The sequence below is a fragment of the Ctenocephalides felis genome, unplaced genomic scaffold (assembly GCF_003426905.1).
Source record: "Ctenocephalides felis isolate EL2017-DRISC unplaced genomic scaffold, ASM342690v1 CF-g0.4_SCAFFOLD_01604, whole genome shotgun sequence".
NCBI lineage: Eukaryota > Metazoa > Arthropoda > Insecta > Siphonaptera > Pulicidae > Ctenocephalides > Ctenocephalides felis.
The window spans coordinates 46551588-46623676 of NW_020537758.1; the positions used below are offsets into that span (position 1 = coordinate 46551588).

Here is a 72089-nt window from a genome sequence, read left to right on the forward strand (position 1 = left end):
CAATAAAAAGTTGCATAATAATACAGAATTATCTCTAGTCACGTTCGCGTTATTGTACAAAGTATTTGAAATACTGGCACATATTTATCAATTTGAATTCACTGATTAGATATAAAGCATTTATTGATACCATAATTTTGTGGATATTGATATGTCAGATTTAGATATGTAACTATTTATTGAGCATAATTAAATATAATTTATACAATAGTTTGACAAAATGCCTATTATTTTGCCTGACTCTGACAGCGAAGATGAATTACCACCAGCATGGGAGGAAAGAGCCACTGCTGATGGCAGCGTCTTTTATGTGAAGTAAATACCAACCAGATTTTAATTTAACCAGAAAAAAATATTAATAACTTTTTAAATGATTTAATAGCCATATCACTAAAGGAACGCAGTGGACTCACCCTAGAACAGGCAAAAAGAAAGTAGTCTCAGGTGAATTGCCCTTTGGTTGGGTAAAACAAGTTGATTCTGAAGGAAAAGTTTCATATTTTGATAAAGAAAATAATCGCACAACATATACTGATCCAAGGTTAGCTTTTGCAGTTGAAGAAAAAACACATCCTCATGATATCAGACAAAGATTTGATGCCTCAACAACTGCTTTACAAGTAAACACAAAGCCAAATTTCTTTTATAATTCTACAATGATTATAATAGTATTTCAAGATCTCTTAAACTATTTCAGGTATTACATGGTCGAGATCTGTCAAATAAAATTGCAATTATAACAGGAGCCAATTGTGGAATTGGCTATGAAACTGCCTTAACTCAAGCAAAACATGGTTGTAATGTGATTATGGCTTGCCGAAATCTAAATTCAGGATTAGAGGCCATTGAAAAGATTAGGAAAGAAAAACCTGATGCTGCAAATAGGTGTCGTGTAATGGAACTTGATCTATCAAGCTTGGAAAATGTGAAAGCATTTGCGTTACAATGTTTGGATGAGTTAAAGTAAATATTTACATCAAAAAATTCAAACGATTAGCTTCCAAATTATATAATAAATATTTGTAAAACCCCATTTTAGAAAAGTTGACATGCTTATATTGAATGCTGGTGTTTTTGGCTTACCTTATTCAACTACAGTAGATGGTTTTGAAACAACATTCCAAGTTTCTCACTTGTCACACATGTATTTAACACTTTTATTGGCACCACTATTAAAAAAAGGCAGTCGAGTAGTGTCTTTATCATCTGAATCACATAGGTTAGTTATTTTAAATTACTAAATGAGTATAAAAAAGAGAGCATAGCAGAAATGGTTAAGAACATTACGATCTATTTCAGATTTGCAAATTTTCCCAAAGATAATCTTACTCCAGATTTATTGTCAGTTCCTATGCAAAAGTATTGGTCAATGATGGCTTATAATAATGCAAAACTGTGCAATGTCTTATTTGTGAGAGAGCTATCAAAAAGATGGTGGGCAAATCATGGTATATCAGTATTTTCAGTTCATCCAGGAAATATGGTATCAACAAATATACAGAGAAATTGGTGGCTTATGAGAATTCTATTTGCTCTTGTTCGCCCCTTCACAAAATCTTTGGTATGAATTTTGGTCTATTAGAGTAATTAATTTCTCATCAGAGAAAAATAATAGTAAAAGTCAAATATGAAATTAAACTATAAATTAAATTATAGTATATAAAATATGAAGTATTGGGATCATGATAAAATTAGTATATATATGACTTTTTTCTATATGTTATATAAACAAATTACAGCAACAAGCAGCAAGCACGACAGTGTATGCAGCAACCGCATTAGAACTTGAAGGTGTTTCAGGAATTTATCTTAATAATTGCTATTATTGTGAAACTTCAAAATTAGGCCAAAGTGATACTCTAGCCAAAGAACTATGGGACCTCAGCATCAAAATGATAAGAGAAAAAATGGGTGATCAAGAATTGCCTGATTATTGAAATATTCAAATAACATTAATATATAATAATACTATGGTAATAAATAATTTGCAAGATATATTTCAAATATTTGATCTAAAAATCAGAAACCTTTCCTTTTCTTTCCCAATCCCCATAACGTGTAGGCTCTGGGCCGCGAGGTCCACCAATTTCACCTGTTTTTAAATAATTCTTCAATATACATAACTAACAAGAAAGAATATTAAAATTATGAAAATTACCTGTGTGTGGATTTGTATTATCAGGCCATGGGGGTAGTGGCTCTTTTTCCTGGTAAGGATGCTTATCAAGTTCATCAAGTTTTCCAATAGGAGTCTTTTCTCTTAATTTTTTTCTAAATTCCTCAATTCTGGGGCTCACTGGTTTGGAATCAGGGCTCGGTTTTGAAGAATGCATACGTACACCGGCGGTTAATTGAAACAAAGCTAATGTAGGAATATAGATTATAAGCTTCAGTATTTTATGAGTAAGTTAAAAATATACCTCTGCCTTGGATGCATGTCATAGAACGAATCATTTTATATATTTAATTACATTAGAAGCAAATTTAAGATAAAAACAAATAGCTGTCAGTGGAGGGCCTGCCTTCACTTTTTAGGTTATGTTACATGATTTATTGCCATGTGAGAAAACTAATTTTTATCAGTTATCGGTTTTATCATATAAAATTTTATTATATAAAACAAAAATGTATGGCAGAATTTGAGAATTGTTTAAATATTAATTAATTACGCACATTTATGACATTTGTAAATAAGTTTTTTTTAGTGTGTATTTATTCATAAAAAAATATCAAATGTGAGAGCGGCTATGAATTATATAGAAGTTTAATTGGGCTAAGTTGAAATAAGTATTTCCTGAAAATAAGTCATTCAGTTTCATATATTAAAAAACTATCTTTATTTTAATTTTTATTTATTTCATTTATCCAATACAAAAAGTATCATTTGATTTATGACCATTCTTGTGTGGAGCTTCCCCAAGTAGTTTGACCAGCAGCTGGGGTAGGGTTGGCAGCCCATTCTTCTTGCACTTGTTCGGCCCAATCTTGGCTGGCAGCAGCTGGGTAAACAGCCGGAACAGCAGCAACAGGTGCATCATCAGTCCATAATTGAGTGGCTGGCTCATCTCCTGCCCATACTTCAGCAGTATCATGAGCAACAGCAGTCTGTTAAGAAAAATTGCACAGTAAATATAATTTCAAGCATGATATGAATTAAAATGTTTAGTAGTTGTGAGAATCAGACGAGTTAAGTTAAAATCTCTGAACAATCATAGGTTCCTTAGTAGATGTCATCATTTTAGTATTAGTTGTGGTCAAAAAAAAATAATACAAGGTATTTAATATGTAAAACATTCAATTTATAATTTACCTCAACTTTGGCCACAACTTCCTTGTGAACAAGATCCTCTTTCTCTACTTCCTCTGGATCACGGTAGAAGAACAAATCAACTACGACATCCCAAGTCTTCTCACGGGGAATGGATCCACGAAGTCTCAAGACTTCTCTGGACAACAACCACCACATCAAACCAACGGAATGGTTGGACTAAAAAAAAAATATTTTTATTAGTCATGAGCAATAACTTAATTTAATGTTTATTGACATTAAATATTTTCAGTGTAAATATTTGTAATCATTATCTTTAATAAATTGGATCCAATTTATCATCATTGGGAACTAAAAACAAGCATTTAAGAATAAAATTCTCACCTTGGTGTTGCATGGAATTGCAATATCAACAAATTTCAATGGAGAATCAGTGTTGGTGAATGCAATAACAGGAATGTTCACATATGAAGCCTCAGTGATGGGTTGGTGATCGGAGTGAGGATCAGTAACAATCAGCAAACGTGGTTCACGGAATGCAGCTTGAATCTAAAACATTAAATATACATATAATTCAATAAGCAGATTTTAAATCAGAATGTTCAATTATCTAATATAAAGATTATTAAAAATTTATTACCTGATTAGTGAAGGCACCAGGAGTGAAACGTCCAGCAATTGGAGTAGCACCAGTATAGTTGGCGAACTTCAATACTGCACGTTGTCCTTGAGGTCTGGAGGAAATAACGAAGACATCAGCTGGATGCTCAATAGCAACAATAGCACGAGCAGCCAACAAAAGCTTCTCCCATGTGCGACGTAAGTTGATTACATGTACTCCATCAGCACGGCGTTTGTACACATATTGCTCCATCTACATGAATCGAAGGCTTTATAAATTAATTTTTAATGAATTTAACTTAATTAGAATATTGTTTTGTAATGTATTGTACCTGGAAGTTCACATTTTCGCTGCCAAGATGGGTGCATGCGGCTAACATTTTGGTAACATCATCTTCCCGTAGGGCAAGAACATCCAAGCCTCCCGACATTGTAACGTCACTTTAGAGCTACGGTGCAACCTAAAAAAAGTAGTCTTTAAGAAACACATGGCAAAACACCAAGATAACCTCAATACTACAATCAAATTAAACTTCATATTTAAAAAATACACATGCCGATAAATACAGATCAAAAATATCAATACGTTCAAACGTAATAAAAATTAAATAAACCCATGATTAATTTCTGGTAAGAAGATTTAAGATCGGAATTTTACTTACGTATTAATGCCACTGGGAGCGATTTCAGAATGACCGATCGTGTCATTCGACCAGCATTTCCTAAATATTTAGTGTTGCCAGAGAAGGGATTATGGTACATTTTAAGCAGATGCTCCACACAAAAAACGCGGCAAAATAATACATATGATTTTAATAGTAATACAATAATAATGTAATAATGTTATTAAATTTAAGTTAAATAATTTATACGATTAATTTTTAGGTAAGACACTAGTAACATTCAATTATAATGTAATAGTTCATTACTTTTCATTTCTTTATTTTCATTTTTTATTGAAACCCAAGCCCAAATTTAAGATATTTCTTGTTATGCAGAATTCGGCCTCATACATCATATTATTATGATGTACTTCATTTATACTTTGTGTGAATAACTATTTTGAGGCTTTTGTAGATATATTGCTTTGCTTTTAATCCTTCATGATAATGCTTTGTATGGCTTTGTCATTGATACTTTGACTATGTAATAAACATGAGTAGTTTTTTTTAAATCTTGATTTACGAGCATCTTTAACAATAATTGAAAATAATACTGACGAAATTATATGCTTCCTATTTGTAAAATTATAAAATACAAACAAACATAATCAGTTTCTTCAATTTACATTTTAGATTATCTTTATTAAGGAGGGAGCATGCTTTTTACAGGCTTCAAAAACTCGCTTTTTTAGGAATGTTTAGGGAAGGAAATACATATGTAATTGAAACGAAACTTTCAGGTTTTATTATTATATATTCCAACATTCTTCTCAATTTTTTTTTATCAAAATATATATCATAATATGTCGGGTACAAGCACTTTGCCATGCGCCACGTGCGTGCAGGTGTCATTTGGCGGGAAAGATGCAGGTTACAAGTTCCATCAGAAATACAAAAATCTTAACAAATATATGTATTTTCAATAGTATAGATTCTAGTTGAACCTAATAAATACAGAAAAAATGAAGAATTCTCCAATTTTTCGCAACTTGAAAAAAAGTCATGTTTAAAAGTCATGTATCAAAATTTTGATACAAAATTTCACTTTAGATTGTCTAAAAAGTGGGTTAATTATAACTTTTTTTTCAAGTTTTTAGGTTCAACTAGAATATAATTTTATCCTGGATACAATGAATTTTATCTCGCTTCGAACTCGGTCTCGACTTCGATAGGAAGTTTAGTTCTTTTTCTATCTTCCCGCCAATTTGAAAGAATCGAAAAATTAAAAACCGAGAAACCGCGCCTAGAAGTTTTCACTTCGCTCGTATATATGCTTGACGCTTGCACACTGTTTCTTCTATAACTCCAAAAATATTTTGAATTTGTTTCTGAAATTTTAGGGACATAGTCTTTTCTAGGTTTGGAAGACATTTTTGTAACAAAAAAAATCGATTTGGTAAAGCCTCTAAAGCAGGGATTCCCCTTAAATTATTATAATATATGAAGACAATATGTAAATAAAATAATAGTTATTATTCAATTCTTTATTAAAAGTACAAAATTGAAGCTTACTACAAATTCTTGGTATTCAAACATAACCACCTATTTTGCGATAACTAATTTTTGGTACATCAAATTTGAATCAATGTCCGCTCAAGGCTGCTGCGGACGGATAATGAGATCTCATCCATTGGCACCTGTCCCGATCAATTTGTAAAGTTTTTCTTTTTATCATTATTTCCCGCTCATAATTACTTCTGGCCAAAAGTGCTTCCGCTTTGCATTTCTCTGCTTCCGCCAATTGAACTTTAAGAGCTGTTACACCATCTGCTAGCGATTTCACTTCATCTATAAGGCTGTAAATCAAATAATACAGAAATTACTATATTATAGAAGTTTTGAGCAATTGCATGCAATTGATGATGATGGTTAAATTTTTTTCAAATGTTTGTAAATATTAATTTTTACCCAAAACATGGTCCATCTCGACAATTTTCAACACGCGGTCTTTGCAACCTATTATCCAGTCGAGTTTGAGCAACTTTCATTGCGTTATCATTTCTTCTCAAACTATCTTTTAAGCACTCTATTAAAGTTTCTGTACTTGCTAACCGATCTAAACACTAAAACAACAGTTATTAATTAACATGCTCTTCATATTTAAAGTATGCTGTTAATTATCAGTAATAGTTAAGACCTGAAACATTTTGAAATCAATTTTGTGCTTACTGTTTTCAAATCATTTTCCAATCTCAAACGAAATTCTTCATTACAGTTGATACGTTCGGCAAAGGCTAGATCAACTCGATCTGCTTGTTCCCTAAGATCTCGAGCAGCATTCATCAAAATTGCGTCAAGTGTACCCCGTAAAGTTACTGATTGTTGTCGAACTGCTTCTCCTTCATTTAGGGTCTCCCGTGTGAAATGCTCCCAGTGTTCTAAAGTCGATTGTCTAAGAAGGACAAATAATTAAACAAAGAAAAATACATAATTTTTTATAAAAAGCTTAATTTATTTTATATGAAAACTCACTGTGGTCCAAGTCTGGTCGCACCTGGCTTAAACAGTATGATGTTACTTTTAATAGTGAGACTACAATTCAAAGTATCAATTTCAAAAGATTGTTGTTTATCGCTCCAATCGCACTCGAGTCTCGCTTTGGCAGTTTTATTAGCTACTAATTGCATTTCGACATCTTTCAAAGTTCTTTCAAATAAGTCATTGATTTCTTTTATCAAAGCTAATTCTCGTATTAATTCCTCTTCAACGTTATCGCGGACCAAATCTGGTTCCATGCGCCCGGATCTTCGCTCGATACATTCTGATACTGTGATGAATTAAGTGCCCAGTTTATAATTTATATATCATATATTTTGATTGGGTATCTGCATGAAAAAGTAGTTGATATTTATATCATACCAATAGATTCTGGTATTTTAAGTACAGATCCGGCACCTTTCAACCTTCGTCTCTGCTCTTCTAGTACTTGTACTTCTTCACTCATTGCAAATATTGCTCGTTCCAATTCTGTTTTCCATCTATTAATAGATTGTATTATTAAATTAACTTAATTATGCAATCTATAAAAAGATAAGACGAAATACATATTATTATATTTAATTTTTACCTGTTTAATTCTTGAGTTCGATTCACCATTCTATTGGCGTTATCAGCTGCATTTTTGTCAGCAATAGCAAAGATTTCGGACATAGCATTTTTCGAGTTATACGAATTTCTGAAACACATAGGATTTACTAAATTCATTCTTTCGTCATGGAATATATTTAACAGTATTTCATCATAAGATTAGTCACCTGTATGTTTCTTGCATTGCGCTATCTCCTTTATTCAAAAGATCTTTGTTATGTCGACGCCATTCGCCTTCGCTATATCTTGTGATGGAATACTGATCCACAATTGGACGAGTTCCAGTCATTCCCGCCAAAGGACCCCAATCTACCCTACCAGTAGCCCAAGGACCTAGAAAATCAGAAGAGGTTTGGAATTTATGAACAATGATAGATTTTTTTTAGGTTTCAATAACTTATAGTAATTTTACTACGGCAATTTAGGAAAGTGCTCGATCAACATATACCGATAGGTCCCATAGCATGGTCTTTTTTAGCGGGCATATAATCGTCGGCTTTCGGCATGTAACATGCCCTCTCATCTCGTTTTGGGGCTCCTACTGCAGTGCCGTCAAGGGCCATGCCATCTGCGTTTGCTTTAACCTGGGGACAAGGGTCAATGCCACGCTGATTCCGGTTTACCGTTAATTCGTCTCCTGGTACAGCCGGAGAGCAGTCGGTTATAGGCTCTATTTCTGATTGGTCATAGTTGATCTGAAGGAAAATGATAATTAAATTGAAATTTTGGAATTCTTAAATGCTATATTACATAATAGATTAAATAATCAATTCACATTATAGTTATATATTATATCGTACGCATAATAACAGTTACGTAAAACCATGCTGTATTTAAAGTATAATATGAACGAATTTTATCTATTTGGGTATCCATATATGGATACCTATATGGATCTATAAATTTGTAACGCCTTAACAGAAAATAGTTCTATGCAAGGACATGGAAGCATTGTTTGCTGCTATTATCTATGTATACATAAAATATAATATATATATATATATATATATATATATATATATATATGTATGTATATGTAGACATATGTATAAAAATAAGTCGGGTTTTCCTTCCTAACGATTTAACTCCAGAACGCCGATTGCGACAATTTTGCATTCGTCAGAAAGGTCTAGGGCTCCGCAAGGTTTATAGCTAAGAAAATTAGTGGTGCATGGCATCGTGCTTCAATGCAAATTGCTGGAACTTCACGCACCGTAATTAAAAATTCGAGTAATGACATTAGTGAGAATTATCAGAATTATGCTTGGTTAAGTCAACGAGCCGCCAAGAAATATGATGTACACGCACTGAATTTCACCATTCAATCAAAAATTGCTGGCGATTTGGTGGCATACCAATGATTCTGTCTGGTCTTCCGTTTGACTTCAAACGATTGCAATTTCCAGTTCGCCTTGCGTTCGCAATGACAATTAACAAGTCGCAAGGCCAATAGCTTAGTGTTTGCGGGATAAATTTCAAATAGATTATTTATAAAATTATTGTTTTCATAGGGGCAGTTATACGTTGCCTGTTTACGAGTTGGAAAACCATCCGCTTTGTTTGTACCAAAAAACAAAAAATGTGGTTTACCAAATAGCACTTCAATGAAACGGATAATTTGCGGATTCACTTTCAATTACTTAAAGAAGTTCAACTAAAAACCACTTTATTTTTGTAATCGAAATAAATTCATTACTATTGTATAATAAAATCAATTTTTTTCTTTTCAAATATAAAACAAAAAATTTCTTCATCTTTCTCACGAAACCAACTGGTGTTCGTCGGGTTTGCTAGTATTATATATAATTAGCAATTTGTGCATAATTTAAACAGGTCAATCTCTAATGCTGTCTATTTTTATACAATAATAACATGATAATAACATATATACTTATTTAATTTTGATCATTATTATTTGGGCTTGAATTAGTACTAAACAGAATCGCCGGTTAAAGAACATCCCTTCCAAAGTCTCCATTGTTATGTAGCAATAACATTGTCAAAAACGTTTTATTTTTGCCTCTCATAAATATTTACAAAAACAAACAGCAGAAAATATTGCAAAAATTTGATATAAATACATATTACATTCAAAATATTCATTTACCTCACTGTGTCCGGCTCTTGCCTGGCACGGCGGACATTGCTTTGCAGTTATTGAAGCCATGTTGAAACACCAGAATCTAATAGGATTTATTTCATATGTAATCAATGATAAAATAAATTATTTGCTTCTGCAACGATTGCACGTAGCCTTTAATTTGATTTTCTTTATTTGCAGTGCCTTCTTACCTATTCTTATACTGAAAAAATTTAAAGTAATGAAATAAAAAAGGATTTAGAAACTTATACAAAACGCTCACATATTGTATTGACAAAACAAAACGATGCCATCAAATTAAAAGATCCATAGCAACGAAATGTCACAATCTTTCCATAATTTTAAACAGATATTATAATTAAAACCTAGTCATAATGATATTTTCCTTATAATTTAATCAAAATTCAAATAAAATGAATACTAAACCGCCACGATTTGATGTTAAAAATATTATTGTCTTAAATTTCGATGAGGATGCGTTGGATAAAATCTGTTTTAGAGAAAGTTTATTAATCAGTCATTGCCGGAATGTTGATAATAATCGAGAATGTGTACCGTTTGTTGAAAAATGTTCGGAAGTTTGTCCTAATGAGCAATGCGACGACGATATAAGTGATCCAGATGATATCAATAATGAACTTTTTCATCCAAAACCGACCTCGATGCAAGTTAAACAAGGTAAAGAAATTCTTGGTCTATATGCTGGAAATATTGCTTTATTTATAATATTTTTTATTATTTTTAATAAAGATAAATATTTTTTTCTGTGTGAAGAATATAGTTGTTCCATAACTTTTCTGTAGATTCACAAGAGGTAAAAACAGCAAAGCATAAACGTAGGCATCAGTGCAAAAAAAAGTACTGCAAAAGAAAAGAAGCTAAACTCATTAAAGAAACAAACGTAGTTTTGTCGTCTGACCGCATTCAAGATGATGATTTCGAGGATGATATTAATGAAGATGATAATAATGCAAAACCCGATAAAATTAGAATTTTAAAATTAAGTGATTGTGATACATCTGGGGGTTTCTGCATAAACATAGAAAATGTTGGCCAACATTTACTGCTGTATCTTGCCTCACAATTTTCCGTAGAAGGATGCACAGCAGGATCTAGTATTTTATCTACATCAGACTTAAACTTAACTTTAATTGAAGAAAGGAAAACCGAATATATAACACGATCTGAAGATAAAGTAGAAGAAAAATGTATCCACATAGGACTGGATGAAAATAGATATGTCGTGATCAAATCTCATAAGTATGGAGATAAAGTTCGTAAAATCTGTGGAAACTTAGAATTTGAAAATGCAAAATATTTATTATTTGATGGTGCTGGCATAATATTGATGCGCTACATGGCTATTACAAATTTCAAAGGCCGCGTGGAATTAACAACAATGCTTATAAATGGAGATATTGCAAAAGTATGCATCGAATCTAGTGGGTACAAAAAAGCTTGGGTTTGCAATTCTATTAAAAGAGTTATAGAAATAGAAAAAACTATTATTGAAAATTGTGGTATTGTGCAAAAATCCTTGACGGTTCTATTGCCTGACGGCCGTATGGTCAAGCATGAGTGGGAAGGGTGCGATTACATAATACATATGAATCCAATTTCCAACATATCAGGAAATTTATCTTCGAGCTGGGAAAATGATATCGAATTACTTTCACGATATTTGGACTATAAAAGCAAAAGGAAAGCTGATCATAAAAGTTATATGCTAGACGCACCTGAAGCACAAACCATACTTTCTGACTATTTGCAATACATATTATTAACAAAACCATCAAATGTTTTAAATTATACAATAGATTATTTCAAATGCATGAGACCATATTGAGAGTATTACCTAAAACCGAGATTAAAAATGTAAATTTCATGAAATGAAAGTTATGAATAATTTATAAGATTTGTCAAAATAATAATTATTTTTCATTTAAATTGTATATTTATGTTAAAATGTATACTTCTTTAGATTTTGTACAAAAGTATTCATGCTTCCGTAGGTTTCACTCTGCCAATCGTTTTTGGCATTTTCTTATTAGTAGAATCTTCTAATTCTTTTGGTTTATAATAATGTGGAGCTACTTCCAGAAGCCACTTGCTTTCTATTTCAATTACTTGACGCATGAATTCTTTTGTTGTGAATACTAATTCATGATAAAGCAACCATCTAGGTAAATCTTCAAATAATGAACTGTTTGGATGAATCATAACAGTCTGAAAATAAAAATCACATAATATTTAAACTGCAATATTATTCTAATATAAACAAAATCGACTCAGAGAAATTCCACATTTTATTGAACCTATCTTAATATTATTTAAAATCTCAAGCAGACAAAATACTATGTGAAGATGTAATTTCTTCTATAAGAAAAATAGCTGATGCACAAAACTAATTTTTTTTTATGCAAAATGATTGAATATAGCAAAATCAATAACTTACTTATGATTTCATTATAATCTATTTTAATTATTTAAAACATTATCTAATTTAATATTATATTAATTTTTACATTTATTAAAATCAGATCTTCTTTTAAAAATGGTTTTCAAATTCAATTTTAAAAAAGGTATTCAAATTCAATTTATTTTTAATAAAAAAAACATAATTATTGCAGAATTTCAAAACGATCTTATATTGTCAATTATAAGAAGAGCATTAAAACAAATGTAAAAAATGATCACTTACCTGATTATGTTTGGCCGTTTTATAATTGCCTCCTTTTGATAATCTTGCTACATGGTAGAAATATCCAGCTGTAATGGCTTTTCTGATATTAACAGTTTCTGTTAATCCTGAAACCATTTCAATCTCAACACGTTCCATTAAACCAACTAATTGTTCTCTCACATCTCTAGCCCGTTTCAAAGAACTAAATAATATTTATTAAAAAAAATTAATATTATTAATAAGTAAGTTTATGATTATTTAAATTACATGTCTAAGTACTAACCGGTATTGCAAAAAATTTTCATAACACCATTGTGTTGAAAAATCAGATTCAGCCCATTGATTATAAACATTCAAAAGACTCAAATGATCCCCACCAATGTGATTAAAATTCTTTCTTGCAGTATCAGCATGAATGATTTTATCTTTTGGCCGATAAAAAATAGCTCCGTTTACCGATAACATAGCTGCTATAGTAACAATTTCTTCAGAACATTTGTATCTGTGAAAAAGATATATTAAGGAGTATGTTTTGCAGTTCTAATATTTTTCATAATCATTATCCTACTTCTCACTAGCCAATAACATTTTAGCCATCATAGGATCAACGGGAAATTCAGCCATTCTTCTACCAAGTTTTGTCAATTCTCCATGATGATTTAATGCACCTAATGCATATAGTTGTTCTAAAGCTAATACCAATGTCTCATGAGGAGGAGGATCCAAAAAGTCAAAATGAACCAAATCATTTATACCCAAAGCCTTTAATGTTAACACAGCATTTCCTGAAAAATAAAAATAAACCATATAAATCAATTGAGGAGATGAATGGATAAATGATTAAACTGCATATTATTGAGAAATGAGAAGTTATTTATCTTTAGAAACTGAGATTTTTGCTAAAGATAACACCAATAAAGCAAAGTTATTTGACTTACAACAATTATCAGGGAAGGTGTTAATTTAATAAATATATATTATGTTTACCTAAATTAATGCGCTGTATTTCAGGAATAGTGTTATCTTCTAGTTCATGGGCATAAGCCCATGCAGTATATAATCTGAAGCATTTTCCTGCTGCAACTCTACCAGCACGACCAGCCCTTTGATTAGCTGATGCTTTGGATATTGGTACTACCATTAAACTTTCCATACCTACAAGTAATTAATAATCAGTACTAACTCATTTTTCATCTTTTTATTTTAATAGAAGAGTCATTAAATTTACCTGTCCTGGAATTAAAATTATTTTGTTTGGCAAACCCAGGGTCTATAACATAAATAATATTATCAATGGTCAAACTCGTTTCTGCAATATTTGTGGCTAGAATAACTTTTCTTGCACCAGGAGGTGTTGGTTCAAAAATTTTTGATTGCAAATCACTTGGTAAATTTGCATAAACAGGCAAAATAATCAATTCCTTCAATTTTGATCCAAGTCGTTTTACACGATCCTGAAGCATTTCATTACATGTTTCAATTTCATCTTGACCAGTCAAAAAAACTAATATATCACCTAGAGGTTGAGTAGCATGAATTTGTAGTACAGAAACAACACATGCATCAACATAATCGGCTTCTGGAGCACGAGTATAGTATATATCTACTGGAAACCTAAAAACACAAAAATACATACCATATAAAGGGTAAAAAATATATAAAAAACATACTAAAAAAAAAATTAGTATTAGTAATTAATTGCTTCCTAACCTTCGGCCTGGTATTCTAAAAATAGGTGCATCATCAAAGAAGTTTGAAAATTTTTCTGCATCTAATGTGGCACTAGATATTAGTAACTTCAAATCTTGTCTAAATCTTGCTATATCTTTAACTAATCCAAATAAAATGTCTGTATGTAATGTCCTCTCATGAGCTTCATCAATTATCATTACAGAATAAGATGCTAAATCTGGTTCTGATAAAAACTCCCTGTGCAATGTACCATCAGTCATGTATTTCAGCACAGTTCTTTCTGAAGTGCAATCTTCAAATCGGATACTGTATCCAACCTGAAAAATAACAAATTAAATATCATTAAGATTTAAATTAGAATTATGATTTGAAAAAAAAAATGTTAATCAATAAATTAATATAATGAACAAAAATTCATATAGTAGATGTTAATTAATTTTAAATAAGATTTTCTTACTTCGTTTCCAAGTTTGACACCCATTTCCTGAGCAACACGAGCTGCAACTGACATAGCAGCAACTCTTCTGGGTTGTGTACATCCAATTTTTTTTCCATCTTCAGTAAAACCTGCTTCATATAAATATTGTGGTATTTGAGTAGTTTTACCTGATCCAGTCTCACCTTCAATAATAAGAATCTAGTAAATTTAAAATTAAATTAGTATCATACCAACATATATTTGGTTTTATTATTTTATTAATTACCTGGTGTTCTCGAATAGCTGCAATCAAATCTTCTTTAAATGGATATACTGGTAAAGACTTTTTAGTTTCCTCTATATCCATTTTTTTCTTTTGCGCTTCAGTTTGAACAGGTTTTTTATCTTTGTCTTTAGTACCATCCATACGCAAGGCTTGTATAAATTCAATTTGATCATCTAATAATAGCTCATATTCATCCTGTGGTCACACATTTTTTTTGTAAAAATAATATATATTATCTTTATCAAATTTTTGTTGCAATTAAAAAAATAATATTATTACCTTTTTTGAATCACTCCGTGAGCCAAATTTGTAAACAGCTGATGACATCTGTTCTTGCTCCCATTTTTTTTGTTCATGATGGGGAAGTTTTTCACCTTCGTCAACCTCAACATATTCACCTACAATTTTTGTAATATTATGAGAAATTAACATAAGATAATTAATATTTAGATGTATGTTTAACCTGTCTCTCCTTTTTTAATATCTCTGGGCATGTGATATCTTTGAATCCTTTCAAGTTCTCTAGCCTTTTCATGTTCTTTAGCGATCTGAAGTAATTGTTTTTTATGTTCTCTGTCACGTTTCTCCTTTTCAGTTAATCTAGCAAAATGTTAAAATGTAATTATTTTGAATTCTACCAAATAATATTAAAATAAATAAATATTTGCATACATTTCCTCTTCAAACAAGTATTCATCATCTGCTATATCTGCTTCTAACTCAGCGACTTTATCTTCTTTACGTTTTTCCAGATATTTTCTTCTGGACTGAATTCTGAGTACAGGTAACATTTTATCTCGATCTTCAGCTTCTAATTTTAACCGCTTGGCTGCTTCTTCAAATCTATTTCCAGAAGCCTGTAATCAAATATATCATAAAGGTTTGAAAATGCTAAATATCAGCTAATTAGAATTGAAATTATTGTATATAACAATAGACATTTGGTTATAAGAATAAACATTTTGCTCTATAAATAAAGTAATCTTCAGCAACGATTTGTATATCACATATATTGTATATATGCAAAAATTTTGTAATAATATATTTATCATACAATTGATCATTTTGTATAATAGAAAATTATGATGGGTAAAGTGTACTCAAAATATTATCTGCAAAATCTCACCTCCAATATTTTTCTAGTCTTATTTTCATCTTTTTTCTTAAGTCTTGTGGCAAATTCATCTCTTTCCTTTAAATCTTTCAATCGCTGCTCCTCCTCACTGTCTAAACTTCCAGAAGAAGAAGAACTTCGAGATCTTCGTCGACTCATTTTGAATATTTTTATTTTTAATAAAATGATATAAAGTAACTCATCACACTTGTTCTAATTCCAATGTAACAACATTATTACTCCAGCCCATTAAGCAAATTTACATATATGCATTACTAATATAATACATTATTAAGATGTAATTAAATAATACATTAATCAAGATGTAATTTATGTTAGACAATTTGAAAACATAAAAAAATGTGTATCAATTAATATTCATAACATATAAAGGATTATTTAAATGATTACAATATAACAAGAAAACTGTCAAATATTCTTGTTTACAATGTATTGCCAGCAACGAAAAAAATGTCTTCTCTAACTTTTTGACATTAAAACGAACGTATTTTTTTAAACTGCAGCAACACTAATTTATAAAAACAAGTATCAACCATTCTATTCGGTTTCAAACAAACAAACCGTCAAAATTTCAGTGCCGCTTTATCAATAATAATATGATGTTAATTCTATTTTACATTCTTCAAACAGTAAACCAATAATTTTATATTAAAAATGCCATTACTTAAATAACAATAATAAAAAATATCTGCTAAAGACCACAAAAAACATTTATGTACAGAAAAAGCTCATCCAGACTTATGTTTAGATTGTTGAACAGAACATATATAATTTTTACTGAAAATGACTGAAAATTGGCCTAAAGTACACACATTTCGAGTTGCTATAAGGGTTCGACCATTTTTAAAACATGAAACTGGTAATGTGCCAGCTATTAGGTTCTTACCTAACGATCCTCAGGTAATATATAATTATTCACTTGATATATTTTATAATAATACTATAGTTAATAACTTATATTCATGAAGTAACCATTATGCAAACAAATGTAGTTAAAAATATTTTTCTTGTTTATATTTTTAACCCATACATCCAAATTTATATCTTCGACACTATGAACTTTACAATTTGACATGTAGGAATAGTTACATAGTTATAGTTAAAATTATGTTTATTAGATGAGCTGGTGTAATACCTGATCAAGCAGTTGAATCAATGTTTAATTTTTATCTTGCTTAGTTTTATTTGCATTTGCATTATCATTACAAGCATTTTACAATTTTGGTAATGTGATTATTTGATTTTGGTCTAAGTAATTTGTTAATTTGATTGTGAGAAATTTTTGAGAAAGTTTAATGTTACAATTTGTTTAAATAAATGTATTAGCTTTCGAGAAGCCTATGCTATAATTTTAATATTCATAATATAATTTTAGATGCTTGTTGCTGATGATAAACCATTTGTGTTTGATCATATATACAATGAGGAATCTCAAGAAAACTTTTATGCATCGCTCATATATCCTATGGTCACAAAGTTATTGGAAGGATATCATTGTACGATAATGGCTTATGGCCACACAGGAACTGGTAAAACACACACTATGGGCAGTGGGATTAATGTAAACAGAATTTTCAAACAATCTCATGATGGTCTTATTTATTTTATTGTACTTATATAGTATAATTATAGGCTGAAGATGGTGTAAATGCTGGCTTATTACAAAGATCGCTCAATGACATCTTTCTTAGAGCTGCTCAAAATTCTGTATATTTTTCGATTTCAATATCTGGAATTGAAATATATAATGATAAGGCATATGATTTGCTAGGAGATGCTGAAAGACCTCTGAAAGGTATAATATATATATATATATATATATATATATATATATATATATATATATACAGTAAACCCTCGCTTTACGCGGCAAGTGCGTACCGTGCAGTATAGGAACCGTGCTATAAGAAACTCGTATTTAACATACAATTCAGGCTAATTCGTAGTGCGTTCTATGGAACCTTACATAGTGCAGTATGGGAACCGTGTTATGAGAGACTCAGAGTTGGTACAAATCGCACCATTTTTATCGCGTTGTATGGAGACCAAGAAATACAACTTGAAGTAGGAGAAATACGGACGAAATGACGTAAATGACGTGACGAAATTGACACCTTATTCAAAAATTGGCGCGACGCAGTAATCAGCTCAAACGTGTTCTTAGGCGGCTATTATACAATCAGGCATGTCTAAAAGATAAAAGTCGATAACAAAATTTACAACAATACCCTTTTGCACAACGAACTTATGGGCTGTTGACCAAATACCGTGTAATAAGAAGTCCGTGTAGTCGGAGGGATGTCGGATTTTTAGCTCCGTGTAGTATGGGAACCGTGTACCCAGAGTGCCGTGTAAAGCGAGGGCCTACTGTATATATATATATATATATATATATATATAAATATATATATTTGTGTATAATAAATTGCAATAATTGCTGTTCATAATAAGTTGCTAGAATGTGTTCTGCGTCATCCCATCTCGTGAGAAGTCCCAATGAAGCTGTGCAATATTTCAGGAAAGGTATTTTAGCACGTCATACAAGAAGCACCAAATTAAATCAACAGAGTTCTAGATCGCATGCTTTATTTACCGTCAACTGTAATATCAAAAATGGGTAAAATTTTAATTTAATTTTTGTTAGTATATTAGTACATTTTAATACTTTATTTTGATTTTTCTATTTATAGTAATCACGAAACAAATGCCTGTTTGCACTTAGTTGATTTGGCAGGAACGGAGGGTGTTAGAGAAACAGGACATGAAGGAGCGGCATTTACAGAAGGAATCAAGATCAATCAAAGTTTATTGGGTTTACATTTGTTACTTCGTAATCTTGCCAAAAGTGAAAATACAGTTAGTTATAGAGAGTCAGTATTAACAACTTTGTTACAAGGTAGATAACTCTATTTTTATGTATACTAAAGTGAAACAGGATTATCATTATAATGATTTTTTTTTAAGATGCTTTAAATAGTAACAATTATGTAACACTTATTGGTTGTATAAGTCCGTCTATGGAGCATATAAAACGAACTATAACAACTTTAGAATTTGTTTCTGGAGCCAAAAGTGTTCGTAGTAAACCCCTCTTACAGCTCCAATATAATGAGTATAAGGTTGGCATTATTCTTATTCTAACTACTTTATATTATAATTTTTTGCTGAATGTTTTTTTTTTATTTTAGAAGGAAAACAAATGCGATGGTGATCATACTAAGGACGATACGATGTTTCTTGTACCAAAAACACCAAAATTCAAAAGGCCTCCTTTTGGCAAGCATACACCCACATTAAATCAAGCCAGAACGATTGGAAAAACAACAGCGGTTTCCAAATCTTGCACAGAATCACCAATGCCTACAAGAAAACCATTTACACCTATCCAAAAAAATAATACATTCAGTACCCCACAAAAAATATATCAGAAAACAACGAAATTCAATAGTACAACTGATTGCACACCAACGTTAGTATTATATCATATTTTGTATTTTACTCATTTATGAAAATACTCATATATGAATATATTTGTTAGGATCTCATAAAATCAAAATCAAATTTATATTTCAAAAACTAAATTTTTCGTAGCTAGTGATACTATAATCTTATTGTTCATATTTATTCTCTCCAAATTATCTAATACTAATGTTCAACTTCATATATATATATATATATATATATATATATATATATATATATTTTTTGTAGAGTTTCGAACAAGAATCCAAAAATAATACAAAATAAAAAACAAGAAAAGTTTTTAATAAACAATTTCTTTATTTAATTATTTGTTTACTGTCAACGTTTCGGAACTAGGTACGTTCCATCTTCAGGACATCTGTCAAGAAACATGATCTTGATAAGATTTAAGCAAAAAATATGTTTAAGAATATTAAGAAAATAGATTTTTCTTAAATAATAAATTAATTGTAACAAATAATAATGTACAGAAATATGATAATATGATCAAAATGAAAATGATAAAAATAAATGAGTGGATTATTAGAACAGGATATTAAAAATGATAGAAATTTTTTGAAGTTTATGGAAAAATTTTTTAAGAAAGGATTAATGATAAAATTGAATTAATTACCTGTATGTTTGAATATACGTTAGCACTTTTTCACTAAACAAGAATTTTTGACAAAAAATGAATTTGTGAGTTATTTTTCAAATAATAATTTTAAAAAGACAACACTTTTAGTAATTTTGATTTACAAAAGTTAACTATTCGGCGGAAAAATAACTCACAAATTCATTTTTTGTCAAAAATTCTTGTTTAGTGAAAAAGTGCTAACGTATATTCAAACATACAGGTAATTAATTCAATTTTATCATTAATCCTTTCTTAAAAAATTTTTCCATAAACTTCAAAAAATTTCTATCATTTTTAATATCCTGTTCTAATAATCCACTCATTTATTTTTATCATTTTCATTTTGATCATATTATCATATTTCTGTACATTATTATTTGTTACAATTAATTTATTATTTAAGAAAAATCTATTTTCTTAATATTCTTAAACATATTGTTTGCTTAAATCTTATCAAGATCATGTTTCTTGACAGATGTCCTGAAGATGGAACGTACCTAGTTCCGAAACGTTGACAGTAAACAAATAATTAAATAAAGAAATTGTTTATTAAAACTTTTCTTGTTTTTTATTTTGTATTATTTTTGGATTCTTGTTCGAAACTCTACAAAAAATATACACAAATCCAAGACTCTACCATTCAATATATATATATATATATATATATATATATATATATATATATATAATGTCTTAATTTCGAAAATTGGTATGATTTTTGGCATAGGAGAATTAAACAAATCAGTAGCACACCTGCTGCCAGAATGGAAATGGTCACCCCAAAACAAACACCAATTCCTTTAGATTATTCAGGATTTATTACTGATATGTCTAGAATATCTACTTCTTCACATGCTAGTGCCTTTGGTAACTCAAAAACGTACAGGTAAAACTTTTATTTTAATTGAATAACATTTTTTTACTGTACAAGTTATTTCTTGTAAATTTTTATGGAAAGAAAGAATGTAGAGTTGTGCACTCACTTTTTGCATGAAATCTATTATATTTTAATAGATTTCATATTTTTATAAATTTGTGTTTATACATACTTCCTTATTTGTTCATTTTGGAATTGGTTCTTTGTTGCTTATAGCTCCTATTTTAAACCCAACATGTATGTGGTTTCAAAGATTTTCAACAGCCTTTTCTAATTTACAGTCCTGAGATTGAAATTTTGCGTGAAAATATGCACGCGATTATGTCTCGATTAGAAGGTCTTGAAAAACAAAATAAAGAAAATGTTAAAAAAGATAAAACAGATATCACTTTAACAGCAATGGAAAATGTAACTGATCTTGAAAGCTGTTCTTTGGACAACACATTACTTCAAAGCACTATATTAGAAAATCCTGTTAAATCAAATAAAAAAGTTCGTAGGTCTATCCGAATACAACACAAAAAAAATATGACGGTATTAAATAATAAGATGAACCAAACCAGAATGATTTCTGTGGCCAGTGTGCAAGGAAACAAGACAATTGGTTAGTAATGAGCCCATGCCAATGTCAAATATTGTGCTTAAAATAATATTCATTTATTCTTATTAGCATATTCCTTTACTTTTAGGTGTGCCTCATCACCCTGTGCCATCAAACAATGCACATTTAACTATTAACTTAACTATGGGTAAGCATATCTTTGATTTGTCATAGAAGTGTTATTGATCATGAATTCTTTTCAGATAAAATGGGCAATCCTGTAATACTTGATGCATATGGAGTCCCTAATAGAAACAATGTGTACAAATCAAAATCAAAAGAACATCTTAAAAAATTGAGGCACAGTTTATCAAAAAATTCTCAACCAGTCACTAAATTGTTATTACATACTTTAAATACATCATCTGCCAAGGATATGCAAGTCTTAGAAACCGTAGGACCAGTCACTGCACAACTTATTGTTGAACACAGGTAAATAAATTTGTCATTTTTTAAAAATATTTATTATTATTTGATTTAAAAAAAATTATTTATTTTGGGTTTGATTTTTTGTAGGGAAAGAATTGGAAAATTTCGATGTTTACAAGAATTAAAGGATATTCCATTTTGGAAGCAAAAGTCTTTTGAACGCTTCTTGTCAGCTTATAATTTATAAGCTGATATATATTTTAAGAATATAAAATTGTATATAGATTCAAAAAAATCTAAAGAGTATTGTTTTGTCTTAAATTTAATCTTGCATAGTTTCAATATATTGTATTTATTTTTTTAAATATATATTTTGTGAAGAGCATAATCATGTCTTTTGTATAAGTTTGTATAACTAAGTAATGTAAAAAATAATTAAATTAATTAAATTTGGAATTTGTTCCAATATATTTTTTTTGACTACACCTTCTACACTGATCATTGATTAAAATAAAGATTTTCTGAATAAATTGAATAGAATTAACAAACTTGATTTGAGCACATAGTTAAATTAAACACTTTGAGTCTTATGAGTTAGGCTTTAAAGTAGGTTTTCCTGCAAGTTTTAGTAATTGTTAAAATCACATTATTAAAACTAGTTGCATTTTAATTTGATAATTTTTTCTATTTCAACCGTTTTTCGTAGGCCCGAAACATTTTAGTATGTTATTTCAACATCGGAATCTATCGTTATGCAAAGTTTAGAAGTCGAAAACTCTTTAAGAATCCTAGGATATTAATCTTGTTAGATTAGATTTATTAGTGCATGAAAGGTGCTACTTTCAATTGAAAACATATTACTTACCTAATAAATTGAACATTACAAATCATATAAAACATTACAGTCGATCACAAATAATTATACATATCTAATAAAAAAAAAATGCATTTTGTAACCGCACTTTTATTTTAACAGTTTTTTTATGCTCACTTGTTTCAGCAGAAATTCTTATATTTATCATTTGCCACAATTTGATTAATAACATGATTTTGTTATGAGTAAAGTACATAATAAAACTCTTCTAAAAACTGTAGAAATCATTTTAGAGACAATAATAATTAATAATAATAATTATAATTGATTATGGACGTTTTATTAATGGCATTTTCAGATATTTGGAGATGTTTGATTTATGTTTTAGTTATTTTACATAGTTTATATAAATTTATTTAATCTATTATTAATTACACAATGCACACATGTTTTTGCACAAACATCCAACTCGTTTATTATAATAAATGTCGCACGTGGTCGTAGATAAATAAGCACGTGGTCTTAGACATAAAACAACTTTGTGTACGAAATAAAAAGCGGGTAATTTGAAAATTTAGAAACACTGTTTTAAGTTATACCAAAAGCAACAGTTCAAAAATTTTTAGCATTTTTACCCATTACTCATAAAAAGACAGCATTTTTGTTGCTTACATAATTATAATATTTAATTAGATTTTTTTATAAATATATTAAAAGTAAATCATGTTGTATCTATAATACAATTTATTTTTTATCCATATTACAGATGAAAATATATTAATAACCACATTATAAAATCTAACATCTATTTGAACAATATAAATTCGAAACTATATTTTAATTACTTAAAATCATATAATTATTCATGACATGTGAGAACCTACATTTATAAATTATATATATATATATATATATATATATATATAAATTATCAAGAGTGCAATTTAATTAATAAAATATTTTAAAACTTTGCAATAAAACAACTTTTATATGTGTAATTGTTATTTACTGCATGTGAGGTCCCGCAACATCAAATCGTCGCATTTTATTCAATTCTGAAAAAATCATGATTTATATATAATAACAATTAAACAACTCATATTTCATGCAATTAAAATTGAAAATTAATTTATAAATGTATTTTTAAATGTCGGTGTGTATGGGCAAAGTATAAAATGAATATAATGTAAATCTGTATAAATGTTCCACAAATCTAATATGAAAATAGGAGAACAAAAATGGAATGTAAAAATATATTTTTAAGGAATAAATTTAGTTCTGGTAAAAAAATCTGAATTTCTATAAAAAAACAATTTTAAATATTCCACTAAAACTTTAAGTACGCAAAATTAAAAATGAATTCTTATACCTCTTACACTGGTGAGTCCGGTTATAGTGGCAATGGTTAATATATAACTTTGTGTAATTGTGTTTGATTCCACAAAACCAATTTGAAAACAAAAGAGTATATATAAATATGTAATATCAAAATATAATAATTTACCCCTGGTCTTAGCCCGCGACAAACTATTCTTATCATCTTTCCAGTTGGCTTTATGTCATTGTGTATGAGTCGTTGCAGAATCCCTTGGCTGTTCGACTTTGAAAATATTTGATAATTCATCGAGTAAAGTTTCATATCGAAAGGCAACACGTATATCGGGTACATTGGTCCTTGTTATATCATTACCGGCCACTCCTTCCTGAGTGTAGTTTGGTCCTAACCAATATTGTTTCATCTAAAAGAGTAAAAGACTCATGATAAGGTGCACAATTTTTTTAAAAGTAAAAATTTTCCTTAATATATGTGCATTAGGTATAAGAGTATGGTTTTTGTACCTTGTGTGGAAATCCACTCATAATAACACTATTTCTAGCAAGCTCACACATATCACAAGAGCTAAGTTTCCAAACTTGAGCTGCAATACTATATTCTTCCATTAAAGGCTCCTGAAAATAAAATTTATTTACGCCCGTTCATTCGTGATGATAAATTCAACAAATTTAGATTAAAAAAATCTTATTTACCTTGGTAAAATGAAATTGTAATGGGTCATCCGTACTCAAACTTACACACAAGCCCCTAGCTAAATATTCAGGAAGAGGATTTCTATGATAATTTAAAAATAGCGAGTTGTTACTTAAAGGAGACATAGCAATGCCAATTTGCGCTAAATAATATAAATATTGAAGTACAGGCACCTAAAAATAAGCAGTATTTTTTCTAAAATTCATTTTAAGGCTAAGACAATAATTATTTAAATAATTACTTTTCTTAATAAAAGTCCGTGCGAAATGTTTTCGGCCATCATGAAGCCGCAAACTAAGTGTTGAATTGGACCAGCTTCTCCGCAATGCGGCCTCAACACAAATGTGTTCAACCCCTGCTCGCTAAAATTATAAAAAAATATAAATATAAATAAAAAAATGTAATTTTACATTTTTAAATTGATAACTTACTGTCTAAAATGGTTCAATACGGTCATATTAGCGTACATATAATATTGATAATATGCATAGGGCGGATTTTCAGTGTCTGTCCATTCTTCTGGTGTCGGAACATCCTTATCGAATAATGGATTTTCGGGTTTACTTTCATCATCCACCGAGTCAAAACCTATCACGAACTATAGAAGAAAATTATAAATACTACTTGAATTTATCCAACTTATAATTAATAATATTAAATATTAATCAGATTTCTGATCATACCTGAAGAAACTTGTGTAGTTCAGGATGCGATTGTGGATCATTCGTAACTTCAAATAATGGCAAATAGATATTTGTAAGAATTTCTTGGAAATTGTTCATCAGCTTATTTAATTTGAAAATATCGCTGTAATAAAAAACAATAATATTATACTCAAAGTATAAATAATTTATGGGTGGTAATTAATATAATAAATAATAATATATCTACTCTTACTATAATCGTGGTATTTGAATAAGCCAGCGCACATTATCACTATAAACATTAGATTCTATTGCCCATTTTGCAAGTTTATCCCACTCTTCAGGACTTTTACCATAAATTGAAAGTCTCAATTCGCAATTTTGATATTTGCTTTCTTCTAAATCCGAACTAACTTCCTATAATAATGAAATAAATAAAAAATAAATAAATAACTCACATTTATTTTATATGAAATTAAATCAGATAAAATTTTGATAAAGATGAAATTTTGTAGAAAAATTACTTACATTGATAATTCTTGCAAAATATTTTCCGTTCAAGTAGTTATCGGTTTTTAAGAAAACTTCTCTCAATCTGCTTTCACCAATAGGATTATATTTTGCATTAAATTTGTCGAACCTATGAAAAGTGTTTCGGTCCTAAAAAATTATAGATTAAAAATAATTAGAAAAAGGTATTAGAATTATAACATACAAATTTGAAAAAATGTTTTTTATATCTTTAAACGTTTTTTATATCTATCTATTTTGTAAGATATTATACATAGAAATTGGAGTAGTAGGAGAAGATCCTTTTCTGAAGATTCTGTATTTCGAAATGTACTATTCGTAAAAAATCGATGCTATTATTAATCAATTAATTAATTATCAATTTTCTTACCGCATGAACATCAAGCATATCTACAGTAAGGTCATAGGTAGTCAAGTTCATAGATTGGAAAACCTCTTTGAGGGTCATCGGTTTTCCGTTCGTGTGGGTCACGACCTCATCAGCATTTTGTTTCAGGGTCTTTTTGATAAACCTCAGTAGATGCTTTTGGTTCATACAAGATGCGGCATGAATGTGAGTGTCTACTTTCCTGAAAATAGAAAAAAATTAGAGATAAAGCTCAATTACTAAGATAGAATAGAAAGATAAAAATGGGGGTTTATTTTTCTGTTATTTTGAACTCTCTTTCCAAATAAACAATTAACATTATTTGCCAAGGTCCTTTCAATGAAATCGGCTCCTTATAATAATAAATACACCAAATAGAATACGAGTTAGAAACAAAAAAATATTTAAAAAACTATTATAAGGTATATAAAACAATTAAAAGCGAAAAAAAGTTTTAACACTATTTTTAATATTAACTTCCCGTAGGATAAGTTATAGTAATCGCAAAAAGATCAAAAATGAAAATTTGTATATATCTTTACGTTTCAAAGATTTCTGAATATTTTTTGATAAAATATTCATACCTTAGAAAAAATGGATGTATGTGTGTGTGTGGATACAAATTTTCGTCGACGATTTCGGGAACACCGATCAACCGATTTGAATAATTCAAAAACCATTCGATTTGTATTGATAAGGAAACGTGCTGTTTAGTTTTTAGCGAAGGCAGGTCTAACCGTTCCGAAAATGAGGAGCAAAAAGTGCCAAAAACGGTAACTAAGTTTTTTAAGAGAACCGAGCGTCCGATATCAATAATTTAAAAAACATTTTACTTGTATTGACAAGATGAAGAACTCTTCAATTTTCATTTTTGGAAAGGCAGGTCCAGCGGTTATGGACTCTCAATAAAAATAATTTGAAAAAATGTCATTTTGCGGTCAAAAATATTTATTGGATATATGCACATCAAATTATCAGATATTCTATAGAGATTTTAATAATATGTATACATTTTGTGTAAATTTTTTTGGGTTTCGTACCAAAATTTTTAATTACGGTACGGAAAGTTCCAGCAATTTGCCTTAAGGCACGATGCCATGTACCCCACTAGTTATTATTGTTATTATTGATATAATTTATAAGTTGACTTTATTACCTTATATTATAAAAATCCCGATGAGGCACAGCCTTTTGTGAAGCCAACTCTCTCAATTCATTCAATAACACATGAAGCTGAAATTTCGATGAAAGATAACTCAGGCGTCGATAACAAAATGATTTTCTGAAAATATAAAAATAAAATGAATAAATAATTTGGCTATATAGTGAGTAAATATATATGATGGTCTACATTATAGCGCGATCCAAAACTAATAGCCTTTAATATTTAAATATTGAGTTTGTTACTACTTAGAATATTCTCTTTCTTTTAATTATTTTAAGATAATTTCTACAACATCTAATTCAGTTTTGTTAATTTCATATAACTTCAATATGTATATTTTTACAGAAATGTTATTAACTCACAATGGTCCATCAGCAATCATCGCACACATCATGATCATATCAGCTATAAAAACATCAAGTTTTGGGTATGTGTATGGTAGAGGCACATTGTTGTCAGCATCTTCCTGGTTAGCATAAACCGTAAACACACCATGATCTGGTTTAAAAACGTAATTTTTTGCAGGAGGAAACTCACACTCCCATGGATCGCCTCTGCTGGCAGGAGGATGAACGGGGTGATCTATATAAAGGTAAATTGTTTATAAAATATAGAATAAAATTTAAATAGTTGAAACAAAATTGCTAAAAGGACCTTGGAATATAAATTTAAATTCAATAGTTTTTAGGGACATGATTTTGATAAACTAGAGATTCAACTAGAGATTAGATCAAAATTTAATTTTCTCCAATCCATTGCTTAAAAATTGAGATATATCTGGTACTTGCAATTGATACTTGCTAAAAAAAGTACTTTAATTTGAATTTTTACGAGGAATAATTTATCTACTATATAAGCTAAGGATGTTTATATATATTATTTGGTACATAGCCAAACAATGCTAAAATTCAGAATAACAATTAGCAAAATTTTCTTGAAACTTTTTCAAAATTGGACACAGGGTAAAGACACATTACCAAATTATTTAGCATTTTATTTCGTGCTGAAATGTTAAGAAGATTTGAACTTATATTAAGTATATAACATATACCTTTCAACATATCTTCAATTTCTGCAATACTTTCTGCTTCATGAATGATGTAGGAATCAGTAATATTATTCGTTGTTCTAGAAGCAGACTCTGGGATAAAGGACAGGAAGGAATAAGGAATTTATATTTTTTATTTAATAACTATTACATACTAAGTTCTACTATGAAAGCCTGAATGAATTTTTATAAATATCAGAAGCATATACGAAAACAGTTAATAAAATTGTACATGTACAAATCCATATAGATGCTCCATATGAGTATGGATGGATGTAAATATGTGATTGTTATACTAGCTTATGATAAAAAATTTCATTATTTTTATGAAAAAAACATTAATAGCTATTAACTTTCATCAGTATCGATAATATTAAAAAAAAGTTTGGAATTGATATAGGAAATTGAAAATTAAGGAATGTAAAGTAGGATGGTCAACTAGGAAGTTGGTTATCGATCATTGGAAAAATTCAGAAACCAAAATATGAATTTCAATCAAAAATAATTTTTATAATTTGTACCTTCAATAGTCTTCCGATCTCCATGTTTAATATCCGCCTTGTGTTTTGGAGTTCCGGTAGAAACTGATCTGAGGAAACGGGATGTCATTGAAGGAAAACTCTGCCTCGAGTTGGCCATGTAACATTCTCGTATGTGAAGAGCACGAATCAGAAGATTCGATGCTTGTTGCAAATCTTCTAAAGGAACCTATAAGTAAACCAAATCAAATTTAAAAACAATATATCAGAACGTACATACTTCACATGCACACACATACGTCCATTTTTCCAGCAAAAGAATGTGGGTTTGGGAACTCATTCATGAAGATCAATTATTATTTTTGTGGATTCGTTTAATTTGGATTTTTGTGGATTACTTCATAAATATGAATTATCATCAACTTACCCCACTGGTGTCTTCTCCACTTATGGACACTCTTTGAAAGTGAGGAACAAAGTCATGTTCCTCCAATTGGAAGGAATCATCGTGATCATCTACGGCGGCGCCCAAAGAGGGTTCATATTGGGAACGCCTGTCCTCAATTTCTTTGGCTGCCCTAAAAAATAATAAAAGAAGTTATTCATAACTTGAATTTTAAGATTACTAAAAACATAGTCTTATTCTTGGTTAAGATGTAATATAGTCATGGACAAATTTTGGAAACGCTGTGCCATCTACTCCATTTTGCTATTGAATTATTTTTCATTTTTGTCTAACACTTTTATATAGATAATGGGAAATAAAGTGCATTTATATTATCGCCATGCAAGTAATGAAATAGAAGAAAAATTTGAGCTTACAATAAGCATAATAATTTTAAACAATTTGTGTTCAATTTACCTTGACTGGTAAGTTGAAACTCTACTTTAGCAAAAAATTAATAAGAACGTTTTTCAATATATTTTTGTAAGGATAGAAAAAAATCGATCAAAAATAATTACAAAAGTGAAAAGCTGAAAATGAGAGAAAGCAGTTCTTAACTAGACAGAATTAAAAAAAAATCTCCAGAATTCAACAAAATGTTTGAAGCATATATATGAGGTTGAATAGTGTTTTTTTACTTCAATGATACTTCAGATAGAACACTTTTTGTTATTATTAATTTTATATTATTAATAAAGCGATGACAGAAAATTTAAAAAAAAACAATAGAAAACAGATGAACTCAAAAACATTTATTATAACGTTATTAAGTATTAGTTAATGAGCTTTTTATCCATGAAGTAAATATTTTTTAGCACCAACGATCTAATAATCTAATTAGGAGTCAAAATCATTCCTTCAAATAATTTAGTGACTCACTTGACATTTAACTGCCGTTGAATTGCCAATTTTTTCTCGATCTGTTCAATGGGAAATTGGGGTACTTCATAAGGTGCCGAAATTTCATTTGGAAGATCAGATTCATCTGGGACTGTAAAGCTCACTCCCTGAGCCAGAAACATTGGGCTTTCGCATCCTTAGGTAATAAATAAATATTAAAAATTAATAATATTAATAATATTATGGAATATAATATTTTGCAGCAATACTTGATAAAATATTCGTATAAAAATATTTGTATAAAATATATGTGTATATACCAAAATTAATTTATAATTAAAAGTTTATGATATATTGAGTATTTTGTATTTACAGTGAAAAAAATATGATATTTTAAAATCTAATGTAAATTCATAAAATTTAATATATAATATATTAGTATCAAAAAATAAAATATAAACTTCTTGAATTCCATATCAAGATTTAAAAAAATAATAATAATTAACATATAATTAATGTGTTATTTATATTGTAATCAAAATCAAGTAGATATATGAATAACAAATTATTCATTCTTCGGTAATTAAACAATAAAAGCTTCTCCTATTACTTCATACTAAAATTATGATTCTTTTTAAATTATAATCAATATTTGGCTAAAATTAATCTATTATTTGGGATTATTTTTAAATTCATATAGTATTATTATTACATCACTGATAAATATTTTAACAATGTATTAATTTCCTTATTTATGGTATTAATGATTGTTTAATTGCACTATGATTGTTTTCTTAATTAGTATAACAAAAACGCGTAAAACTACAAAATTAAATATATAATTAGTAATCTAATTAATGTATAAGAATGTGTAGTTAATAATTGATAAGAATTGTATAGTGTTATTTTGTCACACACAGTACATATAAAAGCAATAAAAAAAAATTAAATACACATCTTGTAAACATTATGAAATAAATAAAAACACTTAAATCATCAGACTATTTACAGCATAAAAATAATATTGGATCTGTTATTTCATAAGCAAAAAATAATATTTCGGTTAATTTGGGATATAACATTATAAAAAAATCTGGAAACGTTTTTAAATATTATTCTATATATAATTTTTATTATTATATATAGAATAATATTATAGATATACATATATAAATACAAACAATAATAAAAGTGAAAGTTTAAATATAAATATGCATGCCATTCATTACTGCATTCAGTCTTGAAAATGCATTCATGAGATATTTTTTCTTAGCATACAAGAATAAATAATTTAATAAAATGTTAATATAAAATCATGACATAATTATTTATTACAATACATATATATTTATTCATTAAAAACATTTCTGCATCGAGGCATAAAGGTGCTAATATTCATCTATGAAAAATTAAAATATTATGTATTATATGAAAATTACACACAGTAAAACCAACATTATATTTTATAAAAATAGAATAAAAAAAATAATAAAAATTGTATTTGATAACAAATATAGAGAGTACAAAGCCAGTACAATGTGTATAATACATAAAGACTGTTTATTTTAAGCAAAATGTATTTTTATAAATTGGCAATTAATCTTTTAAACTTGTCTTCGATAAGAAGTTATTGTTATTATCAAAACAACTTGGAATGAAGAATATTTCCAAATGCACCTTGGCTAAAGTTCTAATTTTTAAACTTCGAATTTCACCTTTAGACTTGAAGAGGAAGTTGCACAAAAGTCGATTAAATAGATGAAAAGCTCGATTTCTACTAACAGCAAAATTCATTTAAAGTTATTAGGCAAAAACCTGAGTCTTAAAATTTATAGGTTAATTGATTTTCACCTCAAGATATAATCAATATAGGAATAGTTCCAAACAACATGAAATTCTCAAGACAGCTACAAAGATCGTTACAAATTATATTTAATGCTCGATGGCACGCAATGCACTTCTTTCAAACTAATGCCGTTATTCAGAATAATTGAGCAATTATTTAAAGATATATCAATTTGAAAACACTTAAATGCTTTTTTACAGATCATCGAATTAAATTGATAGCTATTAATTGATTAGCCTAGTTACTGAACAATTAGTAGCAAGGTACTATTATAAAGCAGACTTTGACAAGCTTTTTTGAAGACTATCAGGTGGGAATTTTAATTAAGATTATAAAAGATCTTTTTCATCATGATTTCATCATTCATTTTTCTCTGAATATTTCAAAATATTATAAATAAAAAAATAACCAAAAATTTAAATAAACATAAAATTAGCTATAAACATCAAGAACAAGACCAAGAGGTATGGTAGCACAAGTCCAAAAAGTGTGAAAAAAAATGTATAAAAATAAAAAGTATTAATAGTAATAAAATAGGCATAATAAACAAGGAAAGAAAATCTAATCATTGATTTGTGGTGCTCCCACACCATGAACCTGCCTTTGGACAAACTACTATTTATTATTATTAAGAACATCAATAGTAGATACTAACATATTCAAAAGTACCAAAATAACTTTCATCAAATTTAAAATATTGTCACAAATAAATATTTGGCTTGGATTTATATGATTTGAAAAAAAAATCATTTTATGATTCAAAATATAAAAGGAGATGAGCAAATGTAGACCATGTAGTAACTCCTTTAAAATCGAAAACTGTTAGTTCATTGACTCATTTTGTAATGAGAGTGAACAAATTTTAAAATTAAATAAAAATGTACGAAAATCTTCCTAATCAACTACTAATTTGTTTCTAATTTACTGGACAAATATTTGAAGCTATTATCACGCCATTGATGTCATGTTGTCATTCTAAAATTAGAAATACTATCCCAAGAATTTTTATAGTGGAAAAATGATGCAATATGATGTAACTTAATTCATATATAGAGATAAGGATGCAAAAACAGAACTATTTATAATTTTATATAAATTACCAATACAACTGATAATTATATAAAACTTTATTTAGATGCAACGACTACTTAATTGATATATCAAATTAAAATAAATAAAAAATGGTACGACTAAGAACTAATACCCGAATAAGTTTATTTAATATTGAGCATTTTAAGTTATGAATGAGTAAGTTAGAGAATATTAAGCTGGTTGGAGGTTCTACAAGTACATATTATTCTTACAAATTTATGAAAAACAAAAATATATTTTCAACCCTCATTGTAGAACATATCATTGTATCATTATTCTGAAAAATTTACAAGTGTCGTTTTGAAATGCGAACATTGCAATTTGTGGTTTTTATAATATTGAATATATAGAATATTTATGAAATTGATAGTTATCAGACATGAAAGTGAGTAAAAAGTTATAATGATATACCAAAAAGTATAAATTTTTTTTAAAAAAAATCCAGTATCATTATAACTTATCCCCCTACACTAAATAATTCATATAATAGTTTATTCAGTTCAGAGTATTCAATTTAATTCTAGGAAAAGCTCGTAACTGCATCAATTTGTACTCGGTGATGTAATTTAAGTAAGAGCTAATAAAATAACATGAATTAATGGATTATTTATTAGAAAACAAAAATACTTTAATGCAAGACATGTTTATACATGAAATTTTGGTCCAATGATTATAAAATAGCTGAATTATTTTTTGAACACTATATAGCACATGGAAGTTAAGTCTTTCTTGGTATAAATTCTAATTTGAATCCATTGTACAAATAAAGTTTAAATTATTTATATGAATATGTTTATGTATATGTTTAAGTATATTTATATGTATATTTATATGTATGTGCATATGTATATGTTTATTAAAAATTTATTCTATGAACAGGCTACTGATAGACTAAACAACTACGATTGAAAGACTCAAAAGTATAAATATTTATGATCTTCTATTTATCCAATAATATTCTATTTTTAACATCCCGTAGGGTAAGTTATAGTAATCGCAAAAAATCGAAATGAAAATTTTTATATATCTTTACGTTTCAAAGGTTTCTGAATATTTTGGCACACCTTAAAAAAAATGATGTATGTGTATGTGTGCGGATACAAATTTTCGTCGACGATTTCGAGAACAGCGATCAACCGATTTGAATAATTCAAAAAACATTCTATTCCTATTGATAAGGAGGCGTGCTGACTAGATTTTGATGAAAGCAGGTCTAGCCGTTTCGAAAATACGGAGCTATATGTTTTTATTAGAATAATATATTTTTGTTAACTATGCAGCAATGATTAAAATTTATTTTTACAAATTAAATACTGTATTATTTATGATAGGCAATCAATAATTTTAGTAAACTATTTTTAGTATATTATATTTATATTTATATTTAAATATTTATATTTATATTTAAATATATATTTATTTTCATATGTATGTTAATATATTTATTTTTATATTTATAAGTGATTGCTTATCTCATATTTAAAACTGCAAAAATATTAATGAATGCTATGAGAAATGATTTTACAAAAAGGGAAAGAATAAAATAATCATCCTATGCTTTCTAGAGATCTTTAAAATTCAATGTTTTTATCAATCAAAACTTCTGTTTTATATTTAATTTTAATTATATATGACTAATTAAGGCCAGTAATATGATAAATTCAACTTTTCTAAAGTAAATGTACACTTTATAATGTTTTACTGTGTCAGTAAAGTTCCGTTGCTATCAACATATAGGTCAGCAAATTGTTTGCTATAAGATATCTTGTATCACATACATCTAAACAAAAATAGATTAGAAATGAAAAATTGTCAACATATTATTATGAGAAATGAAGAAAAATAATACACTAAGATAGTATAGAATAGATAAAACAAAAACGCTTGCAGATAAAATAAGGATAAAGAGCAGAGCTTTGTGTTTACAAACAATGAGATTTAAACAAAGGAATATAGTGCAGTCGAACTTAATTAAACCTTTATAGTACTAATTAGTTTATTTTTCAAATAAGATAAATAAACATGGTAGATTTTTAAATAAAATCGATCTAGAAGATTAAATTTTTTATAATATCTAATCGTTTGATATATTGTTTGAATTTACCAAATAATATACTGAAAGAGTGAAATCTACTATCTATTCTTTAATAAAGTAAAGGAGCATTCAACTCTATTAATAATAAAAATTTCTGTTCTAGGGCAAAATTATCTACTTTGGAAAATTATAAAAATAGTCAAAATATTAGAAATTCAGTATTATTATTTTAAACTATTTGGTTTTCTAAAAATCCAATATTTCATATGTATTTTAAAAAAATAGCTTTTATCCAGATTAGATTTTTGCATGACTAAATATATCTTTGAAAAAAACAGATGAGATGTATTTTTACTGATATCTGAAATATTTTTTAAGTGGATAAGATCTCTATATTTGATATACTAAATTTTCCATAGATTATCAATAAATACATGCATATTTATAATGTTTTTAAAATGCCGCCAAATGATATGTATTTTTTTGGGTAAAATTTCCTTAATAATCACCAATCACCATTAAGTAAATTTTAGATTGATTAAGCATTTTATTAAATCAAAAAGTTTCTCAAAATCGATCCTTAATGATGGTATGAAAGTATGATATTCTGTGGAAAATTTGGCCAAGGAATACTTGTATCGATATTATTTAAAAATAAGTGCTAAATATTTTATCAAAATTATTATCATTATTATCATTAGGTAATCAATTATTATCATTAGGTAATCATTAAATATACCATTTAGTACTAAATAGTATTTACTGTAATTGTAATAACATGTGTTATAGTGAACATATTAAATTATAGCGAACTTAAACATTTTGAAAGCAAAATAGTCTAATTTGATATTATTCGGTACGAAATACTAAATAGCGATATATATTTTATATATATATATATATATATATATATATATATATATATATCAAAATTATATTTTAAAACAAAAAGATATTTTTGTTAATATGAAAAAAACTAAGAATCCAATAAGAAATATTGTTGCCAAGGTTTGGAATCAAATAGGAAAAAAGAGGTAGTTCAAATAGTATCCAATTAAGAAATATATGGTGACCAAAATTTTAAGTTAAAAAAACGTACAATCTCATAGATATACAATAATTATTATATAACAAGTAATAAATTATAATGAATGTAACTGCTTTTTTAATGAAGCACTGATGAATATATAAAATAAAATTAATAGTTATTTATGATTTATATCTTTATATATAATACAAAGAAGTATTATATGCAATTATAAAAAATAATTTTCCTCGTGCTTTTATCTACAAATTATGAACTTGTGCACACAAAAGTACATACAAAGGTTATAGGCAAGTTTTAAATTTCAATCTGATTCTTCGCCACAATAGACCATTTGACCAATTACAAAGAAAATAAGGTAACTTCAAATGCTTCCATCTTTATATTTATCATATTTCCAAACATTTTGAATAAGAATAGAACTGAAACGATCTTAATCTCTATAATTTGAATGAAATACGTGATTCTTTGAGAAGAATGCCGGTGTAAAGCCGCTCTAAATTCTTTTAATTCCGAACAATACCGGTCCAATAAACCAGTATGAGAGACGAGCCCATATGCATACTTTTCTTTCACTATTGAAAACAGGGATTAAGAACCCATAAAATTAACTAATAGAGATATAAACTACAGTATTAATATTGTATATAATACTCATATAGAATAAATAATTTAAAAAATTACAAAATAAAGATTATAACAAATTTCAACTTTACATAACGCTTGAATCCATCTCACATATGAATGCTACATGCTCAAGAAATTATTGTAAGAAATTTATTATTAAATTATAGAACTAATTGAAACGTTGACTAATATGTTATATAATGAATAAGTAATTATTTTAATGCATCGATTCGGACATAATAGTTTTACAAAAAAATATGTCGCGTTATTGTTATTAACGTTGTTCATTGTGCAAAATGTAAAGATAAACTCATAACACTTAACAATAAAAACATAAATAAAAATGAAATAAATATAATAGTGATAAGTAAATAGTGTAAGCAATTATTATTGGATCTATTTGAACAAAATACTTGTACCAATAATATTTAAAAATAATAGTGAATTATTCCTTTCCTAATTTGTTTGACAAAATTTCGTGAAAATATTTATACTTGTAACAAAACTTATTTTTTTTAATGACGGAGGATTATTTTATATATTATTTATTATTTAATATTTTTATTTTAAATACTACATTGAATAATATTCATAAGAATTATTATATAAACTGAATTGCAAAGTTAAAATTATTGATTTGAAGTATGTTAGAACTTTATCTAAAATGAGAATTAAAATTCTAATTGTTTTTGATATTGAAAAAAAAACATTTTTTTTTTGAAATTAAAAAAAACCTATTTTCCAAAAGCAATCATTTTATCAACACAAGCAGAAACTTTTTCGAATCATTCAAAACGGATGCTTAGTTCTCTTAAAAACTGCCATTTTTTGCACATTCGGCTCTATATCTCCGAAATAGCTGCACCTGCCTATGCTAAAAACTAAACACCACTTTTTCCCATCATTATAAATTGTATGTTTTTTGAATCATTCCAATCGGATGCCTAATTCTCGCAAAAAAAAGTTTCCATTTTCAACACTATTTGCTTCGTATGTCGGAAACGGATGAACCGACTTTTCCTAAGAACTAATCTGCACTAATCCCCTTCAGTAGGAATGGATTACAATCATTCAAATCGGTTGAGCGGTACTCACAAAAACGTCGTCAAAAAATTGTAACCACACATACATACACACATCCATTTTTTCTGAGGTATGCCAAAATGTTCTTAATATTCTAAAACAGAAGGATATGCAAAAATTTTCATTTTCGACTTTTGGCCCATTACTATAACTTACCCTACGGTAAGTTAATGAAATATAATAAAATGTTAATGGTTTAATTTCTGCTTCAGTTAAATGATTTTAAATATGTTAAGTTTGTAAATTTTATACAGAGTTCTCAAAAATAGTTATTAAATGAACTTTTTTAGAAAATTCCGTATCTCTGGTATTTATAAAACAAGTCATTAATTTTATTGATGTCATATTAACTAAGTTTGCAATTAACCAAATTTACAAATCTAAATTATAATATAATCTCAGTTTATTATTGTTAATGAAATAATAACGATAAATGTATATTTACGACTTGTAATACAAAGTATTTATACGACGAGACCATCTATTCAGTTCACGACCTCTGACTTCAGATTATGCATGGATCATATATTGTGTCAAATAAAATTATATATAGACGTATTTAGTTATATTTATATTATATATATATATATATATATAAATATATATATATATGTATATAGTGTTATATAATGCTAATGCTCATAAAAAAATCTACACATCATGGAAGTGAAATAAAATTAAAACTCAAATTCTCTACTAAATTATACCGATATCAGTATAGCGTTTATGATATAATATTAATATAGTTTGTTGAACATCTAACCTTTATATACTGGTGAATAGTGGTGATGGGGTGAAGGGTAAGGGAATAATTTATTGGTGGTAGCTCTCACACCATGGACCTGCCTTCGGACAGGCTACCATTTATTATTATTATATTAGTTGAATAAATAATTTTTCTCAAATATACATATATAGTATTAATGATAGAGAATAGCTATATTTACATGAGTTATCTTGCATCCATATAATAAATGTGTGGAAGAAATAACATATCTAATAATAATATTATCAAAAATTACTAATTTTATATGATTTACAACAAATAATTAGTAAATAGAAGGTCAGGGAATAGTTTAGTATAAGATTTATAAAAATAATTCATGATAGTTTTTAAAAGTATATAGAAATACTAATTGAAGCTTATGGCATTAAATTCAAGATTAAAATACTGTATAAATATTTAGCTTCCGATAAAATTGTATTTAGCAGGAAAGATGTTTTGCTGTGTTTAAAACAACAATTCCAGATAAATCTGTGATAAATTTACATCTAAAAAAATATAAATAGAAATTTGATATTCTTTTAAAATCAAGATAAAGGTACAATTTAAAAAATTAATTAAATCCGCAATACGTTCTTACTTAAGTAAAGTTAAATAAAGTTCTTTGAAATGAAATTCTTTTAAATTCAAGATAAAGATTAAAGTACCGAATAAAAATTTAACTTCCTATAAAATTTATCTGTGATTCACAATATAAAATCTGCCTTAAAATAATCAATTACATGTCTAATTAAAATATTAGTAAAAATTACAAATTTTAAATGATTTACAACAAATAATTAGTATATAAAAGGTTAGAGAATAGTTTAGTATAAGTAACTGAGTAAATATATATAAAATACTAATATTATTTTAAATTTTAGATAAAAGTATCGGATAAATTTGAGGTAAAATATATTAATAACTAGTGGGGCGCATGGCATCGTGCCTTAAGGCAAATTGCTGAAACTTCCCGTACCAAAAATTATTTTTTTTTTACAAAATAATAAATTTTTTCTTTAAAATTTAAAAAAATTAAATTATTGAGAAATTTTAAATTTTGAGAAAATTGAATTTTTGCAAAAAAAAACTTATGGCAAAAAAATGTTTTTTTTTTATTTTGAAATATTTTGGAAATTTTGAACTATTTTCCAAAGCCATCGCACTGCTTCAGCGGCATAGAGAATTTTTGAATTTGAATTATTAAAATCGGACGCTCCGTTCTCCTAAAAACTGAGTTACCGTTTTTGGCCCTTTTTGCCCGGTATATTCGGAACGGCTGAACCTGCCTTCGCCAAAAACTAATCAGCACGTTTCCTTATCAATATGAATCGATTGTTTTTCTAATTATTCAAATCGCTTCAACCGTGTTGCCGAACTCGTCGACGAAAATTTGTATCCGCACACACACACACGCGCACACACATAATATATTAAGTTAGAAAATATAATTTTAAATTTAATTTCCAAAACTTGTTTGGAAAAGTTTAAAGGAAGGACAATGTGATGACCAATGTTAGGGAAATGTATAAGAAATATCTATTGCATTACTGTAAATATAATTTTTTGGATCTCATTTACTCAATTCTATACATACGAAATTTTTGTCAAAATAATGCTGGTCATTTGATCCACCCTTAATTACATCCCTAATCAAATAACAAGTACCTACTAACATATAAAAGAGCAATTAATAGTGAACGATTTTGAGTCTAGAGTACCTCGGAATCGATTGTTATATCTTATTATCCCACATGTATGTTAATAATTAGTTAATTAGTAAATATTAAACTCACTTTGCGATTCCCCATTCAGCCATCTATTAATATCTAAAGGTTCTGTCGGATCACTCATATGTTTTCAAATTTCCTTTAACAAATTTAAAAAATCAACTGTCCACGTGTTGCAATTAGAAATGTAATTCAAAACAGATGCGATGCGACATTCTACAAGTAAACAAAAAAGCACATAGGAAAATAACTAATTGATGGCAAATGCGTCTCAGAAAATATAAATATAGATATCACATAAAATAATATGTATATTTGTTCAAATCACAAACGACTGCACTGGTACGGTACTTGGTGGCTACTGAACGATAATTCGATAAAGACTGAACATCTCACTGTACTAGCCACTCGATATGATACATCCATCAAGGAAAGTTAGGCCACGACCACATGGTAATGATTAATTTTTATCGATAGAATAGTATTTCAAGCAATAGTTGAGCAAGTGTATTTTGAGGCTAAGCAAAGTAATAGAATGTTGGAGCATATTTATTACAATAAGCAGTTTCATACTAAATATGTTTTGAAGTAAAACTTCTTTAAGCGCGACTAGAGTGTAAATCCTTATAAATGCTACGGAAGTGCGTTACGTCAGATTTAGATAAGATAAGAGTCTAGTGCCAATGATTCCTCATTCGCTCTCGATGATAACATTTCTATAGGGGTCGATTGTGATTAGTCGTCGCGTATGTGAATAGAGATCTGTCCTTGTATGCGTACCGGCGTTAAAGTTGTATGCGTACCGATATCAACAAGGAAATTGCCATAGATACCATATTGCGAGCATTACCATATTAATAATAAACATTATTCAAAATAGTTATACGACATTTATTCTCATTTAAATGCCATCTTGTACAGCAGCAAATAAGTTTTACTTCAATCGCGTGTGAACCTTACGCGCACTCTTTTTTTATATATAAATTCGATTGATTTACCTTGTTTTTTTCATTGTTCTATAATGTTCTAAACAAAAGTAACCATGTTTTTTGAATCTAGGTTTGAAAATATTTTTTGTGTCCCAAAACTTAACGTCAAGCTCAATTGTCCTAAAAAATTTAGAAATTTTTTTCTTTGTTTAGAAATCATAAGCTTTTAAGTGCAACCTATAGCTTTGTTGAAATTATGACCATTTTTCGATTACTGAATATCACTTCTAGGACCATCGTGAAAAATAATAATACAATTGATCCAAGTTTTCAAGAATTAAGACTTTTTGTTAAACTATAAATTTAAAATTTTTAAAAATGGTCGACTTTGAGAATCCCTCCTTTAAAAAAAAATGTACTCAAGTGTGTTGGCAAGTTTTAACAAAAGTTTGCGCATTTAATCAAGATTATAAAATGGTGCAATACTTGATCAATTTAGTATTAAAAATTTTCGAGTGAAAAAATAAAAATCTAAAAATAATACGATTTTTCAAGATCAACTTCAGTTCAAGCTTCGAGCTATAAATTAACTTTACCTATATGAAAAAAAGTTTTTTTTTTGCAATTAAAAATCACGTACGTTGAACAAAAAAGATTTGAATAACAGCCATATGAAATTTAAGAAAATTGAATAAAAATAAAAATTACAAACACAATTTTGCACAACGTGTGAAATATACGAACAAATATATATTTTACATTTAATTATTTTAACGTTTTTCCTCTTATATCATTCAACTAATTGAGAACCAGCAAATAATGTAAAAATTATATTATTCATGTTCTCATGCTTTTTACATAAAAGTTTATTTTGTTGCTAAATTTGTTAAATATTTCAAAAACTAGTTCTTTCTCTATATTACTTCTTATAAGACTTAAAAAATGAGCATTCTTTATCAAATAACTAAAAATCAACATACTCAAGTGTTTATAGCAAATTAATGTAAATAATGTACGAATTTTCTAGTGAAAAAAGTTTTAAATGAAATAAAATTAATAAGAATGTATCCTGAGCTTCATATTTGAGCAGTATTTGCATGCACCAAAGATATCAATATTAATTATTTTTGTATCAACAAATTCAAAACCGATATATTCCAATTATAATTATTACTGCAGAAAGTACGCATTTTGATATAAAACAATACCTAATTGAATATTCTGTTTTTAATTAATACACAGTGCAAATTTAGAGTAAATAGGATTACCTGATCATAATCTTGTTTGTGCATATCAGCGTATATCTGATTCACGAAGCCTTATTGCATGTTCAAGGTGAAACAAATTTATAATTAAAACTATATTTATTACAAAAATTAGTCATAAACCATTTAGTATAATATACCGAGAAGCCAAAATTGAATTTGATCATCGCATGTAAGATTTGTTTATCAGAGGAAAGATATAATATAAAATCCAATGTTGGAGTTTAGACTATTAATTATATTAATATATCAATATAAATAAAATAATAGAATAAATAAGAGTAAAATAATATGAAGTAAATGCAAAAACAACAAAAATGACTGCTTTCTTATTTGAGTCTCAAATAAGTAAGATATACAAGTTTAGTACTTATTCAAATCTTCATTAATAAGGTCCTCAATCTATAAAGATTTTTAGACACTTAATACAAACAAAAAATGGTATAATATATATATATATATATATATATATATAATATTATTATTATATTAATATTATTATGTTGAAATTAATATTCACATATAATGTGTACTGATTTTACGGATTCTTATGGTTTATTATTAATATCCCTTGAAAATAAACTTATATTTTTCTGTTGATTTTTCATATTCACATGAACTCATGAACTCAGATAGGTATATCATAAGTATATAAAAAATAGCTCCCATTCATTCTACATTAGAAACAATATCTTAAAATTCAAACAATTTTAGAAAATAAATCATTTTTAGTAACGTTAAATATTAACTAACGTTAATATTTAAAAAAATATATAAATTCATCGACAAAAAATCATTAGTTACAAATATTGAATCTGTTTTTGAAATTTCGATTATTAACTGTGTTAAATATATATAGCTTAAGTAAAAAATATTAGTAAACCTTTTTCTGTTTGAATTTTATTCTAAAATGTACTAATGATTAATAATTATTTTATAGAGTTGCTTAATATTTTTATTAGTATGTTAGACTTATTAAATAATAATTATATTCCAATGCAATTTTTGAATTAAATAAGTTATTATTTTGAGAAATTAATTTTAGGTTGAAAATTTCAAATATTTGATGCATTATCTATATTTTAATCAAAATGTATAGAATTCTTTACATTATTAGAAAGATTATTTATTTTCTTGAATTTTTGAGTTTGAAAAAAAATCAGATACAAAAATCATTTTTATTTCAAATTTTATTCTATATAGAGTTAAATAACTGAAGTATTTTTTTAGATTTTTCCATCTATATTATAAGTAATGATCGTATACTTTTATTAGCACGTTCAACCAACAATTAATAATTAAATTGAATTTTTTTATATTAAATAAGATATTATTTTTGAATATTTTGATGAAAAACTAATTTTATGTTGGACTTTCTAAATAATTGATACGTCGCTATATTTTAATCAAGATGTATAGAATTCTTTACATTATTTGCAGATTCATTTTGAATACTTGAGTTTAGAATAATTAAAAGGTCACGTTTGTGGCTCTAATGATTATACAGCAAAAACTTAAATTTTTTGGAATGATTCCATTTCCAAGTCGAGTATGGTCCAAATCTGAAACGCATTAAAACGCCACAAGGCTAAATGCGCGAACATTCATCGCCTAATAGACACATCGCAAAGTGCATCATAATATTATGGCTATGTGGACATGAATATTTATGAATTTATTTTTATTGGTATATATTTGATAATACTGTTATTACATTGGCCTAGATAATCAATGTCATAATATGCTGTGATAGAATAAGTTCTTTAAACAAATTTTGTAAAATAAACAATGAGTATTAAAAGGCATCCACAAAAGTAACTAATCTTAGTAGACCGTAGACTTAATAGACTTAATAGACAATAGATTAATATTAATAATAATGGGTGATCTGCCCTAGGGCAGGTTCGTGAGCTGAGTTAATCACCAACTTGAATCAGCAAAGCTTAAAAATTATTATTTTTAATTACTATCCATTATGGAAATTTTTTCTTACAGTGTCGCTGCTGTACGGAACAGCGTATTCATTAGTAGTGTCACTGAACAAAGGCGATTTTAAGATATTTCCATCATTATCAATAAAAAAGTGTTGAAATGAAAAAAAAATCGCTTCAAATAAACTAAAAATTACAATAAAAATTAGAATCTCGTTTAACTATGAAACTCGTTGTTTCTTAAAGCAAAGACCGGCACAGAACTTGCCGTCCATGAACGACATCCGTATACACAGGTTTATGGAAGACACTCGTAAGGACAGATAGTTGAAAGGATGTCGTCTATGGACGACACTCGTATGCACATTCAGTTGAATGAATGTCGTCTATGAGCGACACTCGTATGCACAGGTAGTTGAGTGGATGTTCATTCGAGGCAAAAAAGTAAAGAATGACTTTTCAGTATTTGCAATAAAATTTACTTATTTAGACAAATATTGAATACGTTAAAAAATTAATTGATATGAATGACTTTTTTTAACTTCCCGAAGGAGAAGTTTATGTTTTCATCAAAAAATCCGATTCGCTAATTTTATGTTTTCTCGACGTTTCAAGCCATTCTGAATCGAATGAGATCAAATTTGGAAAAAGTATGTGTGTGTGTGTGTGTGTGTGTGTGTGTGTGTGTGTGTGTGTGCGTGTGCACCAACAGATTTTTTGCCGTAAATCGCCGTTTTCTCAAAAACGGCTGGACCGATTTCAAAAATTTAAAAGCCATTCGATGTATCTCGATGAGGACTATTGTTTGTCAGTTTTGTGCGACGATCGGCCGAGCCGTTTCTTCGTAAATAGCAGAGAAGTGAAAAGTCTTTCGTCCACGTTTTAGCCCGCAGTTATGAATCGATTTTGAAAATTCAAAAACCGTTCGAAAGATATTGGTTGGGAATCGTGCTGATTAGTTTTTGGTAGAGATCGGCCGGGCCGTTTTCTTGTAATAAAGTTTTTAAAAAAAAAATTTCGACGATTTTTATGATTATTATTTTGACGGTAGATACCATAGTCTTCTAGATCATACTAAAATATTACGGCCCTACGACAACAGGTTCAGCTTTAAAAATTCGTCAAAGTTTGCAAAAATTGGTATTGTTTTTTTGGCATTTGTCAAAGCTAGACATTTGATCGACGTTTTCTCAAAAACGCCTGAGCCGATTTTAGAAATTTAAAAGCTATTTGATGTATTTTGGTGAGGACTTTCGTTTGTCAGTTTTGTGTGACGATCTGCCAAGCCGTTTCTTTGCAATTTGAAAAAAAGTGTTAAACTTTTCGTCCACATTTAAGCTCATCCTACCGAACCGATTTTAAAAAATCAAAAACTGTTCGAAAGATATCATTTGGGAATGATGCTGATTAATTTTAGGTGAAAATCTACCGAGCCGTTTTCTTGTAATTAACTGTTGAAAAAAAGTGCTAAATTTTCGTCCACATTTAAGCTCATCCTACCGAACCGATTTTGAAAAATCAAAAACTGTTCGAAAGATATCATTTGGGAATGATGCTGATTAATTTTAGGTGAAAATCTACCGAGCTGTTTTCTTGTAATTAACTGTTGAAAAAAAGTGTTAAATTTTCGTCCACATTTAAGCTCATCCTACCGAACCGATTTTGAAAAATCAAAAACTATTCGAAAGATATCATTTGGGAATGATGCTGATTAATTTTAGGTGAAAATCTACCGAGCCGTTTTCTTGTAATTAACTGTTGAAAAAAAGTGTTAAATTTTCGTCCACATTTAAGCTCATCCTACCGAACCGATTTTGAAAAATCAAAAACTGTTCGAAAGATATCATTTGGGAATGATGCTGATTAATTTTAGGTGAAAATCTACCGAGCCGTTTTCTTGTAATTAAATGTTGAAAAAAAGTGTTAAATTTTCGTCCACATTTAAGCTCATCCTACCGAACCGATTTTGAAAAATCAAAAACTGTTCGAAAGATATTGGTTGGGAATGATACTGATTAGTTTTAGGTGAAAATCTACCGAGCCGTTTTCTTGTAATTAACTGTTAAAAAAAAATTTAAGCCGATTTTCATGGAACTTTTTTTGTCGATATACATCATAGTCTTATAGAACTTACTGTAATATTACGGCCTTACAACAAGTAGTTTAATTTTAAAAATTCGTCAAACTTTGCTAAAATTATTATCGTTTTTTTTTTAAAGTAGGATTGATGAAGTATATTATTTACACATTTTTTTGATCAAGTCGATTATTTACACATATCGGGAAGTTCATGTAATTTGCCTCAAGGCTAAATATCAAACCAACTAGTTTAATTTTATTTGAACAGCGATCAGAACTTATAGGTTTTATAAGCTGTTGTGATTAATATCTTACAACTTACAAACTAAGTTTGTTTTATTCTAGATGGTAACCCAAACAGTTGTCTCTGTATAAGAAATTTTTATTACAATCTATGTAATAGGGCAAGTATGGTGCAACAATGCCGGCTGAGGGCTATTTTCACTTGGAAACATATTGCTATTTCCAAGTAAAAATCGTTGTCACTGTTGCCTGACGGCTCGAAGTGGGTATCGAACCCGGGACCTCTGAAACAAGTCCCGTCACTCTTAACCGCTTACCTACAGGCAAGTCCTGATACGAATGACTAAGATAAATCTTATAAGACAAAATTTATACAGTCAAAAACTATACGAGTATAAATGTCTGTTATACTTGTATATGCACATATATTTAACAAATATGTATGTATATAATAATATTTCATAAAAGCACATTTTTGTAAATTAATTACAAACATATTTTATTAATTACGCACATACAGAATTCAGAGGCGTAAAGTGCATAAAATCTTATTTACTAAAATTAAGGAAAAAATGCGCATGCAGTATCATACGAGATAGTCAACCACCCTAACTATCAAAATTCTCAATTTTCATTAAATTTAAACTAAACTCCTATTTTAAAATAAAGCAAGTTCAGTCTGTTCAGAGATAATCTATAATCTCCATCAAAAATGAAAAAATCTTGTGTTTATTATACAAATTAGTAAATTTTATATTACTGACAAAGAGTTTCCTTAAAATAAGGGTTGGAAAAAATGTTAGTTGTAAATATTAAAATAAGCAACAACCACAATTATGAATATTTAAAAAAGAAACACGAAACAGCCAAATATGACTACACAGTTATAGAATAACACATAAATATGTCTTTAGTTTGATTCATGCCAAGTTTCTGGTATAATTCAATTTGAAATAATCTGTGATAAAATCAATAACTTACTAATCATTATAATATATGAAATATTAAATTTTAATTAAAATATATGAAAATTGAGAACCCTTATCCCTCTATCTCATTTGTATATTATATGATTTGCATCTACTAATTTCAAATCTATATTATTTACTCATATATATTATTAGTAAACTCTGCTTAATGTTTTTGAATAAACAGATCGCAGAAAAAAAGTTAAGTGATAAAAAAATTGAAACCATGAGAAAGGAACGGAAAACAATTTATGCACTTGGTGACCGTTCAAATATTACGTAAGCACTATAGGGGGGCAGGGGGATTGTTGATTTGCTTATTTTGGATTGACAAAGGGGGGGCAGGGGAGTCTGGATGATGATTACGTCATATGTAGTATTTTTATTTTTTTACCGAATGGCAACCTTGCATTGTCTTTGCCAGTACCAAAAATTTAAAATAAGTTTTTTATGTTCGTAAGATTATAATAATTTTGTTACTCTATGTTGAATACCATATCAGTAAAATCTCTACACCCTAAACGTATTTTCTTATTTTTAAAATTATAATTATAACCTAATAATTACAATATTTAAAAAAACAATACATTAATTGCAAAATGTTTACCTAAGCATGGGGGTTGGGGGTAAGAGCTTTGCTAACTTTTGCTGACAAGGGGGATAGGGGGGTAAATAATTGCAATAAATCTGCTTACGTAATACTTGAAGGATCCCTTGTGTAATGGTACTCATTTTGAATCAATATTATACACAAATCAAATCTCTCAATTATTTTAATTTTCGGACGCATCTCGACTAAATTCTTGATTAACAAAAATAAATTGTAACAAAAAAAAAAAAAATCTCGACTAAATTGAGCGAATGATTTTTCTTTGAAAAAAGCAATATTGCTCATACTTTTACGTGATGTATTTGGAAGCATCAAGTGAGCATAATTACTTCTGATTTTAAAAAGAAGTTAATAATAAGTAATTTCAATACCAGCCAAATCTCAATACCAGCTCTCTTCCCACATGAATCAAACTTTATCACAAAGCATTTTTTATCAGGCGCGTCTGACGGACGTCTGCTAGCCGTCTTGTTAGCGACAACAATTATATTGTTATTTACTCATTGAAATTGTCACGTCCTCAGTGTGTTTTTGTGCTTGTCCCGAATCCATCTGTGTATGTGTTTTGTTTGTGTCCTGATGCGAAACATCTTTGCCGATGTTTCGGCTACCTGTATGGGGCTCCATCAGGAATGGGTTGATCCCGGGGTGGTCGATTCTGATCTTGAGGGGCGACCCCACCGTCAGCGCCGGCAGGCTGGACGCCAGGGGAGACATCGGCTGCGGGTCATCGTCGGGGTCGTCGATCGCGTTCAAGACGCCGCGAGAACACATGGCTGATAGTCGATTTTTAGGTTTATTTTCAAATTTAATAAGAAGACAAAACTGAACAAATTTAATACTAAGGCGACCATATTTTTTAAATTTTTTTTAAATTTTATTTTTATTCTGCAATATATAAAATGACAACCGGCAATTTTTAATAAAACTAAACCGGTTGGGTGAAGGGGAGGGGGCATTTATGTGCTAACTTAAATATGATTTTAAAATAATAAATATTATTTAAATACAAAAGAGAACAGTTTTTTAAGAAAATCAGTTTTTATATTCAGAATTGCGAACTCAATATTAAGAACTTTATTATTCGATAACATACTCTTTTTTTTTCTAATGTTATAATACATATTAATATTGTATTCGACAATTTTCTCATATATAACTTATTGTTGCATTTTTACTTGCTGTATATATTATTTTCAGATATCTGATAGATAGTTGTAATTATATTATCAAATAATTGCAAAGATTCAATTTTAACTTATACTTTTCAAAAATCCGGGCTTTCCTTTGTCCGGACAATCCGGGACAAAAGATCTAAATCCCGGGACACAAGGTGGAAATCCGAGACTTGTCTTCATTTAAACTTAAATTAGATAAGAATCTCGGAATTCAAGATACCCAGGTGTAAGTCTGTAATTACTTGTATATTGACACCCTGAAGTTGTCTCAAAACCTACATATGGTAGAGTCAATACCATATGCAGGTTTTAGGACAACGTTAGGATGTCAATATACAAGAAATTACAGGCTTACGGCTGGGTATCTCGAGTTCCGAGGTGAACTTATTATAATGACTGGACTAACTGTATTGGCTAAATCGGGACGAATGGTCACAATAATAATACACATATGTTGTAGAACTTTAAATGGTGTTTATATAAAATATTTTTAGTTTATTTCCTCAGATGTAATTATATTTATCAGTATGGGAGGAGGTACCAATCTTAGCTGAAATCGGTACTATTTGCACTCATAATATTTTATATGTATGCAAATACACACACATAAATATATAATATATATTTAATAATATATATATATATATATATATATATATATATATAGGGTGAGTCGATTTAAAAATCGCTTAGGCACATATGATTTTCGGATACTAAGAATCAAAATAAGATACTTTGCTGAAGAAACGATACCTCTAAAATGAATTCTGATGTCCCGTGCATTGACCCAAAAATAAGGGTTGAATTTTAAAAAATGCTTTTTGACCCATATAGAGAGCCCCAAACGCGTCCAAATGCAGGACCGATCCTCACTAACTTAAAAACGCCGATCTACCCATGCCCACCTTTCAACCCCTGGGATCTCCCCTCAGAGGTCGGCCTTCTAAAGTTACTGCAGACCCTCATGAGGGTCAGTCATATATTTGAACACTATTGGGGCTAAATGAGCTAAAACAGTATTTTTCAAAATTTGATCCAATCCTTAGGATATCAGAATACAATTTAGAGATATAGTTTCTTCGGCAAAGTATCTTATTTTGATCCCTAGTATACAAAAATCATATATGCCTGTGCGGCTTTTTTTTACCCATACAAATAAACCCGCCCTAATATATATTTACATATATTCGCCTGTTATAAAATCAATTACAAAATAAATCAATTATTTAATTAAAATTATAATGATAACTTTCACGTGAAATTTGAAAAGAAATATTTCTCTTTTCTTCTCTTACATGAAATATTATCATTAAACAAATAGTGTTATTAACGATACATCTTGTATGACATCAGTGTTATTTTACGAAACTTTGATAAAAGTAATAAACACTAAACAAAAAAACAGGACCAAAAAACAGACCAAAAAAATTACTTTTTATTTTCATTTGACCTATTTTATTTCTACTTATCTCGATAATTATTGCATCCTAGCTGCTTAGTTGATTATGTAATCTCTAATGAGCTTAAAATATGTATAAGTCATATAAATATTGCTTTTAAAAATAATCATCAAAGTAATTAGATTCTAATAAGAGTGTATTAGAATAATCTAATTAGAATAATACTGAGAAAGTTTAAGATTAAGCTTTCGATTCTAATAAAAATTAAAATTGATTGTAAGTAAATTACAAAAAAACATTTTTGTATAAATAATAACACAGGATTCAAAATTAAGAATAACAAAAATTCTTTTACTGAAGCTACGTCAAATAGATCAAAATCTACATACTCATCATAATTAAACCTGCTAATTATAACACCTGTTTCAGAATAAATAAGCAAATAATACTAATTTTCTTTTTAAAGTGTAAATAATTCAATGGAATTCACAGAGAAGTTGAAGAGGAATATTTAGGCTTTTTTAAATTATTGATATACGATTGAAGCAATATGATAAATTTATGGAAAATCTCTTCTGATAAAATGTTTTATATATTACAGATTTTTCATTGCATTGGATTTTATGTTTTAAAAACTTTAAATTTTTATCATATTATTCTTGCATTTATTAATATCAATTGATAGTTGATTGAATTAAAAAGATAAAATGTGTCAGCATCTATCTTGAATTACTAAAATTAACTCCCATAAAATTAATTGTTCAAATGACTGAAGATTAAATAAAATGCATTGCAAATATTTTTTTATTAAATAACTATCGTATAGTAAAACTGAATCAATAAAAATAAACAAAAAAATTCCACTGACATAAATCTTTGCCAAAATAAAATATTGTTCCTATTCTCAAATATCATTGACCTTTAAGTTTGGCAACGAAATGGTCGAATAATACGCACACGACTTCGATCTGAATACTTCCTAGAATAAATTTATTACTCATGAAAATAAACCGAGACAAATTATAATGAAAGATACATGGGAATTTTTGTCTAGTTTGAGTTACATTCTATCCGAATATAGGTCACATTAAATAATATCCCTGCAAAGGCATACTTCTGCAGGAAGATAATAAAAAATCGAAGATTTGATGTCTATTTATTAATATAAATTTTACGAAAAACATATTTAATATATGATCTCTGTAAGTTTAAAATAACATTTTGATTTAAAACGTACAAATTTTGTTCATCTTTGTAACACTCAGTTCATAAGTAAATGTTTCAAAATCAACTCCAAATATAAATACAAATTAGTTTTTACCAATTTTATTTTATTTAGTCTTTTTAACTTATGTGATTTTTCAGAAAAGTTTCTAAAGATAGTAGATAGCATAACTCAAACTATAAAATTATATTCTAAATTTTTAATAAAACATTCTTAAAAGTTCAGATATATTAGCTCATCAACGTATTGAATTTAAATTTGAAACGATTAGATCATTAAAATAAATATTTTTGAAAATTATATAGCTACAATAACTAGATATTGAGTTATAAATTTTAAACTATTATTACAGAATTTATTATTAAAAAAATACTCCTGAAATGCCCAGTTAAAACATTTGTATTCCACCAAGCCAAACTCCCATATTTAATTAGTTTAATTTTAAACTAATGATACAAAAGGTATATCCTATCATATTTAGTTACACTTAAAATAAAAATTGGGATATATGTATATTATTACTATGAATTAAATGTTTTCTTTAATGAACTCATTGTTAAAAAAAAATTGTCTTTACCGGCTTACATATAGAGTGTAAATCTTATAAGATATATAAGTATTTTTTGAACTTCTTTAGGTGCGACTAGGGTGTAAATCCGTACAAATGCAACGGAAATGCGTTACGCCAAAACTGTACGTCATTCGCTCTCGATGAGATCATTTCTATACGGGTCAATTGTGATTAGCCGTCGTGTATATAAATAGAGATCTGCGTACCGGCTTCAACGTTGTATGCGTGCCGATATCAACAAGGAAATCGGCATAGATAAATAAACATTTTAAAGTTACATCGTAGTACAAATCTTGATTTAATGAAAAATTCCGGAATCAGAAGAATATTTTACCCTGTTCCTTGAAAATAATAAAACAAATTAAGCATTTGTGCCGTGTACTAAACGTAAGTTTATTGATTAGAAATTATTTCTATTTTATTCGCAGTTTCTATAAATCTTTGAAGTTATTAAAATGAAAAATATTTCTTAAGCAAGACAGATATTACAGCTGTTCAAAGAATGAGATTATATCGCAAGCGAAAAAGTATAGAAAATACCAGTAGTCAATAAATGTATGTTAATTTTAATTACATGAAGTTCTTCAAACACAATTACATGATAAGTGAAGTTGCGAAAACAATATTTGTTTAGCCGTTGTTTAACATAATCCTCTGTGTGAACGAATATTATAGAATTTATGAATCAGCAATTACTTTATTTCTCTAATGAAGGTTTATCTTTAAATGCTAATTACAATGACAAACCGACCATGTCATATTTGAGGTATGACTTTAATAACATTATTGTTTTTAAATATTATACATATTTTTAATGCTATTATAAATATATAATTTATAATTTATCATTATATAATTGTGTATAATGGTTGACACTAATAAATGTGTGCATCGCGAGTGTTACCATATTACTAATAAACATTATTCAAAATTGTTATATGATGTCTTTATTTTTACTTAAATGCCATCTTGAACAGTAGCAAATAAGTTTTACTTAAACCGCGTGTGAACCTTACGCGCACTCCGTTTTCTCTATTTTCTCAATCATACAATAATAAAAAAATAAGTTTTTATAAAAAGATTCGATATAATAATATCACCAGAATGATAAACATATCTTTTAAAAGAATTATAACTGACAAAATTCGGTTTAGACCTAAAGATTATAAACTTATCGCGCTGATGTCATACAAAAAATGTAATTAATTTTTTATAAATTACTCACTTATCAAGCTCGTCAAACGCTCACACTTCAACCCACTGTTTAGATAAAACTTAAAAAACCATTCCTAATCATTTTTCATCACCATCTGTATATCACAACAGTTTTGCTCATACTAAAGATGAGAAATTTCACATGAACTCGACTCAATGTATCTAATAATAAAACACTAATGAGTCCGCGGCCAGAAACGTTTCTGAAATAAATACGCATACCATGATCTGGTTAAAACTAAAAACCAAAGTGTTAATTAGAAACTCTATATACTATGATGACGATTTGCTGTTAAACAATAGAAGACTGGACGAAAACTACGCAGTATTTGCTCTGGAATTAATATTTGGCGGCTGACGAAAGTTAAACAATTAAATTCGTTGATAATATTGTTTGATAAACAAATTCTTAGAAGATGGTACATATATATACACCGATAGACATAGCATAATTATTTGTTTCATTTAGTTGTGCCATTGAACTTGATTGAAGACAATTTTACACATATATATTAGATGACCCGACAGACATTGTCCTGTAGCTACGTCTATAATTTAAGCTCCAAATTTTTTAATATCCTATTCTATACTTTTTAATATTCTATTTAATGTCCTTCCATTTATGGTCTTGGCATAACCTATATACATATTGAAAACTGCAGTTTTTTCATCAGTATCAGAAAGAATAAATATAGAATCTACGGTAAAAGAACAATATCACCTTTGTTATTTCCAACCAATATAATTGCTTCAATAATTTATATAATATATAATAGTCAATAATTTTCATAATTGCGTTTCCTGTATTAGTTGCTTTTTGGCAATTACAACTTCTAAACTATATTTTTATTACTAATAATTTAACAAACCTTATTGCTTTAGTTAAAGTCTTAGGTAAATTAATTTGTAAAATCATATGACACTGTTGGGCACTGTTCAATCTAAGATCATGAACTTGCTAAATATTTCATATCCAATGTCAAACAAATTCTTTTATATTTAAATAATTTAGTATAGTAAACTAAAATACAACATGCATAAGTTTTAGAAAATAATGTATATGCAATTTTGGACGTATTATATTATTTATTAAACTAAATATAGTACTTTATAATGTTTTAATTTCTGGCACATCTCAGCTGGTTTTCGGCAATAATATTGTAGATATTACATTTAACTTATTCATAATCATGAATATGGATATCATATACTAATATTGTATAGGCTCGTTCAATCCAAATTCAAATTTCAAGTGAATCGACATTTTTGGCAGATGACAGTTCTCATGTATCAAAATGTTTTCAATGCCAAACAATGATATGTTGTTTTTTGCATTTTTTCCATATATTTCTACAATATTACTATATTTTTATAATCACACACATCCTAAAAAAATTCCTTAACAAATTTCAGAAAGATTTATCAAAATCCGAATAATCGTTTAGAAGGAGTATATTTACATACATAATTAGAGAAGAATTTTTTTTTTAAGATTTACTGGACGTTTCATTTTACGAGAAATCATTTCTTACTGCAAAAAAATCATAAATAACCTTATAAACAAAAATGATTCAAACTATTTTATATCAATAAGAACACAAATCTCCATACCAAATCCTTGTAAAGATTACTAAATATGTAAAGTACGAGCTTTTTGTCCAAAAACCTATTCTTTGTCGAATATCAATTTACAATTATTATACATATAATAGCAAGTTAATATAAAATAACTGAACCAATTTAACATTTAATTTAATATTACTGAAAGTAACCACGAGAATATATAAACCAGTGAAATTTTCCATTTCCATTCTTACAATTGTTAGTAACAATAGTTGATTATTGAATTAGTAAATAGGTCTTGTTAGTTAAATCTACAATATATAAAAAAATAAGTTAAAATCTAATTGTACACAATTACAGTAAAATTAAAATTGGGTACATGAGACGAAAATATCTCGTTTATAATTTTAATTAAATTTCTAATAATGTAATGATACTGTATATTGTATCATGAAAGATGATATTTTGTACTCTGATGGGTTCAAATTACCACCGAAAATCAATGTTAGAATACTAACAGATCATTAATATATACATCATTTATATTACAATATAATTGTTATTTAGAATAATTCAATAAAGTTAATGATTCCAAAATGAATAATTAGTATATTTTTAGTAACGATATTAGAAATATTTTTTTAAAGATTTTATTAATAAATCGGATAGGTAAATGAATTTTCATGCTTTTAAAATCTAGTTGGTAATATCCAAATAGAGAAACAATTATTTTATTAGATTAACATTATATATAAAACTACTATAGTGTTGCTATTTAATAATTTTCTTTTTTCATTATTTAAATAGATTTATAAACAATTATTTGAATCAAATTAAATGTGATATTATTTAATTATTATTATTAATTTCCATAATAAATATATTTATGCCGGTATGTCTAATTCTATCAATATGTCCTTTTCTTATAACCCTTAAATTGACAAATTTCTTTTATATATTCTTAATAATAAATGAGATTAATTAAAAATGATTGCATGAAAATATTATATATATATTTCTTATAGAATATATTCATATTGAACTTTGGAAGTTAACCAATTCCATTAAGACAAATATATTTAAATATGACGATGAATAGGAAGGGGATATTATTTATTAACTGCATTATTTTTATTGTAGATGAATTTAGGTTTTTCAATATAATATAATATTGAAAAACCTAAATTCATCTACAATAAAAATAATGCAGTTAATAAGTAATATCCCCTTCTTATTCATCATTGGTTAAAAATACCAACTTTTCAAAAGATAATGAACAAGATGTTTTGGCTATCTTGATTGGGAGTTGTATTATTGGCAAAAGGAACCGCAATCATGATGGCGTAACATTTTAATTTGGAAAAATATTTATTAAAAAGTCTAAGAACCTAAAAAAACATTTACTATTTGTCGTAGACAGTCATTTCTTTATTAAATATGCATAAAGAAGCAATTGATCAATTTATAAGATTTGCGATTAAGGGGTTACATGGGTTTCGCGGTTTAAAAAATCGATTTATCTTTATAATAGCTTCGGAGATACAGCCTTGAAAAAGTGAAAACTTTAAAAGCGTTTTTCTCAAAACTATGTTTTCAAAGACGGTTGTCAAGATTTCTCGCGAACTACTCAACCGATATTGATGAAATTTTACACAGGTCTTCGAGATATCATTTACAACGCCTTGAACGAAGAATTTTTTTTTTAAATTGCAACAATTAAAAAAAAAATGACGAAAATTTTTTATCAAAATTAGCATTTTTTTTATAAAAACGTCTGCCAAAAACCAATTTTCATTTTTTTTCCTTTGTCTAATACCTAGTTTATTGTCTTTACTGAAATACGTATTTTTTATTTTTATATTTGAGCTGATCCTGAAAGAAGTTCTGCTGACAATGCGGAGGCACCATTTTTCCGAGGGACTGCCGGAAATGGCGTCGTAATGACCGCCATTTTTATTTTTTTTTTGAAAATTTTACGAAATGTTTATTAAATATGTAATTTTCAAATAAAAAAAGCATCAAAATATTTCATTTTTATATGTAAAAAACATATTAAAAGAAGGCCGTTTTTTGTCTGAGGAAACCCATGGAACCCCTTAAGAAACATTCTGTTAGTTAGTCTGATTCAAATAGTAGCCCTAAAGTTGCATTAAATTTCATTTTTTAAATGGACAATATATGTTTTTCAAAAGTGTTATTTTTTAACAACTATAAATCTGAATGATAATATGCACTGCTACATACATGAATTATTATCTAATGATACGACATACGAGTATATCAACAATTAGCGCCTTATAAATATGTACAAACATGTACAGAAAAATCGAAAGGTCATGGAATAACCAAGTACCCATCAACCAAAAAAATAATATATAATTTGCCTGATAAGTTATCTATATCATGTATAATATCTTCGATAAATAATGGTTTAAAGAAAAAGCATATTCTATTACTTACCTTTTATATTCCTATTTGGTAAATCATTTTCTTCAGAATCAGAATGCGAATTGGTTCCAAAATTGTTATGCCTGCTCTTCGAAGTGGCTGATTTCTGGTCACTCATATTTTAATTAAATTATATGCCGTACATATTTAACAATCATTTATTATGATCAATAAACAAACACAAAACAAGTGGTTGTATTAACACACAAATTAATACATACAAGAATGCTATTCGAAGCTGTCAAAATAATAATATAGAATTGACACTTGGGGAATCGCATGCGCCGTAGAATCGTTTGTTTTTTATGGCCTGTGCGCACGCAGAGGGGGACTGACACGTTGCGTGTGAAATTTATATGGAGCACGTGTTGGGGACATGATAAGTTTTGATATAATATTATCGATTTTTTAGAAAATTATTGACTTTTGCGGTTCAGTACCAGTAAGATTTAGAATTCAAACTGGCTGCAATATCATATTCTTTTATTTTATTTATTTATTAATCAGAACTCTTACTTTAAATGTTCTATAAACTGTTTGTTGAAGACTTATGACCTAACGTATTTTATGAGAGGCAACCCATCGGTTCACCATTCTCCTATGTGTGGGGCTTATATTAGCTCTTACGTCTAATAGTTATCATATGATTGAACGATGCAGCTTTGTCCACGAAGAACGATTTCCACTTGAAATTATATTGTAATTTATAACCCCAAGTGGAAATTTGACATCAAAGCTGCCTGATGTCGGGCTACGGCAGTAGCGGGAATCGAACCAGCGAACCCGGGACTAGTTGCTGCTAGCCCGCGTTTTAACCGATATCGCCACCGCTGGCTCAATATTACATTTTTGACGTGGTTCTTTGAGAGTTTGGTCTATGTTGTATATGACTGAATCATCATTTTTTAATCACACAGAAATTAAAAAAAAATATTAGTCACCTATCTATGAGAATAATTACTATAACTTGCGATAATGATAATGTAATGCTCTACCAAATAACACATTTACGATTTGGTTTACTGACCATACATCCCAAATTGGCCGAGATACTCCCGGAATTCTACCCATCGTCCCGATTTTTTTTAAAGCAATATTTGTCCCGTACTCACATTTTTTCTCCCAGTTTGTTCTAAATTTTTGATACTTTACTTATTGTTAACATTCGATTTTCGATGTAATATATCACTTCTAGAATTATAATTAGAAAATTTGAACCGAAAAAATACGACAAAAAATAGACACACAAAAAGCAATATTATCTACTAAAACTAGTGGGATGCATGGCATCGTGCCTTAAGGCAGATTGCTAGAACTTCCCATACTGTAATTAAAATACTTGGTACGGAACCCAATAAAAAAAATACGCAAAATGTGTTTACATAATTTGATGTACATATGTCCAATAAAATTTTTTGACCACCAAATGACATTTATTTAAGTTGCCTTCCTAAAAATTTAATCAGTTCTTCATCTTGTCAATACAAGTAAAATGTTTTTTGAATTATTGAAATCGGACGCTCCGTTCTCTTAAAAACTGATTTACCGTTTTTTTTGGCACTTTTTGCCTTGTATCTTCGAAACGGCCAATCCTGCCTTCGCAAAAAACTAATCAGCACGTTTCCTTATCAATACGAATTAAATGTTTTTTGAATTATTCAAATCGGTTGATCGGTGTTCCCGAAATCATCGACGAAAATTTGTATCTGCACACACACACACACACACACACATCCAGTTTTTCTAAGGTATGCCAAAATATTCAGAAACTTTTGAAACGTAGATTTATATAAAAAAAAAAATATTTTCGATTTTTTGCGATTACTATAACTTACTCATGGGAAGTTAATAATGCAACTTATTAGTGGCATTCTAACAGGCTATCTGATATAATTATATCAGATAGCCTGTTAGAATGCCACTAATAAGTTGCATTATTAACTTCCCATGAGTAAGTTATAGTAATCGCAAAAAATCGAAAATATTTTTTTTTTTATATAAATCTACGTTTCAAAAGTTTCTGAATATTTTGGCATACCTTAGAAAAACTGGATGTGTGTGTGTGTGTGTGTGTGTGCAGATACAAATTTTCGTCGATGATTTCGGGAACACCGATCAACCGATTTGAATAATTCAAAAAACATTTAATTCGTATTGATAAGGAAACGTGCTGATTAGTTTTTTGCGAAGGCAGGATTGGCCGTTTCGAAGATACAAGGCAAAAAGTGCCAAAAAAAACGGTAAATCAGTTTTTAAGAGAACGGAGCGTCCGATTTCAATAATTCAAAAAACATTTTACTTGTATTGACAAGATGAAGAACTGATTAAATTTTTAGGAAGGCAACTTAAATAAATGTCATTTGGTGGTCAAAAAATTTTATTGGACATATGTACATCAAATTATGTAAACACATTTTGCGTATTTTTTTTATTGGGTTCCGTACCAAGTATTTTAATTACAGTATGGGAAGTTCTAGCAATCTGCCTTAAGGCACGATGCCATGCATCCCACTAGTTTTAGTAGATAATATTGCTTTTTGTGTGTCTATTTTTTGTCGTATTTTTTCGGTTCAAATTTTCTAATTATAATTCTAGAAGTGATATATTACATCGAAAATCGAATGTTAACAATAAGTAAAGTATCAAAAATTTAGAACAAACTGGGAGAAAAAATGTGAGTACGGGACAAATATTGCTTTAAAAAAAATCGGGACGATGGGTAGAATTCCGGGAGTATCTCGGCCAATTTGGGATGTATGGTCAGTAAACCAAATCGTAAATGTGTTATTTGGTAGAGCATTACATTATCATTATCGCAAGTTATAGTAATTATTCTCATAGATAGGTGACTAATATTTTTTTTTAATTTCTGTGTGATTAAAAAATGATGATTCAGTCATATACAACATAGACCAAACTCTCAAAGAACCACGTCAAAAATGTAATATTGAGCCAGCGGTGGCGATATCGGTTAAAACGCGGGCTAGCAGCAACTAGTCCCGGGTTCGCTGGTTCGATTCCCGCTACTGCCGTAGCCCGACATCAGGCAGCTTTGATGTCAAATTTCCACTTGGGGTTATAAATTACAATATAATTTCAAGTGGAAATCGTTCTTCGTGGACAAAGCTGCATCGTTCAATCATATGATAACTATTAGACGTAAGAGCTAATATAAGCCCCACACATAGGAGAATGGTGAACCGATGGGTTGCCTCTCATAAAATACGTTAGGTCATAAGTCTTCAACAAACAGTTTATAGAACATTTAAAGTAAGAGTTCTGATTAATAAATAAATAAAATAAAAGAATATGATATTGCAGCCAGTTTGAATTCTAAATCTTACTGGTACTGAACCGCAAAAGTCAATAATTTTCTAAAAAATCGATAATATTATATCAAAACTTATCATGTCCCCAACACGTGCTCCATATAAATTTCACACGCAACGTGTCAGTCCCCCTCTGCGTGCGCACAGGCCATAAAAAACAAACGATTCTACGGCGCATGCGATTCCCCAAGTGTCAATTCTATATTATTATTTTGACAGCTTCGAATAGCATTCTTGTATGTATTAATTTGTGTGTTAATACAACCACTTGTTTTGTGTTTGTTTATTGATCATAATAAATGATTGTTAAATATGTACGGCATATAATTTAATTAAAATATGAGTGACCAGAAATCAGCCACTTCGAAGAGCAGGCATAACAATTTTGGAACCAATTCGCATTCTGATTCTGAAGAAAATGATTTACCAAATAGGAATATAAAAGGTAAGTAATAGAATATGCTTTTTCTTTAAACCATTATTTATCGAAGATATTATACATGATATAGATAACTTATCAGGCAAATTATATATTATTTTTTTGGTTGATGGGTACTTGGTTATTCCATGACCTTTCGATTTTTCTGTACATGTTTGTACATATTTATAAGGCGCTAATTGTTGATATACTCGTATGTCGTATCATTAGATAATAATTCATGTATGTAGCAGTGCATATTATCATTCAGATTTATAGTTGTTAAAAAATAACACTTTTGAAAAACATATATTGTCCATTTAAAAAATGAAATTTAATGCAACTTTAGGGCTACTATTTGAATCAGACTAACTAACAGAATGTTTCTTAAGGGGTTCCATGGGTTTCCTCAGACAAAAAACGGCCTTCTTTTAATATGTTTTTTACATATAAAAATGAAATATTTTGATGCTTTTTTTATTTGAAAATTACATATTTAATAAACATTTCGTAAAATTTTCAAAAAAAAAATAAAAATGGCGGTCATTACGACGCCATTTCCGGCAGTCCCTCGGAAAAATGGTGCCTCCGCATTGTCAGCAGAACTTCTTTCAGGATCAGCTCAAATAAAAATAAAAAATACGTATTTCAGTAAAGACAATAAACTAGGTATTAGACAAAGGAAAAAAAATGAAAATTGGTTTTTGGCAGACGTTTTTATAAAAAAAATGCTAATTTTGATAAAAAATTTTCGTCATTTTTTTTTTAATTGTTGCAATTTAAAAAAAAAATTCTTCGTTCAAGGCGTTGTAAATGATATCTCGAAGACCTGTGTAAAATTTCATCAATATCGGTTGAGTAGTTCGCGAGAAATCTTGACAACCGTCTTTGAAAACATAGTTTTGAGAAAAACGCTTTTAAAGTTTTCACTTTTTCAAGGCTGTATCTCCGAAGCTATTATAAAGATAAATCGATTTTTTAAACCGCGAAACCCATGTAACCCCTTAATCGCAAATCTTATAAATTGATCAATTGCTTCTTTATGCATATTTAATAAAGAAATGACTGTCTACGACAAATAGTAAATGTTTTTTTAGGTTCTTAGACTTTTTAATAAATATTTTTCCAAATTAAAATGTTACGCCATCATGATTGCGGTTCCTTTTGCCAATAATACAACTCCCAATCAAGATAGCCAAAACATCTTGTTCATTATCTTTTGAAAAGTTGGTATTTTTAACCAATGATGAATAAGAAGGGGATATTACTTATTAACTGCATTATTTTTATTGTAGATGAATTTAGGTTTTTCAATATTATATTATATTGAAAAACCTAAATTCATCTACAATAAAAATAATGCAGTTAATAAGTAATATCCCCTTCTTATTCATCATTGGTTAAAAATACCAACTTTTCAAAAGATAATGAACAAGATGTTTTGGCTATCTTGATTGGGAGTTGTATTATTGGCAAAAGGAACCGCAATCATGATGGCGTAACATTTTAATTTGGAAAAATATTTATTAAAAAGTCTAAGAACCTAAAAAAACATTTACTATTTGTCGTAGACAGTCATTTCTTTATTAAATATGCATAAAGAAGCAATTGATCAATTTATAAGATTTGCGATTAAGGGGTTACATGGGTTTCGCGGTTTAAAAAATCGATTTATCTTTATAATAGCTTCGGAGATACAGCCTTGAAAAAGTGAAAACTTTAAAAGCGTTTTTCTCAAAACTATGTTTTCAAAGACGGTTGTCAAGATTTCTCGCGAACTACTCAACCGATATTGATGAAATTTTACACAGGTCTTCGAGATATCATTTACAACGCCTTGAACGAAGAATTTTTTTTTTAAATTGCAACAATTAAAAAAAAAATGACGAAAATTTTTTATCAAAATTAGCATTTTTTTTATAAAAACGTCTGCCAAAAACCAATTTTCATTTTTTTTCCTTTGTCTAATACCTAGTTTATTGTCTTTACTGAAATACGTATTTTTTATTTTTATTTGAGCTGATCCTGAAAGAAGTTCTGCTGACAATGCGGAGGCACCATTTTTCCGAGGGACTGCCGGAAATGGCGTCGTAATGACCGCCATTTTTATTTTTTTTTTGAAAATTTTACGAAATGTTTATTAAATATGTAATTTTCAAATAAAAAAAGCATCAAAATATTTCATTTTTATATGTAAAAAACATATTAAAAGAAGGCCGTTTTTTGTCTGAGGAAACCCATGGAACCCCTTAAGAAACATTCTGTTAGTTAGTCTGATTCAAATAGTAGCCCTAAAGTTGCATTAAATTTCATTTTTTAAATGGACAATATATGTTTTTCAAAAGTGTTATTTTTTAACAACTATAAATCTGAATGATAATATGCACTGCTACATACATGAATTATTATCTAATGATACGACATACGAGTATATCAACAATTAGCGCCTTATAAATATGTACAAACATGTACAGAAAAATCGAAAGGTCATGGAATAACCAAGTACCCATCAACCAAAAAAATAATATATAATTTGCCTGATAAGTTATCTATATCATGTATAATATCTTCGATAAATAATGGTTTAAAGAAAAAGCATATTCTATTACTTACCTTTTATATTCCTATTTGGTAAATCATTTTCTTCAGAATCAGAATGCGAATTGGTTCCAAAATTGTTATGCCTGCTCTTCGAAGTGGCTGATTTCTGGTCACTCATATTTTAATTAAATTATATGCCGTACATATTTAACAATCATTTATTATGATCAATAAACAAACACAAAACAAGTGGTTGTATTAACACACAAATTAATACATACAAGAATGCTATTCGAAGCTGTCAAAATAATAATATAGAATTGACACTTGGGGAATCGCATGCGCCGTAGAATCGTTTGTTTTTTATGGCCTGTGCGCACGCAGAGGGGGACTGACACGTTGCGTGTGAAATTTATATGGAGCACGTGTTGGGGACATGATAAGTTTTGATATAATATTATCGATTTTTTAGAAAATTATTGACTTTTGCGGTTCAGTACCAGTAAGATTTAGAATTCAAACTGGCTGCAATATCATATTCTTTTATTTTATTTATTTATTAATCAGAACTCTTACTTTAAATGTTCTATAAACTGTTTGTTGAAGACTTATGACCTAACGTATTTTATGAGAGGCAACCCATCGGTTCACCATTCTCCTATGTGTGGGGCTTATATTAGCTCTTACGTCTAATAGTTATCATATGATTGAACGATGCAGCTTTGTCCACGAAGAACGATTTCCACTTGAAATTATATTGTAATTTATAACCCCAAGTGGAAATTTGACATCAAAGCTGCCTGATGTCGGGCTACGGCAGTAGCGGGAATCGAACCAGCGAACCCGGGACTAGTTGCTGCTAGCCCGCGTTTTAACCGATATCGCCACCGCTGGCTCAATATTACATTTTTGACGTGGTTCTTTGAGAGTTTGGTCTATGTTGTATATGACTGAATCATCATTTTTTAATCACACAGAAATTAAAAAAAAATATTAGTCACCTATCTATGAGAATAATTACTATAACTTGCGATAATGATAATGTAATGCTCTACCAAATAACACATTTACGATTTGGTTTACTGACCATACATCCCAAATTGGCCGAGATACTCCCGGAATTCTACCCATCGTCCCGATTTTTTTTAAAGCAATATTTGTCCCGTACTCACATTTTTTCTCCCAGTTTGTTCTAAATTTTTGATACTTTACTTATTGTTAACATTCGATTTTCGATGTAATATATCACTTCTAGAATTATAATTAGAAAATTTGAACCGAAAAAATACGACAAAAAATAGACACACAAAAAGCAATATTATCTACTAAAACTAGTGGGATGCATGGCATCGTGCCTTAAGGCAGATTGCTAGAACTTCCCATACTGTAATTAAAATACTTGGTACGGAACCCAATAAAAAAAATACGCAAAATGTGTTTACATAATTTGATGTACATATGTCCAATAAAATTTTTTGACCACCAAATGACATTTATTTAAGTTGCCTTCCTAAAAATTTAATCAGTTCTTCATCTTGTCAATACAAGTAAAATGTTTTTTGAATTATTGAAATCGGACGCTCCGTTCTCTTAAAAACTGATTTACCGTTTTTTTTGGCACTTTTTGCCTTGTATCTTCGAAACGGCCAATCCTGCCTTCGCAAAAAACTAATCAGCACGTTTCCTTATCAATACGAATTAAATGTTTTTTGAATTATTCAAATCGGTTGATCGGTGTTCCCGAAATCATCGACGAAAATTTGTATCTGCACACACACACACACACACACACATCCAGTTTTTCTAAGGTATGCCAAAATATTCAGAAACTTTTGAAACGTAGATTTATATAAAAAAAAAAATATTTTCGATTTTTTGCGATTACTATAACTTACTCATGGGAAGTTAATAATGCAACTTATTAGTGGCATTCTAACAGGCTATCTGATATAATTATATCAGATAGCCTGTTAGAATGCGCTTCGAAAAAGATGATATTTCTTTTAAATCAAATTAATTATTACTATTATTAATAATAAATGTTTGTATTGGTATATACCTAGCAAGTCATATAATTCTCGAATAGCGTACAAAAAATTCAGACTATTAATGTTATAAAATGTAGCATTTTTATAGTAATAACAAAAAAAATGTTTTAGAAGTTTGAATGATTGAAGAATTCTCTTTGAAAAGTTCCCGAAGCAACTAAAAAGTATCAACAAATTTTAAATAAAAATGACTATTATATAATTTTAATTATGATATATATTGTTTATCATACTCACAAAAACAGGTGCTTAATGATAACATAAGCAATAGTGTTTCATTATACAGTTCATTTAATATCAATTTATAGGTACTGTATGGTTAAATATATTTATATTATATTTCAATAAAATATGATTTGCTTAAAATTATTATATAGAAAACAATAAATAAATTAATCTATCTTAATCTATAAAAATATAAGTAAATATAAAAATTTCAATTATAGTTTTCTCACCTTATATTTTTAACGTATTTTATGTCTTTTCTTGTTGTTGTTGACTATTTTCATCACCTCCCGCATAATTGGGATCTTGCGCGCAATTGGGATCTTGGGCGTAGTTTGGATCTTGGGCGTAATTGGGATCCTGCGCGTAATTTGGATCCTGGGCGTAATTTATATCCTGGGCGTAATTTGGATCCTGTGCATAATTAGGATCCTGAGCGTAATTTGGATCGTGCGTGTAATTAGGATCTTGAACATAATTTGGATCCTGTGCGTAATTTTGATCTTGAGAGTAATTAGGATCTTGTGCATAATTTGGATCTTGAGAATAATTGGGATCTTGTGCATAATTGGGGTCTTGAGCATAATTAGGGTCTTGAGCATAATTAGGATCTTGAGCGTAATTAGGATCATGGGCATAATTAGGATCTTGAGCGTAATTAGGATCTTGGGCGTAATTAGGATCTTGGGCGTAATTAGGATCTTGGGCGTAATTAGGATCTTGAGCGTAATTGGGATCTTGAGCGTAATTCTGATCTTGGGCGTAATTAGGATCTTGATCATAACTCGCGTCATGAGAATAATTAGGATCTTGGCCATAATTCGGATCCTGAGAGTAGTTTAGATCTTGGGCGTAATTCGGATCTTGAGTGTAATTCGGATCTTGGGCGTAATTAGGATCTTGAGCGTAATTCTGATTCTGCGCGTAATTTGGATCTTGTGTATAACTTGAATCTTGTGTGTAATTTGCATCTTGAGCATAATTTGGATCTTGAGCATAGTTTGGATCTTGAGCATAGTTTGAATCTTGAGCATAGTTTGGATCTTGAGCATAGTTTGGATCTTGAGCATAGTTTGGATCTTGAGCATAATTTGGATCCTGAGCATAATTTGGATCCTGAGCATAATTCGGATCTTGGGTAATATCAGTTTGATCATAATTAGATTCATTATCATATTTGGAATTTTCAACATAATGATCTTTCGTATTCTGAGGTTCATTTTCATAATTTAACTCTTGTGTATAATTTGAGTCTTGAACTTGATCTCCCAAATTATTAGGATCTTGCTGAACAAGATTTGAATCTTGTGCACTGCGCTCACTATTTGGATCTTGAGAATAATTTAATTTCTGAGCTGCCTTTGGACTTTGATTGTTAGGATCTTCAGAACTGGAATTAATATTATTTTTAAGAATATGCGTATCCCCTTGATTGTTTATTTTAGTAGGACTTTGAGAATAATTTGTATTCTCATTTATTCCGATATTAGGATCTTGACCAGATTCATTTATTTGCTCATTATTTTCGTTTGAAAGGTTCAAATCTGATTGTTGATAGCCAGAATTATTTCTATCTTGAATATTGTTCCGATTTTCAGAAAACTCAGGAGACCCATGATTACTATAATTGGAATTATTAGCATAATTACCCATTTCTTGTCGATTATTATTTTGCACATTTGTACGATTAATGTTTTGCTGATAATTTGGGCTGTTATACGTTGGTTGCTGCTTGTAATTATTTTGCTGTCTAGGTACTGGAACTGGAGCATTGTGAATATTTCTATTATTTTGAGAATATTGTGCATTTAAGCTGTTAGGATTTATTCTAAATTCTGGGTTCTTCATAATTATTTGTTTCCAGCCTCTGCTCTGACCATACTGATTTTGAAGTTGGTTATTCCGATTAATACCATTTACATTCTGATTCAATTTGTTTTCTGGAGATTTTCTTATGGGCTGATTAATATTAGAAATGATATTATGGTTGGCAACGGTATTGCCATTCGTAGTATTATAAGTACTTGTAACGGTATTTTTGTAATATAAGAATTATTTTTAATTTGGTTTGGTGTTACATTTTCAACTTTTCTTTGTATATTTTCCGTCTGGTGTACACTATAACTAGGACTACTAACCTTGCTTTGTTGATTCATATTTTGTGCATCGGAACTAGCATAACTTTCAGTATCAATATTACCTTTTTCTGGCGAAGAAAATTGCAATCTTTTATAACTTGTCGTTTGTGTTTTATTAACGGACTGACTGGTGGAATTAAAATTTTCGTTATGTTTGTCAATATTTTCACTCTTCAAATTTGGAATGTCTGTAGAAGAAATAGTTTTGACAGGTATAAATTCTTGATCTTGTGGCAATTTTGGAGTCGATAATTCGGTGATTACATTTCTATTATCATCACCATAGCACTGGTTTCGAACTTCATCAGATATTTTTTTGACTGATGGTTTGATTTCGACAATTTTCATCGCTATCTTACCAGTATCAGGTCTTGATTTACTTTGACTTGCTATGATGGGTGTTCGCTGATTGTAATTTGTATCATATGAATCTTTTACTTCATTTGCTAATTTTATGTGATCATATGATGAATCAGGATGTACTTTCTCACCTAAAACTTTCTCAATTTCTGAGATTTTATTTACCGGTTCATACTTTTCTGGCACATGTTCAGGGTAAGTGTTGACAGGAAACGGTTTTTCTGGAACTTGCTTCAATAAAGGTTGTTCATTATCATCTATGTTATATGCTTTTGGTGGAATTCTATCTTTCAAATCAAATGTTGTATGTCTATTATATTTTGAAGCATATGGTGATAATCCCAACTCTCTCAAAATTTCACTTTCGACTCTTGCTCTTTCTTCTTCAGATGGTTCATATTCAAAATCTTGAGTTTTGTAATTTAGTAATGGATTTTTGTATTTATCCACTCGCCTTATAAGTTTGTCTTGATAAATTTGATCCGTTTCATCATCTTGATACAAATTAGTATCAATATGTAGAGGAGTCGTTGCTGGCTTAAAATTGGCTAATCGTTTGACATCATCTTTCTCAACCATGGAATGTTTAAAGTCATCTTGTAATGGCTGAAAATTAATTTAAATAGATAAAGCTTTCATATCCAAGTTATAAAAAAAGTTTCTCATTTATCACTTACTTGTTCATTAGAATTGATCTTGACGCCTTGCCCTTGCGTGGTATAAACATGTAATGACTTCGAAAATCTTTGAGGAAGCTGCGGACTTTCTGATAAAATAAATGACTTTTTATTTTCAAATGTACTTTTTGGTGTTGAACTTGTAGAAGCAAGTGGAATTGTGGAAGTGCGAATACAATATTCAGCATATTGAGTCTGAAAATAAAAAAGAAAATATTAAAAGTAACTTCTTAAGTCAGAGCTGAAATATTATTATTCATAGATCAATGTATTGATAAGTTTTGCATATTATGTTAAAATAATAAAGAATAGTCGAATATATCAATTTTGAGCTATATAGCAAATTGTAGATAAGTAATAAGTAATAATAATAAACTTGACAAAAGGCGACACTGAGTGTTTACATGAAGGTCAGAACCATATTCTTAACCATTCAGTACTTTTTAACTTCTTATTCTTTTAGCCTTTGTGAAATTTGTAAAAAAGCTACATATTTTCATAGAAACTAACATTTCTAATAAAGCATAAAAACATTAATGTTATTATAAGGTTGTTCGGAAAGTCACTTCGTTATTTAACCACAGAAGATTTAAATATATATTTTTTAAATTTAACATCACACTTGAGTCGTATAATTATTACATGGTTTGAAAGGTCGTATTTTAAGGTTTGTGTGTAAAAAGTTCTAATCAACTAAGTTGAAGCTGATAAAGATGCGGGAAAGATATTAGATAATGCAAACCGGCGAAAAACAATACATGACATTCCATTGAATTTAAATTTATCAAATTTAACAGTCCATGACCACTTAAAAGGTCTCGGATTTTTCTCGAAGCCCAATGTATGGTTCTCATTGAAAGAAAGCTGTGTCGTCGTTGCACTAACGTCCGCGATTCGCCTCTGAAAGGTCCTGAAAATAATCTGGTTTTAAAGCGAATTGTTACTAGAAATGTCAAATGGGATGTAAAAAAGATAATACATAGAATTGCCCATGAAACAAAAAGGAGGAACCTACTCAAAATAGTTGCAAAGATGAAAATTGACAGAAAAGGTTACGCATAAAGTATGTTTGGTGAGATTTTACAGGAGTTATTCATTTTTTAGTTTTTCCAGGATTACATAACAGATGCCTTATGTCATCATCTAGATAAACTAAATGATGCACTTCAGTCGAAAAGGTCAGCATTAATCCACAAGCAAGATATAACATTGCATCAAGACGACGCATAAGTTTGGTCATTTGCCAAGAGCTTTTACAGCTTGAATGGGGCCCAATTCCAGATTCATCATATTCTCCAGACCTGCCGTCATCGGACCATTAATTGTTCCTGTCACTAAAAAAATTTTTAGGTGGTAAAACCTTAACCTAAAATGAGGAGGACGAAAAGCATCTGGATCAGTTTTTTTGCCAATAACGACCAAAAAAATTATGATCTCGAAATTATGCTAATACCAGAAATATGACGAAAGATGTTCGATCAAAACAGTCAATACATAGTTTATTGTAAATTACGTTTCAAAATGTCTATAAGAAACAAAGTTACTTTTCAAGCAACTCAATAACATTAACATATTCCAGCTAATTCTAGTAAAAGTGTTACTTATAGTGAATTAACTTACTTACACTGCTATAGAAAGATTTAAATAAAATTAATAATAATTTACAATAATGAATAGCGATAATTTCAATTAATAATTTTCAATGACACATTTAACATACATAAACGAGGAAAATACATACACTCGTTACACAAAAACTTTGAATTACATTGGTGTGATTAATAACATTTGTTGATTTAAAAACACTTTAATGAACACAATTGATTATTAAATAAATTTTATTTTCAAAATGTTTTGCAAATAAGCCTCTGTTATTGTATGACAATATACAATCGCTGTTTACATTTTCCTATTGCAAGAATGAGAAATAATAATATTCAACAGAACTTTGTCACGCCATAGTAACTCAATGTTTTATCAATAAATGTCTCTTCTACACCACAATAACTATTTTTATATGAATTTATATCTCTTAACGGATTTGATTACCTTAAGCTCGCGCATCCTTTGGGTTTTGGCGGCCAAAGTGGCCGCCCTAGAATCGACCGCCTGCATTGTAAGAAGCAGGTGCTCATTTCTTTTGCTTCGGCTGTTACATTCCTCCTCCAAATTAATGTAGCTCTTTCTTAAAGCACGAATGTGCCTGTCGCGGCTTTTGCTTCTACTAAAAAATAAAGAAATCATCT

The 72089-nt window shown here is 28.7% G+C and overlaps 7 protein-coding genes across 11 annotated transcripts; 2 read left to right on the plus strand and 5 right to left on the minus strand.

The window, feature by feature from the left end:
- The first annotated feature begins 79 nt into the window (after positions 1-79).
- On the plus strand, positions 80-1937 carry LOC113373850 (WW domain-containing oxidoreductase-like). The gene is made up of 6 exons (XM_026614122.1): positions 80-315; positions 383-620; positions 698-963; positions 1040-1219; positions 1300-1561; positions 1740-1937. The coding sequence occupies exons 1-6, from the start codon at positions 221-223 to the stop codon at positions 1935-1937; spliced, it is 1239 nt and encodes a 412-aa protein (XP_026469907.1). The 5' UTR covers positions 80-220.
- A 75-nt stretch (positions 1938-2012) lies between these two features.
- Positions 2013-2523, minus strand: LOC113373139 (succinate dehydrogenase assembly factor 4, mitochondrial-like). The gene is made up of 3 exons (XM_026613454.1): positions 2421-2523; positions 2159-2362; positions 2013-2092 (listed from the first exon to the last, which is right to left on the minus strand). The coding sequence occupies exons 1-3, from the start codon at positions 2452-2454 to the stop codon at positions 2013-2015; spliced, it is 318 nt and encodes a 105-aa protein (XP_026469239.1). The 5' UTR covers positions 2455-2523.
- Positions 2524-2835: 312 nt separating this feature from the next.
- On the minus strand, positions 2836-4574 carry LOC113372276 (40S ribosomal protein SA-like). Its single transcript, XM_026612603.1, has 6 exons — positions 4552-4574; positions 4222-4350; positions 3909-4142; positions 3653-3817; positions 3311-3487; positions 2836-3105 (listed from the first exon to the last, which is right to left on the minus strand). The coding sequence occupies exons 2-6, from the start codon at positions 4318-4320 to the stop codon at positions 2890-2892; spliced, it is 891 nt and encodes a 296-aa protein (XP_026468388.1). The 5' UTR covers positions 4321-4350; positions 4552-4574; the 3' UTR covers positions 2836-2889.
- A 1559-nt stretch (positions 4575-6133) lies between these two features.
- Positions 6134-9805, minus strand: LOC113373851 (tektin-4-like). Its single transcript, XM_026614123.1, has 9 exons — positions 9746-9805; positions 8087-8333; positions 7806-7971; positions 7619-7726; positions 7411-7529; positions 7024-7318; positions 6721-6943; positions 6460-6614; positions 6134-6347 (listed from the first exon to the last, which is right to left on the minus strand). Exons 1-9 carry the CDS (start codon positions 9803-9805, stop codon positions 6134-6136), a joined length of 1587 nt encoding a protein of 528 aa, XP_026469908.1.
- Positions 9806-11737: 1932 nt separating this feature from the next.
- Positions 11738-16249, minus strand: LOC113373852 (pre-mRNA-splicing factor ATP-dependent RNA helicase DHX16-like). Its single transcript, XM_026614124.1, has 13 exons — positions 15945-16249; positions 15491-15675; positions 15282-15418; positions 15098-15216; positions 14819-15013; positions 14572-14751; positions 14133-14431; positions 13651-14036; positions 13410-13577; positions 12991-13207; positions 12706-12924; positions 12441-12624; positions 11738-11965 (listed from the first exon to the last, which is right to left on the minus strand). Exons 1-13 carry the CDS (start codon positions 16089-16091, stop codon positions 11738-11740), a joined length of 2664 nt encoding a protein of 887 aa, XP_026469909.1. The 5' UTR covers positions 16092-16249.
- A 277-nt stretch (positions 16250-16526) lies between these two features.
- LOC113373853 (kinesin-like protein Nod) lies at positions 16527-22146 on the plus strand. The gene is made up of 12 exons (XM_026614125.1): positions 16527-16853; positions 17329-17514; positions 17586-17748; positions 18405-18570; positions 18644-18849; positions 18918-19072; positions 19142-19422; positions 20780-20938; positions 21211-21533; positions 21619-21678; positions 21734-21962; positions 22047-22146. Exons 1-12 carry the CDS (start codon positions 16737-16739, stop codon positions 22144-22146), a joined length of 2145 nt encoding a protein of 714 aa, XP_026469910.1. The 5' UTR covers positions 16527-16736.
- Positions 22147-23716: 1570 nt separating this feature from the next.
- Positions 23717-58345, minus strand: LOC113372530 (AMP deaminase 2-like). 5 transcript variants are annotated; one of them, XM_026612867.1, is made up of 17 exons: positions 54107-54283; positions 49119-49283; positions 30301-30457; positions 29404-29554; positions 29019-29205; positions 27812-28031; positions 27441-27566; positions 26288-26486; positions 25915-26046; positions 25640-25803; positions 25426-25549; positions 25174-25340; positions 24984-25104; positions 24742-24915; positions 24553-24663; positions 24218-24452; positions 23717-23768 (listed from the first exon to the last, which is right to left on the minus strand). In XM_026612867.1, the coding sequence occupies exons 2-16, from the start codon at positions 49279-49281 to the stop codon at positions 24273-24275; spliced, it is 2376 nt and encodes a 791-aa protein (XP_026468652.1). In that variant the 5' UTR covers positions 49282-49283; positions 54107-54283; the 3' UTR covers positions 23717-23768; positions 24218-24272. The 5 variants fall into 5 exon arrangements, with proteins under 5 accessions (XP_026468652.1, XP_026468653.1, XP_026468656.1 ...); XM_026612868.1 differs by lacking the exons at positions 49119-49283; positions 54107-54283 and adding an exon at positions 58120-58345; XM_026612871.1 differs by lacking the exon at positions 49119-49283.
- Positions 58346-72089: the final 13744 nt, after the last annotated feature.

Coding starts and splice junctions, on each gene's coding strand:
- LOC113373851 (XM_026614123.1), bottom strand. CDS start 9,805: ATGGCTTCAATAACTGCAAAGCAATGTCCGCCGTGCCAGGCAAGAGCC. Junction 6,944..7,023: donor GCGACCAGACTTGGACCACA/GTGAGTTTTCAT, acceptor TGTCCTTCTTAG/ACAATCGACTTTAGAACACT. Junction 6,348..6,459: donor CGAGATGGACCATGTTTTGG/GTAAAAATTAAT, acceptor TTTGATTTACAG/CCTTATAGATGAAGTGAAAT.
- LOC113372276 (XM_026612603.1), bottom strand. CDS start 4,320: ATGTCGGGAGGCTTGGATGTTCTTGCCCTACGGGAAGATGATGTTACC. Junction 4,143..4,221: donor GCGAAAATGTGAACTTCCAG/GTACAATACATT, acceptor CGATTCATGTAG/ATGGAGCAATATGTGTACAA. Junction 3,488..3,652: donor CAATTCCATGCAACACCAAG/GTGAGAATTTTA, acceptor TTTTTTTTTTAG/TCCAACCATTCCGTTGGTTT.
- LOC113373852 (XM_026614124.1), bottom strand. CDS start 16,091: ATGAGTCGACGAAGATCTCGAAGTTCTTCTTCTTCTGGAAGTTTAGAC. Junction 15,217..15,281: donor TATTAAAAAAGGAGAGACAG/GTTAAACATACA, acceptor CAAAAATTGTAG/GTGAATATGTTGAGGTTGAC. Junction 11,966..12,440: donor AAACGGCCAAACATAATCAG/GTAAGTGATCAT, acceptor TTTTATTTTCAG/ACTGTTATGATTCATCCAAA.
- LOC113372530 (XM_026612867.1), bottom strand. CDS start 49,281: ATGTGTTCTCGCGGCGTCTTGAACGCGATCGACGACCCCGACGATGAC. Junction 26,487..27,440: donor CGGGATTTTTATAATATAAG/GTAATAAAGTCA, acceptor TTCTATTTTCAG/GAAAGTAGACACTCACATTC. Junction 25,804..25,914: donor ATTTTGCAAGAATTATCAAT/GTAAGTAATTTT, acceptor TCATTATTATAG/GAAGTTAGTTCGGATTTAGA.
- LOC113373139 (XM_026613454.1), bottom strand. CDS start 2,454: ATGATTCGTTCTATGACATGCATCCAAGGCAGAG. Junction 2,363..2,420: donor GACATGCATCCAAGGCAGAG/GTATATTTTTAA, acceptor TTCCTACATTAG/CTTTGTTTCAATTAACCGCC. Junction 2,093..2,158: donor TAATACAAATCCACACACAG/GTAATTTTCATA, acceptor ATTTAAAAACAG/GTGAAATTGGTGGACCTCGC.
- LOC113373850 (XM_026614122.1), top strand. CDS start 221: ATGCCTATTATTTTGCCTGACTCTGACAGCGAAGATGAATTACCACCA. Junction 316..382: donor GGCAGCGTCTTTTATGTGAA/GTAAATACCAAC, acceptor ATGATTTAATAG/CCATATCACTAAAGGAACGC. Junction 964..1,039: donor CAATGTTTGGATGAGTTAAA/GTAAATATTTAC, acceptor ACCCCATTTTAG/AAAAGTTGACATGCTTATAT.
- LOC113373853 (XM_026614125.1), top strand. CDS start 16,737: ATGACTGAAAATTGGCCTAAAGTACACACATTTCGAGTTGCTATAAGG. Junction 17,749..18,404: donor TGCTGAAAGACCTCTGAAAG/GTATAATATATA, acceptor GTTCATAATAAG/TTGCTAGAATGTGTTCTGCG. Junction 19,423..20,779: donor ACAACTGATTGCACACCAAC/GTTAGTATTATA, acceptor TTTTTGGCATAG/GAGAATTAAACAAATCAGTA.